Source organism: Pinus tabuliformis, chromosome 1_1 (assembly GCF_031772625.1).
Source record: "Pinus tabuliformis cultivar Carrire ecotype Pingquan chromosome 1_1, CPIR1, whole genome shotgun sequence".
Lineage (NCBI taxonomy): Eukaryota > Viridiplantae > Streptophyta > Pinopsida > Pinales > Pinaceae > Pinus > Pinus tabuliformis.
In genome coordinates this window covers 85,044,652-85,116,740 of record NC_142297.1, presented here as the reverse complement: position 1 = coordinate 85,116,740, position 72,089 = coordinate 85,044,652, and the positions used below count along the sequence as shown (strand labels likewise).

The following is a 72,089-nucleotide window of genomic DNA, read 5'->3' as shown; positions in this document are numbered from 1 at the left end:
GCTACTCGTGGCAGAATGATATTCGTCGTTACAAGGACAAAATCGTAATATCACCAACATCCACCCTCAAAAGTCGCATTTTGGCAGAATTGCACTCATCTCCCATTGCAGGACATTCGGGCTTTCAGAAGACGTATGCTCGCACCAGAAGATCATTCTTTTGGACACGCATGAAAAAGGACATCCTTACTTTCATAGCAAAATGTGATGTCTGTCAATGCCACAAAGGGGAAACTGTCAACACACCAGGCACATTACAACCATTGCCCATTCCGGCATCAATTTGGACGGAGGTTTCTATGGATTTCATAATAGGTCTTCCAAAGTCAGGGAACAAGTCAGTCATCATGGTGGTTGTGGACCGACTGTCGAAGTATGCTCATTTCTGGGCCCTACCCCACCCGTTTACACCAACTTTGGTTGCTCAATCTTTCATGGATCAGATCTTCAAATTACATGGCATGCCCACTTCTATAGTGTCCGACCGCGACCCGATCTTCACCAACAATTTTTGGCAGGAACTCTTCAGAATACAAGGCACTCAACTCAAACTCAGTACTTCATATAATCCGCAAACAGATGGTCAAACCGAAGCCGTCAACAAATGTCTAGAAACTTACCTTAGGTGTTTCACTTCAGAAAAGCAACACCTTTGGGCACAGTGGTTACCTCTGGCTGAATGGTGGTATAACACCAACTATCATGCCACCACCAAAATGACTCCCTATGAAGCAGTCTATGGTCAACTTCCGCCTTCCCCTACTTCTTATCTCAAGGGGTGCTCCAAAGTACAAGAGTGGATCAACTCCTACAACACCGCGCAACCATGCTCGCCCATCTTCGCGAGAATCTTCATCAAGCTCAGAACTGCATGAAGCAATAGGCTGACCAACGTCGCTCAAAGTGCCAATTTCAAGAAGGGGATCAGGTCTTTTTGAGGCTGCAACCGTATAAGCAAACCTCACTCAAAGACAAGGGTTGTCAAAAGCTCTCTCCAAAATTCTACGGACCATACCAAGTACTTCAGCGCATTGGAGAAGTGGCTTACAAGTTGGCTTTGCCACCTACGGCAAAAATCCATCCAGTTTTCCATGTATCGTGCCTCAAGAAAGTGATTGGGAACAATTGCCGAGTTCAAACCAGTCTACCTGAATTGGATGAAGAAGGGTCAATCTGGCTTCACCGAACAGGTTCTAGACACACGAGACAAGCACCTGCACGGCCGCATGATTAAGGAAGTCCTCGTCAAATGGAAAGACACCTCTTCGGAAGATGCAACTTGGGAACCAGCCACTATTCTTCAGCAGTTTCCGCAGCTTCAGCCTTGAGGACAAGGCTAGTCTTAAGGGGGAGGGCATGTTAGGGTCCCACCCTAACCCCCTTATTTATGTCATGGGGATCACATCATAGTCAAGAGTCAATAAAGCCCATATTAATATTTGTAAGTGGTTAACCCACAATTAATGACGGGACCACAGTTAGTTGCAAATGGGCCGTAGTATTAGATAGATGGTATTAATAAAACCCACGGTATTGTCCCGTCGTATTGCATGTATGAGTCATATATAAAGGATAGAGACTCTCTGCGAGGAGCATCATGTCTTATTTGGTAATCGAGCTCTGCTCTATTGGAGGTTGCCCCCTCAAAGAGGCATGTGAACATTGCTCTTGAATAATAAAATCATTGCTATTATGTGTTCTGGGTATCTTTTCTTCGCATATTTTGTGTTCTGGGTATCTTTTCTTCGCATATTCTGTATCTGGGTATTATTTTGCAGGTTAAGAGCATAACAGATGGTAGTGTGGAGAAACATAAGGCAAGATTTGTTGCCCGTGGTTTCTCACAGGTCGAGGGGATCGTCTATGATGAGACTTTTGCTCCCGTAGCAAGGTACTCATCTATCAAATCGATGTTTCCACTATCAGCATAGATGGGTTGGAAGATCCATCAGATGGATGTGAAGACTTCATTCCTCAATAGCAAGATTGAGGATGAGGTGTACATAAAGCAGCCGGAAGGTTTTGAGACCTTCAATTGTGAGTCGTATGTGTGTCGACTCAAGAGAGCTTTATACGGGCTGAAGCAAGCACCTCGTGCTTGGTACACCATGATCAACAACTACTTCACCGGGTTGGGCTTCCCAAAGAGTGAAGCAGATGCGAACCTATACCTCATCATAGTGAAAGGTAAGTCGTTGATCGTTGTTATTTATGTTGATGATCTCATATTAACATGTGATGATTAGTTGATCATGTATTGCAAGGAGTACCTTGCAAGAGAATTCGAGATGAAAGACATGGCTCTCATGCACTACTTCCTTGGCATGGAAGTGTGGCAGAAGGATGGGGAAGTGTTTGTGTCTCAAGGCAAGCATGCCAATGAGATACTCAGGATATTCCACATGGAGAAGTGCAAGCTCATGCAAAATCCTCTAATAGGTAACTAGAGGAAGGAGAATGCTACTTCAGGAGAAGTAGAAGAGGTTACTATGTACAGGCAGCTTGTGAGTTCATTGATGTATTTAGTGAACACATGACCAGATTTGTGCTATGCAGTGAACCAACTGATTCAAGCTATGGTTCAGCCTACCAAGATGTTTTGGAAGGCAACTAAGCATGTTTTGAGATACCTTATAGGCACATCTCAGTATGGATTATGTTACAGATGGACAAGGGGAGTGAAGCTACAGGGCTTCAATGATGCATATTGGGCAGGGAGTCCATCAGATCGGAAGAGCACATCATGAGGAATTTTCAACCTTGGGTCAGCTACAATTTCTTGGTACTGCAAGAAACAAAGGTCAGTTGCACTCAGCTCAATAGAGGATGAATACATAGCTGCAAGTCAGGCAACATGTGAGGCCATCTAGATGTGGAAAATTCTAGTTGGTTTGTTTGATCAGAGGATGGATCCAACTGTGATCTATTGTGATAATCAGAGTTGTATCAAACTCTATGAGAATCCAGTATTTCATGATAGGTCCAAACACATCGACATTCAGTATTATCATCTCAGAGACTGTGTGGCGAGGAGGATCATGTTGTTGCAATATATTTCGACAGAGGAGTAAGATGCTGACATTTTGACAAAGGAATTGCCAAGGTGTAAATTCGAGTTCCATAGAGCTAGGATCAGGTTGGCAGATAATCCCTTTCTTGTTGAGAGGGAGTGTTGAAATGTGGTAATAAGAATATTCCAATTTTAATTTGTCCTTGAATTAAAATTGAGAATTAAAATTTGAATTTAGTCTCACCAGTTGCTTGGAAAATAATTAATTAATTCATCTTGAGTTAATTAGTTGGAGAAATTCAAGCTAGAAGTCTTTGTGAATTCATGCAACAGTTATTCCTTAAATTAAGGAGATTATCCCTTAATTAAGGAGATAACGTTGAGTTGTATTTGAGGTGTAATTAGTTATCTCAGTTAACTGAGTTATGTCCAGTTAAATTAGTTCCAAACTATTTGAGGAACTAATTGTGAGTTCAGTCAGTTAATGCATGCATGCATCCAACTAGTGTACTCCAGATAACTGAATATTCTCTCATCGATAACTCATGTATGTCTATTGAGAGAAAGACCTAGCTGAGATAAATGACAGGGACAGTGTACTATCAGTTGTAATAATTTTCCTATAAGGAAAACTCTTGCATGCAGAAAGAATTCATTCATTGAGATTTGCGCAGTTTTACAGGGTGTAAGATCAATGTGAGTGATTAGTGTCACACTTGGTGACAACTGTATCACCTAGGAGAAACTGCGCATGGAAATAGGGGGCTTGGAGGGCAAAGGAGAAGTCACATGAGCAGTCTCTTTTGTCTGTGAGCATCAGTGAGGGATTGTACTGAGAGCTGGATAGCTGTGAGAGCTAAAGCTGAGTGTAATCCTGATAAATTTCCACTTGTATGATAATACGAATAGTGGGGTTTCTAGATGAGGCTTTCCCCAGAGTATTCTTCTGTGTTTCATGTGTATTATTTCCTCTTCTAGTTATATGTGTTCCTCTTGATCTTGCTCAAATCTATTAAGCTTCCGCAAGTTTGATTGTAGAGGTAAATTAAAGTATATTGCTTTAGTTACATTGCATTATCAGGTTGATCTACAGTCAGAATTTCTACATCAATAAGAGTTTGGGAGGTTAAAATATCACTAATTGGAATCAATTATTTATGTGTTTTTGTTCGTGATGGGCACATGGATTGAAGAGTTGATAAATTTTGATAAGATCTTCCCATTTTCACTGTACCAAAAACAATAGATAGATGCTATTCAATTGTTTGATTTGATATATTATATGTGGTACTTTTGATCAGCGTTGAGTACATTACAACCATTACAAGTTTCACTCTCTAATCCTCATCGCTATGGATCTACAAATGTTGTCAAAGAAACTTTTTCTAAGATTTGTCTCAGGGAATCAAAGAGTTGCAAGGAATAACACCATAAATACCAAGAGGAAACTAAAAAGAGAAAAGACAAGAAGATGGTAGCCACAATTGAAAAAACCAACGATCCTAATAAACATTGTAGACATTCTCATGTGGACAAGAACCTAGAAGAGAAGTGTTGGAAAATTCAACTCAATTTGTGTCCACAATGGCTTATGTCCAAGAGGAAAGCAAAAAAAGCTACCAAGACAACAAAAGAAGTGTATAAAGAACCTTCAATCTAAAAGTATCCATAGTTTGCACCACATTGCAATAGACAAAAGATATTGGAGATAAAAATGTAATATTTTGAATCAAAGGTCAAATGAAGAATCATAAGGTAAATTCTCTATTTGATAATGGCTATCAATGTAATCAAATTTCTAAAACATTAGTTGATGAGATTGGTCTAGAAACATATTTTCTACTGCAATGAACTTCACTAGCATGGTTGTAAGTGAAATCTTTTATGAAAACCGCTCAACTATATAAAATAAAGTTTTCCATTAATGCTAACTATTTCAATGACTTGGATTCTGAATTTGCATCATTAATCGCGTTCGAAATGATGTTTGGTAACCCATATCTATTGGATAGGAATGCTACTTTCTATACAAGAGGAAACAAATATCAGTTAGTCAAGGGGGGTAATTCATGCTTCATCAAATCACATAAAGGGGGAGAGAGAGTAACTCCTATAGTATAAAAACAATAGTAGGCATAAAACAACAATCAATGACAAAATGTGGTGGCCATGTGTTTCCATGTCCTCAAATGTCTAGCTTTTGGAGACCAAAAGCCTCCAAATGGCAAGGTGTAATCTAAAATGGATCTAAAACAAGCAAGAATGGTGTACGACTAAGGTTAAAAAAATTAATTAGTAAAAGAAGAGGTTATTGAAGTTGTTGTTGTGTAATATATTGAAAATGCGATAGAAGTTGTTGCTATGAAAAATGTTGAAGACTCTGTGAAAAAGAGTCAGTGATATTACTGTAGAGGAAGAGGCTGCAAAACACTAATTCAAAGCTACAAAGGTGGATGAAGTAGGAGGTTTTAATTGTTGGTATGATGGCCACATCTTGAATTTATTAAGTACTCATTTGACATAAGGAACATTGAGTTGCTAATATCATAGCGAAATAATTACCAAACTAAAAATTAAAAATGGGAACCTAGAAGGTAATGCTACTAACAAGAGACAAAGAAGAAAATGAAAGGGAAAGGACATTTGGCGTTCTACCTTGATAGATCCCTATGTTGTCCTCTCACACCAAAAAATTAGAATGTTTTCCTCTAGCAAGATTCAAAAGGCATTGGCTTTATTATTGAAATCAAATTTCGAAAGGCCAAGATATAGCCAACATAATCGATCTTCTATAAATTATTGATTAATAATGTCTTATCATCACTAGATTAAGTTGGATTTCCATGTACTTAATAATTTTTAGGTATTTTCTTTACTAATGCTAGCACAGATTCAAGTGTCAAAATCATGCTATATCATTATTTGGATTTTCTTTGGCATTTTCATGTTTATGATATCACTTTTCACTCCCATACAAACAACCCGCAGGTGAAATGTATTGGCAATTTCATAATAAAGTATTTAACACGGAGTGAGGGTTTATAGTGGAATATTTGGTTTGTTTGAAGAATTGATTTCAGTTCTATAGCATGGTATTTAATTTATCTCAAAGATAAAATTCACAATGATTATAGAAAAAGATAAATCAAGCAGTTTCAAACAATACCTTAATACTTGTGATTAACAGAACTTATTCTAGTCAAAAAAATAATTACAAAAGATTAAGTGATCTTGTTCCACATTAAGAATCAATATTGGTGACTTATGTGGATTTTGAGTCCCCCAATTATGGACACAGACACCATACAACATTCAATTATTATTGTGATCAAGGATGGCATAGCATTGCTACCAAAAAGAAAACCGCCCCTAACACAATATGATTTGAATTGAGCTAAGCAACATTATGGGAACATTCAATTATTATTGTGGTCAAGAATGACATAGCATTGATGCCAAGAAGAAAACCACCCCTGATGGAATATGATTTGAAGTGAGCTAAGCAACATTATGGAAACATACAATTATTATTGTGATCAAGGATGACATAGCACTCATGTCAATAGAAAACCCACCACCAACTCAATATGATTTGAATTGACCTACTAATACTCTCATTAACTATAACTATATATATATATATATATGATTTATTATGAAAAATACAAATCTTTTAATTTATAAACATTTCTTGAAATTTTATACTTAAAAAATAAATAAATTATGTTTTAAAAAATTTATCATTTTAAAATATAATAAACCAAAATAAAAATATAAATATAATAATATTTTCTATCCCATATAATATAATAACAACAAAGTGACGGGGTAATATAATATTAAAAGTAAGTTAATCTAAGGACATTCAAACTTAAAGGAAAATTATCACTGTACCAATTGATCTCGTTTTCCAACATATTTTTTAATTTTGTGAAATTTTGATTAACAGAAATACCCTCAAAGCCATTGAAAATTGGCTTCACAAGCAACCAGATTTTCTGAAATTTGAAGTTTATACATTTTGTCCCTCTTTCACATTTTTGAAGTTTGAAGACAGTGATGTTATTGTAATCCTATTATATACTCGGTATTAGATTTATGTATTTTCACATTTCAGAAGTTTCAAGAGAGTGGTGCTATTATATACTGTGTAACGTATAACATACATGGTATTAAATGTATACATCAAATGCAGTGCCAAATGCCGTATTATTATGACATTTTTATAAGAAAGTATATATGGTGCTGGACAGCAAATTCTCATCACGCTTTTATATATGGTGTTAGATATATAAGTCAAATGCAGTAGCTAATTCTTAAATTTGCTTTTTGAAAAAAAATAGACATGAAGAAGGAAATTATGAAAGGATATTGTGAGGGCAAGTCTGATTCTTAAATTTGCTTTTTGAATAAAAAATTAGACAGGAAGAAGGAAATTATGAAAGGATAATTGTGAGAGCAAGTCCTTATGACACTTTGCGGGAAACTTAAGTATGGATCGTCCAAATTGAATGGAAGGATAATTATGGAAAGAAGGATTGCACCCAATAAGTGGGGTACTGTAAAAAAAATGCATGTAGGCGTCTCCCAATTTACATAAATAAAATAGTGAAAAGCCCCACTACTTCACGAGCAAGAATACAGGGTGTGGTGGTTTTAACGTACAAAACACCCATGTTGATCAGATGGTTGGTAGTCCACTCCTTTGATGGTATCCCTTTCCTCTCCTCGCCTCACACTCTCTAAATCTCTCCCTTCGCTCACATCAAACTCTCTAAATCTCTTTCGTGTAAAATTGTTGGAGTTGTACTATCATCACACTTACATGGTCTTGAGATTTTCTGGTTACTGCTACCTCTACAAGCTTCTTGCAAGCAGCCATAGGGCCTCCTGCTAATGGTACCAAAATAGGATGATTTTCGACGCAGAAAGGCCTCGCAATATCCACTGCTTCTTGATTACTGACTTTATCCCACAACCCATCTGATGCCAAAATCAGAAACTCGCAATCAGATGTAATTTTAATCTTTCTGGTGTCTGGTTCAGCGGTTATCCAATCTTTTAACTGCGAATCCCCTATTGCCCTAGATACGGCCAAAGATCCCTGAACTCGCCAAACTCCATGGCGGAGGTCCACAATTCCACCCAAATTCTCTATCCGTTGTCGCTCGTCTGCTCTTCCTGCTCGATGATCACACGTAAGCGCTTCAGAAGCGCCATCTCTGCTAATAACTGCTCGACAATCCCCAGCGTTGGAAACCACTAAGTTACCACCTCTGATCAGAGCCGTCAGACAAGCAGTACCGCTGCCAACCTCCTGTTTCAAAAAATCGGCATCTGTTGTTAAGTACCCAGCTCTAACAGCCTGCTCAAGAATGTCTTCTGTTTCAACTTCCATACGGAGCATAGCATCCACAATATTCTGCCCAAGATTTTCGGCAGTGAAAGCTGCAGCTTTCCTACCACCATGACCGTCGAACACACCAAAAAAGGCCTGTCTGGAATCACCGAGAACATTGACAATGGCCTTGTGGGTATCCTCCATGAACTCTCGCCGACCTTTTCTGCGCAAAACTGCGTAATGAGGGCCCTCCTCATTGACAACCGTTGGCTGCTCTATTGCCATGCACGGCACAGGTATGCCCGACAGCTGCAGCGGAATATCCAGCCTCTGCGGGCGTTTCATTTTGAGTGGACGCGAAGGACACTTGTGGGCGATCGTACCATTATCCTCCGGGACATTGGCACAGGGAGAGAAAGCCCTCTTGGCCGGGCTCTTCGCCCTCTCGCTCGCCGGTAGATTTTCGTCTCTCATGGTAAAAACAGGCCTCATGGGAGAACCCACAAAACTGGCCTGGATGCTGCTGGCCCTTGGCGTGTCGAAACCATAATTGTGCAGAGAGGGGGACCTGCAGGAGCCGAAGACAGAGGGAGAAATCACTGTTACAATGCAAGCCATGTTAACAATCTGTGGATGCTGCTGTTACAGATGCCGATGATGGTAAACTTTGTTGATACCTTCGGAAACCTCCTTACTCTTGTTGCCCGATCACAGGATCTCTGCAATGGTAGTAAATAATTAGCACCTTCTCTCGTTTCAATTCAGTTGAATGTCTCCCTCCAAGCTTGTTAGGCGTACTTTATTTCTATGAGGTCTACCGTTAGCATTCTTATAAGCGTTCCATGTTTCATATGAGACGAAATTTTGGAAAAAGTCCAGCTGTCTGCTCCGTCAACACCTCTGTGCGCAAATCCAGCACGTGCACAGTCAATTATTTTCTGTAATACCAACGTCCATGCTCTAGAACATGCTGAAAGAGTCTAAAGTTTACGTCGTCAGCTGTTTGTTTCAGTTCGATGACGATTACGGAAGCCGCCGCCGCTATAATATACTATTGATTCGACCTTCGCTAATTCAGAAATGATTTGACCTGGTTTGAATGGTTTTGCTTTATAAATAATTTTGTGTTATGATTTACGATTTCTTACTTAGTAAGCGGTGCTGGTTATGCTCATGCTCATGTTATATTGACTTCGTTTGAAAGTTTTTGTTTTTTAATAATTTTGTAAAAACTAAAATAAAATTGAAAGACTCTTTGATTATATATATTAACTTTAATTACGTATCAAAATAAAATAGTTAAAGTGTATTCTCACATTTCTTTAATAAAATATTTAAACGTTATAATATTTAATTAAATTTTAAAACTTATTAAACGTTATAATATTTACTTAAATTTTAAAACTATCCCAAGAAAACATTTATTTAAATTTTAAAAATATTCAGATTGGGTGACTGCGGTCTTTGATAAGACAGGACGTGGGCAAGGAGAGATTCATGCAAGCCAAGGCCATGTACAACCTACTAGCAAACTCATCGCTTGCCGGAACAAGGTTTTACTTATAGGAAGATTCACTCTTAGTATGTTGGTTCCTTTGTTGGGGTGACTCTTTGAACATTGTTTTTTATAAAAATTATTTAGAGAAATTAGTGGGGCTTGCGGTAAAGCAAATAATCTCAATTGTGTGAAAGAATTAATTAATTATTTTTTAAAATTGTATTCCAGAATTAATAGAAGAAAGTTAATAATTATAATTTAGTACTCAATTATCAATAGTCTTTTTTACATAACTTAAATTTACATCAAAATAAAATATAATAATAATTTTTTCTATATATAACTTACAATTACATAATTATAAATTAGAAGTGCTTCATAGTAGTTAGTACTTTTTATTTAGTTTAAATATAGCTAAATTAAAGTAAAAGTTTAGAATTCAAGTTAGTGTTAAGGTTTAGAATTCAATCAATTTAGGTTTTTACGGATTGGTAAATTTAGATATTTTGTTAATCCAATTCTACCCAACCACAATAGTAATGTCTTATTGTAGTGATAGTATTTTTGTTGAGAAGGTCTAAAAGCTTTTACATTTTTCCTAAATATATATATATATATATATATATATATATATATATATATATTAAAGGGTAGTTGTTCTTGTCAAATATTTCTACCAAAATATAGTTTATGAACCCTTAATATTTTATAAAAATTTATAATGATAAAAATAGAAACATTATTATTAAAAATTATAGTAACAAAAAATACAAATTTTATCTATCTATATATATATATATATTATTGAAAAAGTTGCATGTTGTTTTTACTTAAATTACATGACATAATATATAGCAATTAAAATTGTTTAATATTTTGTATAGTTATATATTTGATATATTCAATGTATATTCTAAAATTTAATGATGCAATTTAGTTATCTAATTTGAGTTTTTAGATATTTGATAGATTTAATATTTTACTCATTGGAACGTTTTTAGTTAATTACATTTCTCAATTTCTAATGTTTTTTTATATATAATATATTGCACTTGATTTATTATATTAATTTAATCAAGTTATTTTTCTTTAAGTTAAATTTTAAGATTTTCTCTTCTTTTAAATATGTTGTTTTTTGTTTTTTGTGACATTTTTAATTAAATAAGAATAACTCGTTATTATTAGTTACAACATTTTATTTTATGTTTTGGCTAAATTACTTTAGCTACTATTAAAATAAAATAAATCAAATTATACAAAAATATAAATTTTAAATTCTTGGTTGTTTGCATCAAGTATCATGTGTCACATCATTATGTTAATTAATTAACTTCCATACTTTGTAGTTTGCCGTAAAGTACACTAAAAAAAATTCCTTACAAATTGAGAAGGCATATTAAATAAAACACAAAAATTTGAAGAAGGGCTAATACCATTTTGCCGCCAAAGCTGGCTACAATCTCATAAAAATTGGATCGTAAATATGTAAAGTTGAAATAAATTTGATTTAATTGGAAAGATTAAAAAATATTTAATTTTATTTGAACGTACATTACAATTATCATTACAAAATAAAAAGTCAAACATTTTATCTAATAAATTTTCAAACAAATAAATTTAAAAATTATTTAAAACTATTATTTTTTAATCGATAATGTTAAATTTTAGATAATCCTTAAATTTTTTAGTCAAAGAGAAAGTAATAATTGGTCAATGCAAAACTCAATAATAAATAAAAATTGATGAGTATTGACATTGACATGAGTATATTTTACTTGTTTTAAGTTTTAGGTTTTTTCTTTAATATATTTTTAGTTAATTTTCTAAATACAAAAGAGATTTGCTAAAATGGCAAATTTAAGCTATATAGATTATACAATTCAAATAATCAAAAATATTTAAAGTGATAAATTCATTTATATATTTAAAAACACATTTTAAATAATAATAAAATATAATTTCACCAAATATTAAAATATAATTTTATAAAATTTCAATAAAAATATCAAACATAAAACATTAGAAAATATATATTTTTTATTCTTTGTATAAAAATATTACTCAAAAATTTGAAAAATATATATTTTTTATTCTGTGTATAAAAATATTACTTAAAATTTTGAAATTCTAGAGTTAAAGAAAATTCAACTAGTTTGCTCAAAATAACTAGTGATAAATTACTTAGTTGGAGGTTTTAGTGATAAATTACTCAATTTTGAAGATTCTTTTTAGATTCAGGTATATTTGTTGTGATGTTGTTGTACGTTTTTTTTAATAATATAGAATTTTAATCAAGTGATTCTTTTGATATTTTTTTTATTTTTTTATAAGTATTAAATCTTAATTTTAAATGATTGAATCTATATAATCTAAATATTTTATAAAATTTAATTGCATTACTAAATTAATTGATAAAATATTTCCATCTCACCAAAAATCTTATTTTTAAACTCTATGAAAAAAATCCAAAAAAACCCGTACATGGTTAATAATAACACAAAAAACACCAGTTTATAACATAGAAAAACACCATATTGCGAAAACACAATTTTTTTCTCTGGAAATTGTTTATGATAAAATCCATGCTAGCCTGATAAGAAGTGGATACTTTGTATCCACGCTCTCCTAAGAAGTGGATACAAATACGATGGAAATATTCAGATGGTTGTTTATATGGGATTGGTTAACTAATTGGTATTGGACACGTATCCACTTCATACTCTCGAATATATTTTTTCATCGAATTTTATTTTGAAAATATCCTAACAAAATCTTTAGCCAGAAACATTTAAAAGACAAATGCTCAAAATAAGATTAAAAAAAATGTTATTAAATCTCTCAAACATACTTTGAGACTTTAGGAAACACCTATCACCAAATCAAAATGTGTCCTTCATCGACCTCATAAACCCATCTCTTTGATTTTTTTGAAAATTATGTTATAATTAGTAATGAATTTATTTCAAAACATCTTACAATAAATAATGAATTTATATTAAAACATTCCATTATAAAATATTTGTAAACCGAGAAATAAAATTAAAATTTACAAATATTTCACGTTTTTTGCAATAAAAAATTTATTGTAATTTTTTTGTTTTAAATATAAAAATAACTTTTCCCAAAAAAATAAAAAAATCATTATTAAACAATAATGTAAAATAAAAGATTAAAAATTTGTTGAAAATAAAATTTAAAAAAAAAAATTAGAAATGGTTTATAGTACTAATTATGTTGATAGGCATAGTTTATTTTGGAATTGGGGAATTTATTTTTTAAGTTAAAAAGATGGTTCAGATTGAATAGTAAGCTAATATTCTTAGTTTAATATAGCAATGGAGGAATAAGATTTATCATAGATCGACATGTTACATTTTGTTTAATTATTTTTATTTATTTAATTGCGTACTCTCCCTCTATGTGATTTCCTCCACACCCTTAAACGTCCTCCACGCGCACATCTTTGATTCATATTTTCCTACAATGCTTCTCATTTTCATTATCCTCACAAGTGTTGGTGTTTACTTGCATATGAAAGTGTGGGAGTTTGAATCCTTATTGGTGGAGGTCACCACGAGAGAATATGATTAGATGAAGGAGTCAAAGCCTTAGTTATAGAAGGAGGCATAGTAGAAGTCCCTATCCCCTGACAACTACATTGGCAACATATCTCAGGAGAAATTGAATCCCACCTTATAGAAATAGTCGATGTATTCCTAGCAATAATTATAGGGGCAGACATTCCCCTACTAATCTAGGTGGCTCCAGAAATGCTTAGAATTTAGAAGTGGCTCAGAAAAGGCACAAAAATAAAAGTTCTTAGGTTTCCCCCAAACTATTACCAAATCATAGTAATCGTTGTCCTGATTCCAATGGCGTGAACAACACTCAAATCCGAGTTCATATGCTCAAGATATCTGCGGTCAAAGCTTTTGTCAAACTAGACCTAGTGGCATCCACAAACGGGGCAATAAGTTGGAATTTATCAGTGCACAGATTTCGGCCACTAGAATAGGTGAATTTCTCACCTCGTTAATTTTTCGGATGACCCCAAAATTCTAGCGGATTTTTTTTTCTAAGTTTTTATTTTTTTTATAAAAGACCAAAAATTATTTGAAAAAAGGAGCAAGCCCGCCCACACCACTAACCAACGTTATATATATATATATGGCCTACAACCATTTTTAAATGGCCAAACAATTTACCGTCATTCAAACTGGGGACATGATCCGAATTTAAATAGGAACACAACAAATTACAAATATAACCATACATATAGAGATGCAACAGAAATAATACTTCATTTCATTACTGTAAAATACTGAAATATGGTTACAAACAGAAATGGAAATAAACTAGTTAGGGCGATGGTTGCTTATCTCTGAGAAGAGATGTGCTGGCCACATGCCTCTAAACTATGTTACAATGAGGCTCAAAGGTCTATCTATTGTTGAGAAATAATGGAAAACCCTAAACATCCAAAAACCTAACCCTAGAAGATGAAACGCCAAACTGTGGGCCTCATTTGGGTAATTTGGTACATCAATTTCCTGGGGTCATAACTTTGGCATACGATCTCCATTTGACGCGCACAATATCTCGTTAGAAAGATCTATCCGAGAACTACAACTTTCAAAAGAGAAATAACAGTCCATTGCCCCATGTTGCTCCTATTTTTCCCAAAAAACGTCGTTTAGGGCCTCAAAACAACTCCAGAAATTCAGGACCCAAAAAACTGCTAAAAATAATAAACAGTGCTACAATTAAGGAAATTGAAAAGCTGAAAGAAACAATGGTGGGGGTCCAAGTGGACTTGGTGGGTGGCCACCAATATCCACCTGGATCATTCCTTCCCCCTTAGGAAGCAATGGTCCCCATTGCATTGAGTTCCTCCATGAGATGAGGAAACTTCTGTTGAGCTTGGTCCCTGGTGAGCCACTTGCCCTAGTGAAGGAGTTGGCATGCTTTGACAAACTGATACAATTGGATATTCTACTGGCAAGTGTGCTTGTTTTGTGTGTCCATGATCCGATCAGTTGATGCTTTCTCCATGCAATTTGGATTTAACTCTATGGCTGTGAGCTGTTATGCAATGTCGGATGTGTCTAGTAATGGTGGAAAGTATGGACGAAGGCGGTCCACATTGAACAGTGCGTACATGCCAAGGAATGGGGGAATGACAATCTCAAATGCATTGTCTCCGACAACCTTGGTAATGGTGTAAGGACCATATCAAAGTGGTTTGAGTTTCCGATTGGCTCTGGTGAGGCATTCCTTTTGAAAATGTAACTAAACTTTGTTGCCCACCTGAAACTTGTGTGGCACCCGATGTCGATCCTGTCGCTGCTTTTACTTGGCATTTGATTTCTCCAAAATGTCATGGACCTGCTGGCGAATATGTTGGATGTGCTCAATGAAGTTGTTTGCCTTATCTGTTTCGGACTGGACATGAGCCGAATCTACATGAGTAGCTGCAAATGGCATGGCCACATCAATGGGATATATTGGCTGGAATCCCAAGCCCACCTGAAAATGGTATGGCTAGTCGAGCTGTAGAGAGCTCTGTTGTAGCTGTGCTAAACATAGGGGAGGCTCTCATCCCATGTGCGTGTATTCTTTGAGTTGTACATGCGTAGAATGTGTACGATCATCTTGTTGAAAACCTCTGTCTGGAAATATGTTTGAGGATGGAAGTCCGTGGACTTAGTGAGTTTGGTATCTAGCATCAACTAGAGACTGGACAAAAATGTATTGAGGAACCTACTATCCCAATCTGAGATGATAGACTGCGAGATCCCAAAGTGTACCCACACTTGTTCCAAGAAGAGTTTAGCAATGGCTTCTGTTGTGATATTCTTCTTGCAGGCTGCCATAATGGCCATCTTCGAGAACCTATCGACGATCACAAAAACACAGTCATTTCCATGCTTAGTAAAAAGAAGGCCCGACATGTAATCCTTGTAGATGGATTCCCAAGGTCGACTAGGGGTAGGCACCGGGGTATAGAGGCCTTGCTTCTTGATGGTCAGTTTCACAATGGCACATGAAGTGCATGATCTGATGTACTTCTCGACATCTTGTCAAAGATTCGACCAATAGAAATATTTCTGCAGTACTGCCACTGTTTTCTTGACCTCGAAATGCCCAGCAGCCTGACTGTAGTGTGCTTCCCAAATCATCTTGGCACGCTCGCTTGAAGGAACACAAAGGTGACCGAGGTGGCATAACATGGCATCCTAGAGGTAAAAATCTAGAACATGCTGACCCTCCAACAGTGTCTGGTATGTGTGGCCAAATTTTGGACCGCTTTTGTAGAGAAGTGGCCAATCAGAGGTCTCGTGCCCACAAGAGTTGAGCATGGTGGTTAACACCATGATCGATGGTTGACTGAGGCAATCTGCAACATTATTGGTGCTACCCTTATTTTACTTGATATTCAAATGGAACTGTTGCAGGTATGTGGACCACTTCTGATGGTGATCATTCTGCAATTTCCCTTGGGTCTGTATGAATTGCAGGGGTCAGTGGTCTGTGTGGATGACCGTTTCCTTCCCCAAAATGTAATGCTTCCATTGTCAGCAGGCCTACACAATGGAATACATCTCTTTGTCATAAGTGGGATACTTCTGGACTGTGTTTGAAAGTGTCTCACTGTGATATGCCACTAGATGCCCGTGTTCGGAAAGGACTACCCCAATAGCATAGTCAGAGGCATCTGTCTCGACCTCAAATTGTTGTTGCAAGTCTCGTAATGTGAGCACTGGTGCCGAGCAGAGGTGATCTTTCAACTCTGTGGATGCCTTTTGTTGAGATCCAGACCAAAATAATTTTTCTTTCACTCCTCCCTTGGTGACTTGACCCAAGGGCCAAGTGATATGAAAAAATACCAACACGAACCTGCGGTAGAAGTTTGCAAGGCCTAGAAAGCTGTGCAGCTCTGTCAGAGTGGTTGGAGATGGCCAATCCTAAATGACTTGGATCTTGGCTGGATCCACATGCACCCCCCCATTCATCAATAATGTATCCCAGATACTGAACTTGGGTCATGCCAAAAGTGCATTTCTCCAAATTGGCACATAACTTGTGTTGCCGCAATGTTTGGAGAACCTGTCGGATGTGGTGGAGGTGTTCTTCCCAACTCTGGCTGAAGATCAGGATGTCATCCAAGTATACCACTACAAATGAGTGGTGAATGGCCGCAAGATGTCATCCATTAGCCTCATGAAGGTTCCAGGAGCATTCATCAATCCGAAAGGCACAACCAACCATTCAAAAAGACCCTCCTTGGCTTTGAAGGTAGTCTTCGACACATCAGAGGGTTCAATTGGTACCTGGTGATATCCCGACTTCAAATCAATCTTGCTAAAATATTTTTCCCTCTTCAGTTGGTCCAGGAGGTCATCAATCCGTGGGATCGGGTACCTATTATGGACAGTGATCTTGTTCAATTCCTGATAGTCAATACAGAGTCTCCAAGTCCCATCCTTCTTCTGTACCAACATGATCGGGCTCCCACAGGGCGATGAACTCAGACGGATGTGACCTTTCTACAACAGCTCCTGAATCTGCTTATTGATTTCATTGTTCTCCGGAACAGAGCGTCGATAGATTGGTCCATTGGGTAGCGACGCACCTACGGTCAAATCGATGGAGTGCTTGACCTCACAGTGAAGAGGAACCCCTGCGAGGGAGGTGAAGATGTCCTCATACTCCTCCACAACCTTGTCCATCTGTAGTTATCGTGCAGAGGGGCCCTGTCTCGAGGTCGTGGTCACCGTCTTCTTCTTTCCTTAAAGGCGTATCATCAGGAAAACAAATTTACTGGTTTTGGAAATGAGCATAACACATTATTTTGCAGTAACCAAAGAGATGGCGGTAGGTGGTGCTACCTCTGGTATCCTCTACAACTTATTTCCCAAAGTAATAATAATAGCACTGGGCCTTGATTCATACATAGCATGTCGCTTCCACAAGTGTGGTTTTCCTAATAATATATCACAAACATAAAGGGGAGCAACATCACACAATACCTCATCCGTGAAGGGATTGATGTTGTATGGAAGGTGACACTGCTGGCTCACGCAAAGATCCCATCCTTGGTGAAGCCACCCGATGGTGTACGGTTGTGGATGTGTTGTGGTTGGTAAGCCTAGTTGCTTAGCAACCTCTACTGAAATGAGGTTCTTTTGGCTCCTGCTATCGATAATGAACTGTAGAGGGGAGCCCTTTACCCACATCTTAGAGTGGAAGAGACGCTCCCCCTCCTCTGGATCTTCAGGTTCCTCCTTTTGGATCTTCATGGTGGCAATGGAGGCGTTGGACTCTGCATCGACAATATGCTTCCCTTTGTCATTCCCTTTATCTAGTTTTGACTGAGAGTCTGAACATACATCTGATTTTGAAACCTTTAGCTCGGCCAACAGTGACTGCTTAGCCTAACACTCACTTGTGTTGTGAGTGGAAATCTTATGGAACTCAACCGCTTTCTCGTGTCCTTCTTCAGCTTCGTAGTGCTGTTCTTGCTTGTAGCTTTGGTGGGTTATCTTGGGCTGCCTCGCCTTGCCTTTGTCCTTTGTTCTGTGGTTTGGGGGAACCTTTCCCTTGCTTCAGATTCAGAGACCCAAAGTTTCGCTTCTTTTGCTTAAACTTTTGTTCAATCCTAACGACATATCGGTATGTTGTGGCGGGAGAGTAGATGTTTGGGAGTTATGTTTCTTCCTGGATGTACCTATGTAGGGAGTTGTGGTATTTGAGTACCAAATGCTGCTCCGAATCCTTGATACCCAACTTTGTGTGAAGGGTATGGAAAATATTGGTAAACTATAGCACGTCTTGGTCCCTTCCCTATTGCAGCATGGTCCACTTTATGTATTGATCCTCATAGCTTTCGACAAGGTAGTACTACTCCTTGATGGCAGTCCGAAATGAAATCCAAGTGGGTGAGGTTGAAAACAGTGAGGCCGTACTTTCATCCTTCTGCTCGCAGTAGATTTCTGACCAATCCTTGACATGGGGGACGACTTTGAGAAGAGTGAAATTAATCTTTTCCTGGATAAAAAAATCTTGAACAGAAAAATACCTTTCTAGAAGATTTAACCATTTATCTACGACATCTGCATCTATCTGACCCTCAAATATGGGAATGTCAAATTTAACATGTACCTTAAAGGGTGTGGCACTTCTAGAGTAGTTGCTGGAAGTAGATGTGTCGCCCCTTGGTAGCCGCTGAAGGATCTGGGAAAAATTGTCCATCATCACATTCCTTTATCACTCGAGGGCCTATTCGAGCAAGATTTTGATAGGATCTCCTGCCCCCTCATCTTTCTTTCCATCCAACATGGGAGGTCATCAGGATTTGCAAGGCTGGTCTTGCAAAGGTTTGAGCAGTTCAAGCCCTGACACCTTATATCCCAACCTTGTTGGTGTAGGTTTTAACCCCATACAGAAATTACCTACATACGAATTCTAAAACACAGAAAATAAGCAATGCAAGAGCATAACACATAAAACACATGTACACAAAGATTTTCCCCTGGATCCCAAAACCAGGACTACCAGCTTAATTTTTAATTATATTCCTTTCAATATTATAATACATATTTATACATGCCAAAGCATCCAATACAGTGGACCGAAAATCATCAACAAATCATGCAACAATCGGGATGGGAAATTTATCTTTGATCGTTAGCTTGTTGAGGGCCCTGAAGTCTGGACACATACGCCATTCCCCATCTTTCTTGAGCACCATGACCGCAGGCGATGAATAAGGACTAATGATAGGACGAACGACACCTGCTTCCAGGAGTTCCTTGATGATTTTTTCAATTTCATTCTTTTGGGCGAAAGGATATCTATATGGGCACACATTTGGTGGTTGTGCCCCTGGGACCAAAGTAATGCTATGATCATGTTCCCCTCTCGAGGGTGGAAGCTCATGAGGCTTGTTAAAGACTGACAAATGGTTGTTTGCATCTCAGGATGAATATGAAGAGAAGCGGGCTCGAAGGCCTGGATGGCATTAAATTGGGCTATAACTCCATGATGGCCCTTTTTTAACAATTTTTCCATCCTATGTGAGCTAATGATAGAAGGAGCACTTGCTTGGAGTCCGCAGAGGGTATGTGTGTGGTTATTCTACTTAAAGCTCATATATAACTCTTGGAAATATATTGTGATTGGGCCGAGTGTGTGAAGCCATTCAACACACCCACCCATGTTGATGGCAAACATGTGGGTCTTTAGGTGATAATCCCCCATTTGAAGTTTGACATTTTCACAATGGCCTTCACATTTCGTTGTCCCCCCATCAGTAATCTAGACCTAGAAATTAGAGACTGCTCTGAAAAAATAATGCACTGCTTCAGCGACTCTTTGATGGATAACTTTATGCATACTACCACTATCACTCAAGACTACTACAGGGCGATGCTTAATAAAAGCTCTGATTTTTATAGTTTGGGGAGAAGAAATTCTTGCCAAAGCATGAAGCAAGATAAGTGGTTCTTCTAGTTTAGCTGGGAGCTCATTGTCTGGCTGGTTGTCTTCATCTTCCTCCTTTGGTCCCTCAAATGGTGGGGCTTCCTCAGATGAATTGTGATCAGTAGCATCAATTTGAAAGAATTTGGGTTCCTTGGATTTATGCCCCGGGGAGTATTTTTCATCACAATAGTAACGCAATCCTTGCTTTCTTCTTTCTGCCATTTCCGCTGGTGACACCTTTTGAACTTTTGGGTAGTGCTCGGAGCCTGGGTGGGGCGACCCTTGGCTATGAAATTTCGACGAGTCGACTGGGCTGCTAATGTGTGTTCTACTTCATGGGCTATCTTGCAAGCTACGAACCATGAGACTGGGTGTTGCAGTCGGACGTGGGCTTGTATGGCGTCTTTGAGACCACTGACAAAACATTCCAAGTAGAATGCATCTGCTAGACCTCATGTGCGGAAGGGTAATGCTTCAAAGGCTTTAATGTATTCTTGTACTGTGCCTGTCTATCGGAGCTTAGTAAGATGACCCAAAAACTTAGATTCATGGTCAAAGTGACCAGAAAGGGCTTTTGAGAATATCTGCCAAGTCACTGGCCTTGCATAGCAGCATTGATGCCACTGCCACCATTGCCATCATTCTTGGTCCAAGTACAGGCTTCCCACACTTAGCTTAGTTGCATCATCTCTGATGTGATTCAACATGAAATATTGCTCCATTTGTGCTAGCCATGTGGCCAGATGAGAGCCATCAAATTTATACATGTCAAGCTTGGGTGGTCGAGGCTGGGACTGTTGGTGGTTTCCATAGAAGTGAAGAGAATGACTAGACTCGCCCTCAAGGTTTTCATTAAAATCATATGCCTCTGATTGTTCCCTCGACTTGCCCTTTGAGATTGTGTCATGTAAGGTATGGATCTCCTTCATTAAAGCCTCCAACTTTTGTTCAAGCATTTCTATCTTCTCATTGGCCATAGCTTGAGCACTAGTTTGTACCATGCACAGATCCGCACTGTGAAAAAAATTTGGGACCACCCGAAATTTTGACACTAACAAGTGAATGGTACCACCTTTCTCAGCCTGTCGACTTGATTCTTATTGGCTAAGTCCCCTATAAGCATCCCAAGAGGGTCTCAGACTTCTTTTTTTATACTCCGAAAGCAGTTTTACTCCTTGCTTAGGAATATTGCAGTAGCCAATTCCCAGAAAAGTTAATTCTACCCAATGTCCTGCGAAAATCACGCCCAAGTATACGAGCCACACAAATAGTCAGATATGTCGGCGAAACCCTCAACTGCAGAGTATGAGTAGAAATGTGGTAGTGATTGAACCCCTACTGCTAGATCTGAATGTCGAATCTGATTGTTGTGATTGCTACAGAACCCAAACTGCTGGATCTGAATGACGGATCTGATAGATTTGATTGGCAGATCTGATAGATTTGAATGGCAGAACTGATTTTTGTGGCTATTACCGAACCCAACCTGCTAGATCTGATCTGGAAAATATGATGCGTGATCGAGAGAGAGACAAGGGAACTATGGTCTCAAGGAGTGTCAGGTGCTACAGATTGCAATATACATAAGGTTCCGACAGTAGTACTTGGCCCAATATTTGAGGGCACTAACCAAGGAGGATCAACTGTACCCTTAGCCGTACAACTCAACTACCCTATCGTACGTGTGAATAATCTCCCCGAGTGTTTTTCTCAGTGTATTGTAGCAGTAAGATGGCTGACAATTTATCTATGGCGAGGTTTCAAGAGAGCCTAGGGAGCTTCCGAGATACCCAGAGGGTACTTGAAAGACAGTCTGTGCGTGGTTCTATCTAATGCGCTACTACTCAAAGGGGTACCCACAGGAGTTACAAGGGAGTCTAACAAGCGTGACCACCTCTTGTATTTGCTGCGTGCATGCCTCCCCAAATCCGTAGGTTTATGCGCTCAATGACAGATCCCGTGGTTTAAAGACGCCGGAACATGTCTCTAGCCAAAATTCTTTTTGTTAAAAATGGAGATCCCACTGACCCTGGAAAGTGCTCTAATACCACTTGTTATGCTCTTGACCTGCGAGAAGATACCATAATACCAAATATGAGAAGAAATATACCCAAAACATAGAACAATAAGAAATAACAGCATGTATTTTATTATTCATAAAGGAAAGCAATGTTCACTTGCCTCTTCGAGGGGGCAACCTCCAATAGAGCTAGGCTCAATTACAAAATAAGACACGATGCTCCTCAAGGGGAGCCTCTATCCTTTATATAGGATTCATACATGCAATACCATGGGTCAGCACCATGGTTCTTATTAATACCATCTATCTAATACCATGGCCCATTTGCAACTAACTGTGGTCCCCTTATTTAAATGCGGGTCAAGCACTTACAATTATTAATATTGGCTTTAACAACTCTTTAACTAACTATAACTATGACTCGACCCTATTACATAAATAAGGGGGTTAGGGTTGGACCCTAACATGCATAGTGGAATATTTGGTTGTTTGAAGTGTTGATTTCATTTCTATAACATGGTATTTAATTTCCCTTGAAGATAGAACTTCTGATGGTTGTAGAAAAATATAAATCAAGTTGTTTCAAACAATTCCTCAATACTTGTGATTTAGCGTAATAGAGCATATTCTAGTCCAAAAATAATTGCAAACAGTTTAGTGATCTTATTCCACATTAAGAATCAATATTGGCGAATTATGTGGATTTTGAGTCCCCCAATTCTGGACACACACACACCATACAACATTCAATTATTATTGTGATCAAGGATGACAACACCATACAACATTCAATTATTATTGTGATCAAGGATGACAACCCCATACAACATTCAATTATTATTGTGATCAAGGATGACAACACCATACAACATTCAATTATTATTGTGATCAAGGATGACAACACCATGCAACATTCAATTATTATTGTGACCAAGGATGAAAACACTGTACAACATTCAATTATTATTGTGATGAAGGATGACATAACGTTGTTGCCTCTCCCAACGCAACGATTGTGAATTATTAGATCAACCTCGCCTGAGTGATCTATGCAGTCTCTCAACCCTTAGAGTTGTTGTTGCCACAACAAGTAAGTCCCCTACAAATAAATCAAAGAAAAATGTGAAAACCACAGAAAGATGTTTTTTCTTTAATGCAATCATCCTCCTCTGTTATAAGAAGATCTCAAGCTCTTGATAAGATCAATCTCTTCTATCTTCCACAAGAAGGGTTAATTCTAGCAAGTAAATCTCCCGGAGATAAAATTATTCAGACAATTAGCATAGTTACATAAAACCACCAAAATTGGATGAGTTACTAAGTAGGGTGATTATAGAGAATCATCGAAGACTAGTTTCTCTTGATTCTGGATCTGTAATAAAAAAGTCTTAGGGTGGTAGGATGCGCAACTCTGATACCACTATAAGATTCCAAACAATGAAATAATCAACAAGTCTTGCACGTTTAAGTGCTCTAATAAAATAATTTAAAAAACATTAAACACAGAAGGGATCTACAAAAATGCAACCCTTATTTCAATTCATATTTAGAAAACAATACATGGGAAATACAAGCAAAATAATGGAGCACCTACATGACATGCACATATGCTCAATGCACAAGAAATAAAGACATGGAGCACCTACAAGACATGCACATATGCCACCCGTTTATGACGATCTATCTGTTGATGAAGTTGAAACCCCACAGCTTGTCGAGGCACTTCAGCATGAGTTGATGGTTATGGCAGACCCTCATTTTCCTGAGGTTAGTTTCACTCTTGATCGGAAAATTGTTGAAACACCCAAGGCTCCCCATCACTCATCTATATGCACTGAAGGTCAATCTAATAAACATATTTTGCTTCCTCCACTTGAATCACATGATTTCATCGCTCAAGCAATGGAGGAATCATACACAACAAGCACACTCGCAAGGCATAATTTGTCTTTCTCATGTTTTCTTGTATGTCACAGTGAAGAGAGTGTGCATCCTTATCATATACACGCAGTGTGTCACAGCAAAATGTTAAGTTCATAGGGTTCTTGTCTTGTGCATTCACTCTTTTCTTTTCTATGGATGCATTTAAAATCGGAGTGTGTTGTTCTTCATTGTTATATCTTTCATGTTTGCTGGTTCGCTTAACTATACTTTTCATGAACCATGCCTTCACCAACATGGGTCAACCAATGCACCGATGGCTTCATTGGAAATATCACTTCACGTGATCAGGCCCATGCATTGTTAACTTAGGAGTAGGAGTAATTTTTGTTTTATGTCTTGTTTTATTACATGCATGCTTTCTCTCTTTCTTTTATTGTTTGTTTTCTTGCTTGCCTGCTTTTATTTTTCATTCACTTCTACTCTTTGTTGTATTGTTTTGTTTGTTTGTTTACGTCCATAGGTTAGTTTCACTTGAAAACGTGTAAGATTCTCAAGACAAGCAGGGTGAAGTACAAGAAGACTTGTACATTTATCAACACTTGGTTATCTCTTGTCCTCTCCCTTTATGCAGAACTTGTTGTCTCCAGTCAATGATACATCAATGGAAAATGTGTTATGTTCGAAGTGAATCTTGATGAAAACATAACACTTGCGCTCTAACTATCACCACCTACTCTAGTTAGATGTTTTGGGTTAACCCTTGTCAGCTCAGTCAAGTAGAGTAAGGTGAGGGGGGAAACCTTAACAAGTATGTCAGAGGTATATATAACATACGTCTCTGAAGGTACAACCTCTTCTTCTCTCAATAAGTCAAGATCCCTCTTACACCTCTTAAATAAATAAGTGCATATTCATAGTTCTTTGAAAAATAAAAAATAAAACAATAAAATGTGAAAAAATTGATAAAAATGAATAAGGCGAAAGAAGAGAAAGACTTCCTACATAGAGAGGTGATGCAAGTAACTCCCTTGGGGTACTGACCAGGCTCGTTAGTAATGGAGTGCTGCTTGTGTTCCTGCACGACTCCATCGGGGTACTGTCTAGGCCTGCTAGCAGTGGATAAACACTAGAGATGAAACTTAAACTCGAATAGTCAAATTACTTGTGGACCAATATACCCCTCATCCTCAATCGAAACAACTAAGTTGACTTGGCTTAGAACATGTGTTGATCGATGAAGAGCATGGTAGGTGCTACATCTTTCACTCAAGCTAGTGTGGAAACCATGATTATCAAACAATTGAACAATACTTCCAGAGGAGATATACTTGTATTTCATGAAACAAGGTCCATTCAAAGAGATGGAGTTCTACTAGTGCGTCACCTATGTTGTAGTGGCTACAACCATCCTGCAAAATTTTACCTTAGCTTCGTTTTGGAGCCTCCCTACCAACCATCCTTAGCATCATGTCTTGCACTTCCCATTTACTTATGCTTTCAATTGAGTTCTTTGGTTTATCAGCTTCTGTTTGTTAGCTTGTTTTCCTTTCACCCATAAGCTGACTTCCCATAACTTGGTTTTCAATTGGTTCTTGTGTTGACTTGGCGAATTGCACATAACTAGAGGGAAACCAACCTTGCTTTCTAGAATTGTGCAGTGCGTCATGGCATCCAGAGTCTCTCCAAAATTGTGCAAAGCATGAAAGATGCCTTACCTAAGAAAATTGTGCAGAGAAACCCATTACTGGGCATGCTCTCAGATTTTGCATAGTTCTAGCTGGCAGCCTTGGCTTTAGTCCAGAAATTGCATAGAGCTTGAGGGGAAGCCAAAGCCACTAAACCCAGAAACTGCGCAGAAGTCATCCCAAGGCTTGATGTCCATTCCATGTTCTCACAGGTTGACGGGTTCCCTCCAAGACTATATAATCTTGTCTTGCATACATGGTACCTTTTTTCCAAAAAAAGGAAAAAGAAAAAAAAAAGCAAAAATCATCCTTAGATTTTATGGATCTACTTTTAGCAGCTGGGGGTTACATGCAAAAGTCATTTTAGAAACCTCTAACCAAGTATCTCTTTTTCCTATATTTGTGGCATGCATGTCATAAGCCTCGATCTTGTCAAAACTATTTTTTTGACGCTTCAGAGCTCATTCTTCACTTTGACCTTGGAGCTCTAGTATTCCCAACGTATCTAGGAACCTTTGGTATAATTATCACAACTTTTTTGGGTAAGTCCGCTTTTCATGTCTTTTACTGCTTTTCTGTCACTTTTTGTATTTCGGTTTGTGTGAGTGTTGTTTGTTTGGTTTTTTTGAACACTTTGTTTCATTTTGATGCATGTTAGCTTGTAGAAACATTGTTTCAACTTTTGCATTGCATTTCCTTGTTGTCGCATGCATGACATTGATTCTACACTCACGATCGTCGTTGTGACGACTCGATTCACATACTTCATTGTTTTCCTATTTTACTGAAACCTACACTCACAGATTTCATGCATGTTGATTCACTCATGTATGCACCTAGTTTCGCACATGCATTCAATCCTTATTGTTTTCAGTTGCCAGTCAGCAGGGTTGTGTTGCCTTCGCCGGTACCTTGCCTTGCCCTGCTTGCATTGCCATTTCTGGGATGGAAGACCTTTCCTTGCTCCCAGACATTGCACAGAGCCTTACTCACATTGGTGTCCCATGATGTGCTCTATGTAATTCCAAGAGACAGTGCCTCAGTTGGCCTAATGGATTACGTAGTGAAATTTTCCCGGGTTGCAGTCATGCTACCTGAAACTGTGCATTGTGCAATTCCAATCCTCAGCAGGCCACAATGGACAATGCTATGTGCATTTTCAGCGGTGATTCAAGTTGTTGGCGGTTTGGACTGTGCTCTACGTAATTCTGGCAGTCACTCTCCCGACATCTCTCAGAGAAATTTGCACAAATTTTCTAGTCAGTCACCCAGGTGTGTTGCATGTCAGTCCTCAAGTTCCTTCTGGTTTTCAACTGACAGTTTTCTTGCCATGAGTGTTTCTCTATATCTAGGTATCACAGGTGTTCATTAGTCTCTCAGCAACACATGTACAATGGCTTCCAAGAGAGCACGGTCAAAAGACACCATTGAGAGCACAACTGGAGATGTGGTTGAGCAAGTGTCTATGAGCTTTCTCATCTATGAAGACACTAATTTTTTCTTAGACAAGGAGAGAAATATCAAATGGTAGGACATTAATGACATATTTTTAGTCACCTTTGATGATAATATGGAGGACTACACAGTCTATGTCAACCTAAACAAATTTGGCTTGTACTAGGTTGCATGCTGGTATCCTGCATTTCCATGCGTGGACATGATCCAATGGATTGTCTCGCATACTGATCCAGAGACAATGGTGTTAAGCAGTATCAGTGGAAAAAAACTTTCTACCTTCAAGGAAGAGAATTTTTAGGAGATGTATGAATTTCTATAGTCGGTGAACACAATGGATGCACCCTTCACCAATCCCAGCAGCAGTGCAAACTCAAGAGACATCTTAAAGAGTTGGGTGAGAGAGTCATCAAAGTTTAGGAAAACACCCAAGCAGGTATGTAAGACAAAGAGTGTAAACTCAAGAGACATCTTGAAGAGCTAGGTGAGGGAGCCATCTAAGTTATGGACAACACCCAAGCAGGTATACAAGCCAAAGATAATGTAGAAGGCTTATCAGTTCTTGGCCATCTTAGCATGTCAGTTATACGACCATGAGAGTACAAATACCTTCCCGCAGAGTTGGGTGATTGTGTTCGATCAGTTGGTGAATGAAGGAAAACCTTGCAATTAGTCCGACATGTTTGATCTCGAGCTCAAGAGACAAATAACCGATGCCTAACATCCGCTCAAGGGTTAGTGAGAAAAGCTCTTCATGTCCGCCTACATTCTTGATGCAATCTTCTCCCGTCAGCAATTCCTCGGCTTGGGTTGGGCATTGACACCTTCAAAAACCATTGTGCACATCTATTGTAGGTTGTTCTCTGAGTGTAGCTTCCGTGGAGTTATACAACAACTACCAAACCACTTCGTCACCCTGGTGTACAAGATGATCTTTGAGCAAGATCCGTCTTGCATGTCACAGACAACGATGGAGCCATTGGTTAACATAGAATATTGGTATGCCTCACCCCTTGGCACCTTCATCCGGATGTACAACACGGATAAGGCTCCACACGTGTTATCGAATTTTGCAATGGAACAGCTGGTCATGCAAGAGGTTGCATACCACATCTCAACAGAGTTGTGAGCGAGATTACATAGGAAGAACAATGCACCTTCACCTAATTTTCCTTTGTGGATTGGGTTGTATGAGATCCAAAATCTTAAGCATGGTAAGGCCGAGATGGAGGAATTCAAGAGGTTCACATTCATCACCAAATGTTTCAATCCATATGACCCACATCACTTAGTGGAGGACCATTGTGTGAGAGTGTATCATCCTTGGATCCACAGAGCATTCCATTGGCTTGCGAAATACCCATGGAGATACTTCTACAACTCTTGAAGGTTCAATGAACCAGTCATAGTGGTTGTAGAGTGGTTAGTAGCACACAAGGCAACAACATCTTAGAGAGAAACAACATCAGCAGCAGTAGAGGGCCGCAGAGCTACGCATGGAAAAGGTAAGAGGAACATTTCCGACACTGTAAAAGCAGAGAAAAGATGAAAGTTCAAGTCATATCCACTTGTTTTGAGAGTGGCATTGGATATTGAGGCAAAGAAGTAGCAGCAAAACAAAGGGTTTCTACAAAGACAGAGGGAGATGCAAAAACTAGAGGAGGCAAAGCAGAAGTTTCAGGATATGGAGAAACAACTAATGGACTAACAATAATTGCATAGAAAGGAGAAGGAAGTGCAAGAGGGAAAAAAACGACAGGAAGCGTAGTTTCCACATATTGATGAAATTGTGCAAATACTGGTTATTGAATCAGAAGAGCTGGCGGATAGAAAATAGGGTGAACAATCATAACAGCAGGACTTTTCTTAGGAGACTGAACAAATGTTGGAGCATATGAACATGGATGTGGTTCAGCCAGAGCAGGATCAAGATACAGACCTCATGCCCAAGGACCAAGAGGTCACTCCATTGGCTTCACCATATCTGGGAACAAAGAAAGTCCCGAGTGATCAAGGGGATATTGAAATCCTTGAGGAAAATTCATAAGGAGATGTTCACAACATAGAGTTGTGCAGTCACACAGAGTGACCACTCTAGATGCCCATGAATCTCCTACATATTTTCAAGTACGCATGATCATGTCCGATGCACCTAGACATTTAGCTGCATTAGCTGATGCTACAAAGGCATCTGCCGAATCCACTAACTCAAGTGTGAGATTCATGATAGCTGAGAATGAGCGCATGACTAAGGAGTTGCAAATGGTCAAGTAGAGAGAAGAGAAAGCTACAACATCTGCCAAAGCAAAGTTGAAGAAAGACATACTTGATGAAGTATTGTCTTTCAAGACATTCATGAGGAATTTGTACTTCAGGTTCGTCACTGTGCATAAGTCAGTTGTCGATCTTAATGATTCGCATCAATGCTGTTCTAGGAGAGCATGCATCTTGACAGACACACACATTGCTATCAATCATATGGAGAAATGGATAATGAGGTACAAGGGAGACCCATTGTACTTGCCAAAGATGATGAAGCCAAAGGAAATGTAGTTAAAGGCATGCATTCGAAGTCAAATCCAGAACTATGAGGAACTCCAACATCTCATCACCATCTTACGGTTCACATGCACGAATGTTCAAGAACATCGATGTCACTGTGCACACACATGTTATCCCATCCATTAGAACACTCACTAAGGCGAAAGCAAAGAACCAAGTCTGACTGGAGCTGCACATGTAATTCAATCAGTTGATGCTCATAGCCATCAACGAAGATTTACAGATGAGCACAGACACTATGGATCAGTATGTAGCTGGTCCGGCTGCACTCAAGACCATGATGCACATGATATTTGACGAGTTGGATAGAGGTTCCAAATTAGTGTACCCGGATGCAACAGATGCAAGAGTTTGCTTTTAGAATGATGTCACTACAGAGCCCGCAGACACCATAATAGACTACCAAGCTTGGCATCAGTTCACCACCATCGATCACCAAGAGGATATCAATGAGTTAGTCTTCCCATAACTTTCTGAGTCTCATTGATGTTGTGTACAACTTACTCAAGCCCATTTTTGTTTCACATGGGTACATGTGCAGATTGTATTGTAAACATATTGTAAAGTGAAAGACCTAGTGTCAATAGTAGAATGTAAATAGTAATGTACGAGTTGAAGAGTCACAGAGGGGAATGTTAAGGGTCAGCCCACCCTTTTCTATATATATCACCTCATAACTCATTGTAAAAACTTTTGGGAGCCAAGCTTCTTATAGGTATAACTTAAAGAAAGCTTGGAGTGTATTGTAACGAGCCTTGTCTTCTCCACAGTGTATAACAAGTACATCTCTTTGGAGGAGCAGGTGGGAGTGACTGTAACGTTCCACTATTGGGGCTAGTGGTTGTCACGGTTGTATGTATAATTGGATATTTCACTCTTTTAATATAACAAAGCCAACACGTTTCATGCATATATAGTTATTATAGTTTGACTATTCAAGATACTCTAACGATTCATGTAGTTGTAATTTACGCATGTATGTATGGACTATTGTGTATGTCTTTGTATGAATCTTATCGAAACGTGTTGTTGGTATAACTAATTATTTGGATTGTCGACTATTCTTCTTTCCATCCCATTATTTCTTTTAGATCGTGTTTTCCCTTTCAAGATGTGTGCTATCCTAGGCTTCTAAGGGGCACACTCTTTTCCCCTTCCGTGTGTTAGAGCCTTTCATGTACCTACCCTGACTTGATGTAAGGTCACACCCTTGCTTCCAACAAGGACATCTTACTTACCTCTGTGCACAACCGCAGTCAAGGCGATACCGTACTATCTACTGCTAAGACTCCTACTCCAAATGGTCTGAGGCCTAGTTAGGACTTCTTACTAGGGAGATCCCTTGACATGTCGGCAGGTCTAGCTCCATCAACATTAATCAATGGATGGGATTTAATGGTTATGAGTATCAATAAAATAACTATGCCATGTCTCCTTTATCTATAGATATTATTAAAAATATATGTTCTAAATGCTATTTGTTTAAGAATATTGTGAGTTCCACTATAGTGTAATGTTTTGATAATAATGTGCTCTACATTAAAAGGTGTTAACATAGGTTGGACCTATATTAAAGTGGAATATATTAAAGTGTAATATACTAGAGAAGAATACAGATACATGTTGGCTTGATGGAGTAATTTGTTGGTGTTCATGAGATGGAGCTTTTACAAAGAGATCTCATATAACTAGAGCAAAGATACAAAGAAGAAGTGATTAAACTATAGGATTTTGAAGACATGGATGTCTATGCAATGATGGTGAGACAACATGTGCAATAAGAAAAGTTAATGTCTCAAAAATATGCAAAAAAATGTCTATTATGAATCAACACTTTTCAAAATGAGATGAATTTTTGCAACCTCTAAAAAAAAGAGAACTTGGTCAAGTTCTCGTTTGATTGATAAAATTGTTTTAGATAGAAAATAATTGAACATCAAATTTTGGGAATATCCCAAACTCTGAAATATATTAAAGCAAAATATCTTATAGAGGAATAAAAAGACATGTTGGCATGATGGAATAATTTGTTGATGTTGATGAGATGGAGCTTTTACAAGGAGATCTCATATAACTAGAGTGAAGAGACAAAGAAGAAGCGATTAAACTGGAGGACATTGAAGACATGGATGTCTGTGCAATGATGGTGAGACAACATGTGCAATAAGAAAATTTAATGTTTCAAATACATGCTCAAAAAGAAAATGTGTATTATGAATCAACACTTTTCAAAATTAGATGATTTTTTGCAACCTCTAAAAAAAGAAAATTCGATAAGTTCTCGTTTGATTGATTTTCTTGTTTTAGATAGAAAATAATTGAACATCAAATTTTCGGAATATCCCAAAATCTGGCCATCATGAAAAAGATCAACTATTTGACCCTTCTCCTAATTTTCAAATTCCAAGAAATTTGTAATCCACATATGTTCAACCAAATAGGTGTAGTGTGAAATTAGTGGTTAATCTCTACATAGCATCAACTTATGTTCAATATTTCAATTAATTGAAAATCTTCAATTTAATTATATGCCAAAAAAAAAAAAAAAAACACCTCAAATATAATGATTTTAAAATTTTTATTATTAAACTGAGAAAATCACTTATTAAATTAAGAGATTAAAAACTCCAAAATACATTTCTAAATCATTAATCATTAAAATGTAAATATCCAAAAAAAATTATAATATTTTTTAAAATACAAAATACAAATAAATGTAAGTGAAAATGTTTTATTAATTCTTATGTATAATATTTTTATCTTCTTAATTTTTAAACTAATTATATAAATTACAATATATTAATCAAACACAATATTTTTAAATAAATTATTTAATACTATGTTTATTATATTTAAAACATTATTGAAATTACTTTTTATTAAATTAAAAATTAATCGATATAATTAATTTTCCATTCTTAAATTACTAATTTTTTCATAAAAATAATTTAAAACACTTATATCAGCGCATAATATTACAGTTTTCTCAAAAATCACTACAAAATCTCATAGACTTATATACAATTGCAATGTGTGACTTACAAAACATTATGGTAATCAGTCTGTTATTATTCTACACAACACCGAATCTGGTCCATCGCCACTTAATCTCTATTCTTGACCAGACTTATTTATATCCAACATCAAGTTCTTGGAGTAATTCACTAGTCCACAAATGCACTTTCACACTCTTGCAATATAAAAAGACACTGCTTTTATATAATCACTTCATATAACATCCCATGTTGCTAACAATATTGTTTTGATTCACTGGTCCATCCCCACTTAATCTCTATTCTTGACCAGACTTATTTATATCAACATCAAGTTCTTGGAGTAATTCACTAGTCCACAAATGCACTTTCACACTCTTTCAATATAAAAAGACACTGCTTTTATGTAATCACTTGATATAACATCCCATGTTGCTAACAATATCGTTTTGATTCACTCTCATAGCTTCAACCCTTAACCATGGTTGAATCTCTCTCATTACAATTTAGTGACAAAATCCCTTCCAATGATGCAGGTTTCCACCATAACATTCAATGATGTGCCATTTTGTATAACAGAGTTTTATGGCCCGTAGTTGGGCACAAACATGCCTTCTGAGTTGCGACAATTTTAGACACCATATTATAAACAAGTGGAAGGGAAACACCAACAATAAAGAGGGAATTGAAAAACAAAGTGTACAATTTTTACCCCATCCTAGGGGGAATGATTTAATGCAGGTATTATTCCCCCAACATCATTAACTAAAGTCAGCAGGATTGTGAGATCATGAAAGCTATTGAGAGATGCGAGGAAATCTGGCTTTGCTTAATATGATAGATCATCTTACTCTACTTGTGGAGGTTGCACGGATTGTGAGCTATTGGGGTCACCTTCTTCAATAATCAAAGGCTTCTTCTTATGCACCAAAGGTCAAGATCATTCTACGAGTGTTGTTCATTGTTGTTTTGGAGTTACATATGGAGGAAGAGTTGAAGCCAAAGCTCCAATAGGTATAGGATGTGAAATGGTTTTCTCATATGCACATAAAGGAAGGCCACTCAAGTCTAATGGTAAATAATGTATCCCTCGCGACTTCAGACAATGGAATTTGCATTGACAGTCTGTCCATCATAGGATTTTCATTCTAGTGGTAGTGCCCTTATTCCAAACATGCACACCAATTTGAAATGCATTCAGATGGCCTTCGTGATTGCGTAAATCTTATGCACATTGAGCTTAAACACATCTTGTTTAACGTACTCTTCCTTTAATACAATTATTATTGTTTTAACCTTTGGATAATGTAACACTCGGTTCCTTCTTCTGCCAGCATTTATTAATAGCATCTCACATCGATGAGCATCCTGAACCACATTAAAACTCGTCACAGACTCACAAATTGTAACTTTGGATAATTCATTCTTAAAACTCAGTACAAAATGGGAAAACTCCTCTAGCCCTTGCCAATGTATCTTTCCTCAATGTGATTAGCTCCAATACACCAAAATCCACATCGCTCCAACGGACGACACACCACACAATAGAGAATTCTCGTCTTTTTATTTTAAAAATTGATTTGCAACAGGTGGTTCTCCACACCAATGGCTTTGATCTAGTGGCAAAACACCTACTGTAGGCCCAGTCCAAAATGAGAGCCTGTCTCCTACGACGAATTGTCTTATTGGATTGGGAAATCCCTTTGTCATCTATTGTGGATTCTTCGACTGCTCATTAAAAGGATATACAAACAAAACACACATTGATAAAATATATTCTACTCTCCCTTTTCCCTTGGGCTTTTCCGTGAAGAAGTTACTCAATTAGGTTCTCATATAAACTTAAATTTACTTACATTTATTATTAATTAAATATTATTATATATTAAACTCTGTTATATATAAATACATATATTAAACTCTGTTATATATAAATATATGTAGTGTTGTTTTAAAATAGATAAATTATTTTGGATATATAATCACTTAATTAAGAAAATATCTCAACTACATACTAATTTAAAAATTTAAATCTAAATAACTCTTAACAAATAAGAAAAAAATCTTAACTTAAAAAAAATTTATACCTAAAATGAATAAAAATTATATTTTCTAAATAACACTACAATCGATAGTTTATATATATATATATATATATAAAATATAACATTCAGTTCAATCTTATATCTAATCAAAATAAATCTTAATCAGTTTTCTGTTATATATAAATACATGTAGTGTTGTTTTAAAATAGATAAATTATTTTGGATACATAATCACTTAATTGAGAAAATATCTCAATTACATACTAATTTAAAAATTTAAATCTAAATAACTCTTAACAAATAAGACAAAAATCTTATACTTAAAAAAACTTCATACCTAAAATGAATAAAAATTATATTTTCTAAATAACACTACAATCGATAGTTTATATATATATATAATATAACATTCAGTTCAATCTTATATCTAACCAAAATAAATCTTAATCATTTTTCTGTTATATATAAATACATGTAGTGTTGTTTTAAAATAGATAAATTATTTTGGATATATAATCACTTAATTGAGAAAATATCTCAATTACATACTAATTTAAAAATTTAAATCTAAATAACTCTTAACAAATAAGAAAAAAATCTTATACTTCAAAAAACTTCATACCTAAAATAAATAAAAATTATATTTTCTAAATAACACTACAATAAATAATTTATATATATATATAACATTCAGTTAAATCTTATATCTAATCAAAATAAATCTTAATCAGTTTTCCCATAAATTACATACTACAATTGAGATTTGAAATTTACTTTGAAATTAACATGTCTCACCATATCCATAAGTTGGGCTATCTTCTATGAATAATTTTATTTATACCCATGGATATGCACATCTATGATAATTATAGTTATTTACTTTATATATATTTAAATCTCTGGGTGGTCGCCTCGGATGATATTTTTTTAATATCTAATATTTTATTTCTGAACATGTGTATACCAATTCGAAGTTTATATATACTCTTCATGGAAAAGGGCTGAAAAAAATCATATTACGACGTTACACTAATATACCAAGTATTTTCATTCTAAATTCCATGTTTGAGAGTCTCTTTCGAGCACTATGAGCCTCTTGTTCCAAATGCCCTAGTGGAATATATTTAATAAAAAAATGCATGATTAAATTCGTACGAACTGTTATATAATAAAAGAAGGAACAATCCTATTGACCCGTTACTTGTTGGCTGGTTGATAATGTACTATATTTCAAAATTTCTTGCAGGATTAAAATAATGAAAACTGTTAATTATTTATATAATAAATGGAAAACCAATCTGATTGCTTCAATCACCATTGATTGGCTTGTTGATGAGGTTTATTTTTTTAGTGATATTTTTATCTCTAATTTTGTTTCATTTGATTGAGCTTTTTCTTAATAAATTTAATGTTTTTTTGGATTTTAGTGGGGGATATATCTTTGTTGGCATGATAAGTTTAATTAGTTATTGGTTAAGGATTTACTAGCTCTCTTATACTTGTTATAAGGTAATAAAGATCTATTCCTTAGAGATGATTTTTCATTAGCTAAAAAACAATTTGATTGACTCATCATCAATCACTATTGGTTGGCTTGTTAATGAGGTTTATTTTTTTGAGTGGTATTTTTATCTTTAATTTTGTTTCATTTGATTGAGCCATTCCCTTAATAAATTCAATGTTTTTATGGATCTGGCTGAAGGGATTCAACTTTGTTGGCTTGATAAGTTCAATTAGTCATTGGTTAAGTATTTACTAGCTCTCTTACATCCATTATAAGGTAATAAATATCTATTGTTTAGAGATGGTTTTTCAATAACTATGTATGTTGATTTTTTTTTCAAGTTAAAATTAGTAGGGTAATCTAATTGTATCATGTTCTTGATTTTTTTTGGTTGATTTTGTTTAAAATTTGATGGGACTTATTGGGATGGCATGTTTGAGATATGTGAGGACATTTTAAGTGTACAGAGATTTTTTGAGTATGTCAAATCCATTTATGCATTCAAGAACACAACAATCACCTGAAATTTTTTGTCACCATATTTGGGAGAGAAAATAAAAAACATTGATGATTAGACTGCTACAAAATTAGTTATTAATCTTTTGTAAGATTTATTAATTTTTCCTATGTTTCTTGTTATTTATAGGTTCTTTGAAATCTGATGATACAATATCTTATCTTTCAAAACAAACTCTAAATTTCAAAATAAAAATTTACAATCAAATTTTTAAATCTAAAAAAAATGTTTACTAACTTAAATTAACTTTTCCTAAAAACTTTTTACTAAAATCCATGCTTACACAAATTTAGTCATAAATTAAATTGTTATACCTTACTTTCATGATTAACCAAATGTAACTTTCCTAGAACATAATGTGCGCACTGAAAAGAGGATAAACCCAAAAATGCAAAAATAGAATTGGAAGTCTTATACAAACCACTAAAAAAAATATTAATAAAAAAAAAATTGATTCAATCACCATTGGTTGGCTTGTTGATGAGGTTTATTCTTTCCAGTGGTATTTTTATGTTAAATTTTGCTTCATTTGATTGAGTCCTTTTCCTAATAAATTCAATGTTTTTTTTGGATCTTACTGAGGAGATTCAACTTTGTTTGCTTGCTAAGTTCAACTAGTTATTGGTTAAGGATTTACTAGCTCTCTTACACCCATTATAAGGTAATAAAGATCTATGGCTTAGAGATGGTTTTTCATTAGCAAAAAACGAATCTGATTGACTCATCATCAATCATCATTGGTTGGCTTGTTGATGAAGTTTATTCTTTTGAGTGGTATTTTTATCTTTAATTTTGTTTCATTTGATTGAGCCTTTCCCTCAATAAATTCAACGTTTTTTTGGATCTTCTTGAGGGGATTCAACATTGTTGGCTTGATAAGTTCAACTATTCATTGGTTAAGTATTTACTAGTTCTCTTACACCCAGATAAAATGTGAACAGAATTGAAAAGAAAGAGATGTAGCTCTCAGGTGTGGCCTGCACCTAGGGACTACACTCACAAAACTTGAGAGATCACTCTCGTCCACTCTATTCAACAATCAATCAATGATTACATCATTAAATACAATTCTAGGAAATAGGAAGTTGCATCCAAACCCCATAACTATAGGAACTAATCCTAAACTAGGGAGAAAGTTACAACAATGTAACTATATTCTCCATTAATATCAAAATAATATTAATTATTCTCAACTCCCCCCCTTAATGGAGAAAGGGTTCTCCTGGACTCCTAGCAACTTTCTAAACAATTCAAATTTCACTCATGCAAGAGGCTTTGTAAAAATATCAGCCACATTGTCACAAGTTTTACAATATTCAACAGCAATTTCTTTAGACTGTATTTTCTCTCTAACAAAATGGAACTGAGTGTCTATATGTTTGGTGTTTTTGTGAAACACTAGATTGTATGCTAATTTAATGGTGCTCTGGTTGTCGCTTTTGATAGAAGTGGATTGCTTCTGTTCTTTTCCTGCATCCTTGAGAAGTCTCCTCAACCAGATCGCTTCACATGTTGTTGCACACAATGCTTGATACTCAGCTTCACATGACGACAAAGCTACAATACTTTGTTTCTTGCTGCTCCATGCTATGACCCCGGAACCTATGTTGAATGCATAACCTGTGATGGACCTCCGATCATCCAGGTTACCTGCCCAGTCTGAGTCTGAAAAACCTGCTAGAGTAACATCAGATACGGTGTATAAAATACCAAAATGAATAGTACCACAAAGATACCTCAACACGCTTTTTGCTGCTGTCCAGTGACTTTCACGTGGTTTTGACATGAATTGGCTCAACACACTAACTGAGTATGCCAAGTCAGGTCTGGTTGTTGTAAGATATATCAGGCTGCCAACCAGCTATCTATACATTGTGGCATCTACCTCCTTAGTGCCATCGTCACTGCTCAATTTCAGATTTTGCTGCAAAGGTGTCGCTGCTGATCTACACCGATCCATCCCAAACTTTTCCAACAGATTTCTAGCATACTTCCCTTGGGTAAGAAAAGTTTGCCCAGTATCTCTGAATACTTCTAATCCCAGACAATAGTTAAGGCTTCCGAGATTTTTCATCTCAAAGACTTTTGCCATGAGCCTTTTGATTCCTCTGATTAAGTCATCTGCATTTCCTGTTAGAATCATATCATCCACATATAGAGAAATCAAAATAATCTGCCCTTGATCATTGTACTTGGTATACAAATTTGGGTCATTTAAGCTTCTATGGAAACCATGCTCTATAAAGAAAGAATCAACCTTTTCATACCAAGACCTGGGAGCTTGCTTTAAACCATATAAATCCTTTTTCAACCTACAAACAAGCTATTCCTGCCTCTGCTTTACAAATCCTTCTGGCTGTACTAAGTAAATTTCTTCTTTTAAATCACCATTTAAAAATGCAGATTTAACATCTAGTTGGTGTAATTCCCAATTACATTTAGTAGCTAAAGCAATAAGTAATCTGATTGTATTTAGCTTTGCTACAGGTGCAAAAGTATCATCAAAATCAATACCTTCCTGCTGTGAGTATTCTTTTGCAACCAACCTAGCTTTTAACTTGTCTATACTTCTATCTGCATTAATTTTGGGTTTAAACAACCATTTACTTCCTATAGGTGTTTTGTCTTTAGGAAGCTCTACTAATCCCCAAGTATTATTTCTAAGAATTGATTCCATCTCCTCATTCATTGCAGCTCTCCATTCCTCAAATTGACTAGCTTCTTTATAATTAGAGGGCTCTATAATGTTAAAAAAATTTGACATCAACACATAGTTTCTCAACTTCAATGGTAATTGAGTCTTCCTACCTGACCTCCTTGGTAGGGTACTTACCTCAAATTTGTTTTCCTCTGCCATAACTGGGCCTGCTTTTTCACCTTCTTGATGTTCTTCTTCATTCTCTTCTTTCTGCTCCTGTTCCTGCTCCCTTTCATCCTCGCTTCTTTCTTCCAACAACAATGGAATGTGCCAATCATCTCCAACATCAGCTTTCCTTTTTTGTACCTGTTCATGAAAGACTACATCTCTACTTGCAAATGTCTTACGAGACTCAGGATTGAATAGTTTGTATGCTTTAAACTCTGTACCATATCCAACAAGGATGCATTTCACTGCCTTAGGGTCTAGTTTCTTTCTATCAGCTTTGGGTACATGTGCAAATGCCTTTGACCCAAAGACTCTTAGATGGTTTACTGCTGGTTTAAATCCATATAAGGCTTCAAAAGGGGTTTTGAAGCCAAGAAACCTAGTAGGACTTCTATTTTTCAAATATACAGCAGTATTTATTGCTTCTGCCCAAAAAATATTAGATAGACCTTTACCTTGCAGCATGCTCCTTGTGCATTCCACCAAGGTTCTGTTTTTACGCTCTGCAACTCCGTTTTGCTGTGGTGTGTGCGGTACTGTATACTGCTGAACAATCCCGTGAGATTTGCAGTATTTCATGAATTCCTTTAATTTGTATTCTCCTCCTTGATCAGATCGGAGAATTTTAATACTTTTTCCAAACTGTTTTTCCACCAGGGTTTTGAAATCTATAAAACATTGGAAAGTCTGACTTTTCTTGTTTAAAAAATAAACCCATGAATACCTAGTGCAGTCATCAGTAAACAACAAAAAATAGTATGCTCCCCCTAGCGACCTTGTCTGCATGGGACCACATACATCAGTGTGCACTAGCTCTAAGATTTCTGTTTGCCTCCTCCTATCATGCACAGGGAACTGTTCTCTGTGCATCTTTCCTAAGGCACAACCATCACAGTTTAACTGAATGTTACGAAAGATGGGGAGACCTTCGACCATACCTTTCTTTTGTAACAACATGAGATCCTGCATATTCAGATGACCAAACCTCTGATGCCAGAGTTGTTCAACTGTCGACTCTCCTGCAACCATGGCTTGCTTTGATATACTTTTTGCATCCAGTCTGTATAGGCTTCCAACTCGCATGCCTGTTGCAACAATTTCATTCCTGCAATCCTTTATCACACAGTGAGTCTTGAAGAATTTGACATGCATATCTTGATCAGCCATCATGGATACAGATATCAGGTTTTTCTTTATTCCAGGTACATATAAAACATTTGAAAGGTGACTAATATTTCCATTTGGTAACTTAACTGAAATCGCCCCATGACCTTTAATCTGATATCCATTATCATCCCCTAGATATATTTTTGATCCATTTATAATTTCTTCAAGACTATCAAAAAATTCCTTATTACCTGTCATGTGAGAGGATGCTCCGGAATCGACATACCAGATGTCATCTTCATTCGATGCTGAAAGGGCACATTCGACTGTGAACAGCCGAAATTCATGACTGAAGTCTTCTTCTTCAACAAAATATCCTCTGTGTTTTGGATTTACCTGTCTCCTCCTTGCCTCATCAGCCTGCTTCTTATAATAACAATCTCTTTGTATATGACCCTTCTTTCCACAATAAAAGCATTTCCTTTCAGAATGGTTTGCAAGAATACCTTTATGACAGTGATGTTTATGTGTTGTTCCTCCTTTTTGGACTGATTGCTGCTGTGACTGCTTCCCTTTAGATAGTCGTCGTTTTGCCATCAGCGCAAGATCGTCACTTTGGGGGTTCAGATTCAGGTTCTGCCGTCGCTCTTCCTCTTGCTGCAAGATCGCAGTGAGATCATCAAACGTGGGTGTTTTCTCCCTTGCCGAGACTCTAGTGATGAAGGTTTGGAAATCATCACACATCCCATTCATTGTAATTGCAACAAGATCTTCATCAGCCACCGCCACTCCAATGGCCCCCAATCCATCTTTAACATCCTTAATTCGCGCGATAAATGCTGTAGCAGACTCGCTTTCATCCATCCTCATTGAAAATAGCTTGCTTTTCAGAGCCAAAACTCTGTTTGCATTCTAGGTCTCATATAGACTTTTGATTTTCGTCCAAATCTCTGCGGACATTTTACAGTCTCTGATGTGTGCAATGACATTGTCTTTTACAGACATCTTCAACAGGACTTTGGCCTTTTTTTCTCGTTTTTCCCAGTCTTCCTTCTGTGTGGTTGCAGTCGGCTTCTGCTCATCGCCTGTCACTATAGTCCAAGCATTCGCACCTTCGAGCAGGGTCTGGATCTTAAACTTCCAATTCGTGAAGTTAGACCCGTTGAGTTTTCCAGATTCGTTAAGGTAAGATTCCATCGTATTACTCATTGTGAATTTATTAATCAATAACAAAACAATACTTGTCAGATGGATCTATCACCTCTGCCACCGGTCTACAGTGTCTGACACTCCCGCTCCAATGAGCAAATTCGGCGTTTTCAACACAGCCGAAACAATGATCTGATCATAATTGATCCGATCCACCTCTCCTAGATTGATCTGCCACTTCGCCGATCATGCTCTCCTGCAGATCGCCAAACGAAGTCGAGGTTTCCCGCAGATCTCCTCTGGCGCTTTCCCGATTTGTCTCTCCCGGACGGATCTGTAACTCCGCCGATCTGCACCGTTTGCAAACCGCGAAACGAAGTTCACACTATTCACAGATCCCTTGGCGCTACCCCGAGCGAAAAATCCGCGCTAATTGAAAATCGGTCCAAGTATTTTAATTGGCGCGACTTTCTTGGTAAAATCCCGCACTAATCGGGTTTTCTGGCGCGTTGGCGCGATTTATCCCCAAAAATCCGCGCTAATCGGGCTTCTGGCGCGATTGTTAGCGCAAAATCTGCACTAATCGGCCTTTCCACTCAGAAAAAAAGTTTTCCGAGTCCGAGCCAGGTGTTCTGCAGTCCACCTGCTCAATTGAGCACAGAGCTCTCGTGTACACACAGCCACAAAGGCACTTCAAGCCACACAGGCTATTCCAGCCACACAGACAATTCTGCCACACAGGTGACAAAAGATCAGGCTCACTCAAGCTGAGCTCTGATACCAAGATAAAATGTGAACAGAATTGAAAAGAAAGAGATGTAGCTCTCAGGTGTGGCCTGCACCTGGGGACTACACTCACAAAACTTGAGAGATCACTCTCGTCCACTCTATTCAACAATCAATCAAGGATTACATCATTAAATACAATTCTAGGAAATAGGAAGTTGCACCCAAACCCCATAACTATAGGAACTAATCCTAAACTAGGGAGAAAGTTACAACAATGTAACTATTTTCTCCATTAATATCAAAATAATATTAATTATTCTCAACTCACCCGTTATAAGATAATAAAGATCTATTGTTTAGAGATGGTTTTTCATTAACAATGTATGTTGATTTTTTGTTCAAGTGAAAATTAGTAGGGTAATCTAATTGTAAAATGTTCTTGATTTTTTTTTGGTTGATTTTGTTTAAAAGCTAATGGGACTTATTGGCATGACATGTTTGAGCTATGTAAACACATTCTACGTGTATTGAGATTTTTTTGAGTATGTCGAATCCATTTATGCATTCAAAACACAACAATCACTCGAAACTTTTTATCACCATATTTCATAGAAAAAATAAAAACCATTAATTGTTAGACTGCTACAAAATTAGTTATTAATCTTTTGTAAGATTTGTTAATTTTTTCTATATTTGAAATATGATGATACAACATCTTATAGTTCAAAACAAACTCTAAATTTCAAAAGCTTTTTTTACAATCAAAATTTTAAATCTAAAAAAAAATTTACTAATTTAAATTAACTTTTTCTAAAAACCTTTTACTAAAATCTATACTTACATAAACTTAGTCATAAATTAAAATGTTATATCTCACTTTCATGATTAACCAAATGTAACTTTCCCGGAAGATAATGTGTGCACTGAAAAAAGCATAAACCCAAAAATGCAAAAATAGAATGAGAAACCTTATACAAACTACTAAAAACATACTAATAAAAAAATTTGAAAAACAAAATCCAAAGTTTTATGCAAAGGTATGAATTTCTCCCTCTTAAGAAAATAAAAATACAAAAATACTGCCCCAAATTAAGAAGTATGTGTATATCTTTCTCCCTATCAAATTTTACAATGAACACGTACTTAAAACAGTGATAAATGAAACAAATAATTGACATCGTCCTCGACATCTTAATGTATATGGGAATAGAAAGATCCCGAGCTGCATAAAGAAATAAGGATATACCAATCGCTCATCAATACAACGACACACAATGTAGAGCCATGTAAGATGGTTGGAAAGAGACCTCATCGGGCACAGAGTGGGATAGCAAACGAGGAGGAATCTATTGGAACTACCACCGAGGAGGACACCCAAACAAGGGAAGGAGTGGAATTACTTGCCATTCAACGCCGGAATGCAAAATCCTAGCCATCGTAGCCAAGATATGAAGATTACGCAACTCCATTGGAAATTGGAAATTTTTCTTAATGGTAAAATTCTTTCTCATAACTGCCTAAACTTTATCAACCACATCTACTATATATAAATATACTAGCAATTGCCTCAAAAGGTGTATACTAGCAATTGCCTCAAAAGGTGCAAAAAGAGGCTGATAGAAATATTAAATTGAAAAAATTGTATTTTGGTTCAAAATAATAAATATTATAATAATTCAATCATTCAAACTAAACCTAGTCAATAAATTGTCCAAAATAAAATAAATCCTTAATCAAAATTATACCAATTATTATTCTTTGTTTTTCTCAATTATTTATATAATAAAATCCAATCAATCATTCAAAATAAATCAAATCAATAAATTTGGCAAATTAAATCCCAACTAATCAAGATTATTTGGGAATATATATGTATAACCCAACCAAAAAAAGTATATTTATATTGAAGTGTCCAAAGCATTTCCATTCTTGTTATTTCAAAGGGAAGGTAAGGGGGTGAGGTTATTTTGGCATCGCTCTATTTGGCTAGAGAGATAGTAATTTATTTCGACTTTTGTAAACACAGTTCTAAATACTGAGATCTTGGTGATTATCTTCCCCATCACATTTACTGGGAAAAAGTTGTTTAGTGGTGCCAAAGTAACTTAATAATCCCACTCTTCCAAAAGTAGACACTACGAAAAGGGCTGACATCATTGGCAAGCATAACAGAGTTCAATTTAAATTCCGTATAGGGCCCCATCGCTGCACCTCGAGTTCGATTCACACCAATGCCATACAAAACCACTAGAAGTCATAAAAAGATCATAGCTACAAAATAAAGAATTTAAAAAGGGTAAGTTAAAAACCTGCATGTTAGTCATATCCATAACTCTCCAGAGCATGCTGGGACGGGCACGAAGGTGCTTTCGAAGCATATTCCCGATGACCACTTTAGAGAAGTCAATATTTGTTATCCACTTAAACCCTGCATCATATAGCTTCTCCGATACTTTTTACATCCCATTATTTTGCCAATAATATATTATGGCATTTATATAAGCAAAGGTTTTCAAAATTATTATATCAATGTTTTTCCTACATCCATGTTGATAATAAGAAGGGGAGGAAGCAAGCCATGGACCGAGTCAAGATCAAGATGGTTAGCGAGGTCGAGGGTCAGGTTAGTCCCACCCTTTATCAATGTTGCATCCATATAGGGTCGAACATTGTCTCTAAACAATGTGTTATAGTAATAATCATGACCTTCGACTACCTTAGGCTTGGATCACTTGCCACGTGGACCTGTCCACAATGGCAATGCAAGCACATAACTTGCCACATGGGCTATTGTGTGCCTACTAGGTGGAGGTCAGATGATGTGGTAAGGTTTGAAATGGCCTATGCTTAAAAGTTCATAAATTATGATCCTTGAACCAGATTGAGAAAAAAATTATATCGTTGGAATCATCTCAATGAGATGGATGCAACGATATTGTCCATTTTAATTTTTGAGGAAGTTGAAGAAAGAATTTTCTTTTAGATCCCATTCCCATAACTATAACTTGGAGTTTGGAACATAGTAACCACCTCCTTCTAAATCTAATTGCAATGGATCACAATTCTAACTTCTTCTTTTTCACATCCATTTGACTCCAATGACTTCCTTTTCGATAGGAGGATCTAGAAGCTCCCTAGTTTCATTCCTTTCTATTGCCACAATTTCTTCATCCATTTCTTTGAACCATCTGAGACATTAAAAGAAAAATAGTATATCTCTAAATTCATTTAAAGATTTTACCTTTATGAAAAGAGGAATTCATCTTGTAATAGTACTTGAATTTGAAGAAGATGATGGTGTGGATGTAGTGGGAAAAGTATTCAGGGTACTGGTTGGATTTCTAGAAACAAAAGATTCATCTTCTTGTTAAATAACTATTGGGTTTTCTTGTTGTATTCCTTTATTCCAATGTCCTTCCTCTATTTCATCAAATAAAACATCATGACATACAAGTAATTTTTTATTTTTCATACAAGCATCCCTTTGTTGCCTCACAATAGCCAATAAAAATCCATTTCACACTTTTATCATCTAGTTTTTTTTTTTTTTTTTTTGAAAATAAACATGAACATAAGCAATACAATCAATAACTTTGAAATGAACAACACTAAATTTTCTTCTAGTCCATCCCTAATATGGAATCATATTTTGCACACTTCTTATTAGACATCCATTAAAAAAAAAAATAGATGTAATTATAGCTTTACCACAGAAGTGTTTGGAAGATCTTTAACTTTCAACATACTCCTAGAGATCTCAACAATTGATCTATTCTTTGCAAACACTCTCTTAGGAACATTCTATAATTAATGTCTTCCATACAAATCCACTCTCCCTCTCTCTCAATTGATCTATTCTTCGCAAACACTCTGTTGGGAACATTCTATAATTAATGTCTTCCGTACATATCCACTTTTCGTCTCTCTCAGCAACGTCTAAATGGTTGAACAATAACAAATACATCAATTTTTTTTTGTTTAATATAAGATACGCATATTATTCTACAAAAATCATCAAAAAAACAATAAAATACCTCTTGAACTTGTCACGAGACAATGTTTTCATAAGACCACATATATCTACATTCACTAACTCCATTGGTTTTTTTTCTCTCCAACATTTTCCTGGTGGGAAAGGAATTATCAATAATACATTTTTCAGAAACTTGATCAATATAAGCATCTACAGTGAAAAAATTTAATATCCTTATACACGTAAAGTTTAAAGGTTAATAGCATCACATTTGAAAGCAAAAATTCCTTCCAATTCCTGAATCAAAACCAAACTATGTAAGATTAATCTTCCTGAAACAGAAACGGCTACAGCTACTGATCTTCCCGGCATTGTTCGTTGCCAGCTAAGAATTCAAACCAATAGATAGGTCCATTTTGCGCCAGCATTAAGTGGGAGACTTTCTTTATCTCCAAATCCCACGCGTTATCCAATGTTTTCCATGGAGTAGGTGAGAGAAATGTTTGAAGGGCGGTGGAGAACCTTTGGTTACGCCTAGGCAATCTATTGTCGTCGATCCAAAAAGGCCCATTATCCCAATGCCCCGCAAATTCATCCCACTCTTCAGTACCCTCTCCCACTATTCTATGCTTCACGTTTTCCATTTCTACTTTCGATATGCACAGCAGTACATCATTTATGTCTTTATGTACATACAAGCGATACAAGTCACCATAGATTAAAGGCTGGGTGTCATCGCGATCGGCCTTCGGTATCATGAAAATATAATCCTCGTTTTGAGTCTGAGATGGAGCCGGACATCTTCCGTTTACAGTCAACTCCTCTGGAAAGAGGTCGGCTGGAACAGGGCATCTTCCGAATACACTTTTGTAAACAAGCTCGTTATTAATCCTACGATTCAACTCAATATAGGTTGGTATCCTATTTGATTTATCCAGAATCAAGTTTCGAGGAAGTTGAGTATTAATGTTAACATATTCCCATTGCCAGTCGCTTTCATTTTCTCCGTTTCTCGACAGTTTCCATACGTTGGTTTCTAAGGCATGAGATCCACTTCGCTGCCATATGTAGTTGTGTCCCCCACAAGTTGTGGAGGCGTAAATATAATCCCCTAACATTGGCAGGCAGGGGAGTCTTTTCCAAACAACATTGAACTCTCTTAAATTGAGCAACCACACTTTGTACACCTTATGCCAAACCTTGCGTTCTTCTCTTACAACGCCTGGAGTGAACAAATATAAGCTCTCGCCGCCGCACACAAACACAGAATCAAATGCCGCGTTCGGAGGTGGTTGAAGTGCGTTCTACATGCCACGAGAGGGATTCCACACACACAAACTCCTCTTGTTGAGGCATTCCTTGGACTCAAAAATACGCAATACAATGAACTCGCCTGGGGAGATAATAGCAGCCGCGTTATAAACACGATCATATAATAATGTGGTATGATCCGCCATAGCATTGCCCCACGATCGACTCAACAACCTCAGGACCGGCCTGGAATCCCATGGCATTGCCCGACATAATTGAGGAATGACTTCCCCGAGAACGACGTCATCACTGAGTCCAGAAACTAAGTCTCTTTCTGCCCAATAGCATAACAAAATACTTTATTACTGTGTGCAGAAACTAAGAATCTTTCTCCCAAATGACAAAAATCGCAGAAAGCATAGAAACGAATGTTTAAATAGAACAATGAAATTTGAATGCAATAATCAAGAACAAATAGCTAACTCACCTGCTGCCATGGATGTCTGAGATGTCATATCAGTAGCCGTTTCTCTGTAATTTCCTTCAATTGCGTCTAATCTGTTCGCAAGGTTTTCCATCTTTACTAATATAATGTGTTCACTTCACACAAAGGTGTGTGAGATAACAGATTTTCAAGAAATATATATATATATATATATATATATATATATATATATATATATATATATGTTTTAGGGGTGGTTGAAAATGTTCACACGATTAGAAGAGAAGTCGAGGCCGACCATTTTTCGAAATAATATAATTGAGGCCACAGTGTTCAGCTAGGGGCTTCCCAAGATTCCTCCAGTTGCCCTACCATTCGAAGGGTTCGTCTGAGTAGAGTTTGAAAAATTCGTCCCAGTTTTCTCGACTGGTGAAGTCTTGCAAGGCCCCTAGGAGTTTCTCTTCGACTTTCCTGCTCTTCCTGCTGAAAATTCCATCATTATAGGCTAATGGGCAGTTGTACACATGCGGATGTGGCCACTAAGAAAAAAGCTGCGAAAAAGCTTGATAACAGGAAAAAGCGGCCATAGAATAGATAAGATGCAAGTCATCCTTTCTAAAAATAAAAAAATATATTAATAAGGAAAATAAAAATATATATTAATAAGGAGATCGTTGGGAAAAAGCAGTAAAAATGTTTAATGGGAAAAAACAGTAAAACTCTATCGATATTTGGAAAAAGCAGTGACTTCAAATCAATGGTTGAAAGTGTTTCCCTTGATCCAACGAAACAGGGTAAAAGTGTTGACGATTGTTGATGCATAGGAAGGCCTATCGGCCTAAAAATAAAAATATATATTAATAAGGAGATCGTTGGGAAAAAGCAGTAAAAATGTTTAATGGGAAAAAACAGTAAAACTCTATCGATATTTGGAAAAAGCAGTGACTTCAAATCAACGGTTGAAAGTGTTTCCCTTGATCCAACGGAACAGGGTAAAAGTGTTGACGATTGTTGATGCATAGGAAGGCCTATCGGCCTAAATATATATATATTTTTTAAATTGAAATTCAAAAATATTTAAGGCAATATAATAATAACTGTTATTATCTAATTTTAAGGTTATTACGAAGCTAGATATTAAATTGATATACAAAACTTTTTGTTCATAGGATAAGGAATCCACTTCCACTTAACAGCACTACTAAATCTACAAAGTGAAAAAACACATGCTCTTAATCATTAAGCCCACTCAAATCATATATATATATATATATATATAATTCATTTATATATAATTGATTCTCAAAAATATTTAAAATAACAAAATACAACATTAAAGGGTTATACATCCGGCTTTAAAAATTTAAAGAGACATCATGTTTTGCCATATTTTAAATGATATGATATCCATTTACATGAGGAATATGCATTTAGCATGTTTATTTATTTTTATTTTTTTAGAGAAAAGAAAAAATAAATCACTTATAATAAGTAATAAGTTATAATAAATAATAAATTTTAATATGGATAGTAACATTAACAATGTATATATTTAAATTTAATTATAATTAATTATTATATATTATTTAATTATATATTTAGTTTAAAAGTTCTAATGTTTAATTTCTCCCCTACTTATATTATAACAATTTTATTTTAATGTTTTATTTTTTAATTTAGATATATTTGAATTAATATGTGTCGGTGAAATAGTATCGTACATGTAAAATTTTCCAAAACATATTGCAATGTAAATATGGAATATTTAAGGGTATCAATATGGGATGCCTAAACAAGTATTTAAGAGGAATAATAATAGAATAATAGTATTGTTCATATATCAAATCAAATAATTGAATATAATTTATTAAAGGTGTTGGTATAATGACAATGGTAAAATCCCATCAAAAGTTAAGAGTTGTTTAGTTCATGTTCCTAAAAGAAACCCCAAAAATAATTGACTTCAATCATGGATATTTTAATCTCCTAAATTCTAATTGAGATGATTTTTTTTTTTTTAACTAGGTGATTTTCTATGAGAATTTAAATTTATAACTTTTTTATTTAAATTTATCCTAGAAATATAAGGCTTGATTTAAATGTTTTGGCTCTCATTTTTCCCTTAGAAAAAATATACATAAAAGAGAAAAATTACCCTATCTTGGGTGAGGAAAGGGATGTGATACCAGTTTTCAAGTGCCTTAGATATGAAAGTAGAATCACATACAAAACATCTAAGGACAAAATGAAAATTAGTATTACCTTATTAATATCAAAACTTTTAAGGTAGGGTAACAGTTTCTCATTTACCTTTTATGGAAGGAATCACTCCTATTCACTTACCTCTTTAAGGAGAAAAACTCTTACTAAGCTAAGATCAATTATAAAATTATTCCACACTTCTCATAAGGAGGTTTCCATCCTTATTTATAATTACCATAAAAGTTTAGAGAATTCTAATATAAAAAAAAATTCAGTTACCTAGTGGACCTTCTTAAATGAGGCTCCATTACCTTCATTCACTACTCATAACCATAGTTTGTCTAAATAATATAGTGGGTGTTGTCAAACATACATTAAATAGTTGATGTTTCGATGAGGGTGCCCTCATCTCAGCATGGAGAAGATTGTCCCATGGTCACGATTTTCTAAGAAGATGATGAGGTCTTTTAAAAGTGCTAACAACTCAATGATGGGGACTTATTTGGGTGATTTCCTAATTCGAACTCCTAATCTATTCATATTTGTATGCTATTTTCTCCTTGTCTATAACATCTGATTTCTAAGGATATTGGTACAATTTTTATGGCTCTTTGTGAGCCTCAAAAGGAAAAACACCCTTTGTGATGCACTCATGTTGAAGTTGATGCCACAGCATGTATGTCTACCATCTTTCAAACCACTTCTATTTGTGTTCGCAGTCGTGTGTAGTTGAGGAATTTGCTATAAGCATCAAGCATGCCAACAAAGAGAATGAACAGGAGGACACCATGGTAATTGACTTTATAACAGGACTTGGTTTGAGTCACCCCAATGACACTAAATTTCACTCTATTGTAGAATTATATTAGCACACAAAATATTTTATGACTCATTACCTAAATTCTCCAAATAATGAAGGGAAGGGGGATATGTGACTGCATGGAGTTAGTTGAGAATTAAAATCTTTTAATTATCACTCTAGTTTCGGGATTGGTCAAAAAGGGAAAAATATAGATTAAATCTCTCGAGCCTTGGGATACTCCAACCATCTTTTACTCCTTTTTAGAAGAAGTAGGTTACCCCACTCTTATATAATCATTAATTTTCATAATATTTTCTAGAATTTTTGTTTTTATAAATTAATACTCAAACATTTCTTAACTATAACTATGAATTCCATATTAATGAATCTAGTAACTTATATAAATATTATATAAGACTTCTAAATTTTAGATCAAATTTTCTTCCATATTAATGAATCTGGTAACTTATATTTATGAATCTGGTAAGTTATATAAATATTATATAAGACTTCTAAATTTTAGACCAAATTTTCCCTCGTGCAGTTTCTATCTTTTTTCTTCCCTAGATTTATGTGTTTATGTGTTAAGGATGATTAGATATTATTGAGAATGACTCTCTATATTCCATCTACTTTTAATGGTAAATGTATTTATATATTATATTTAAATTTTATAAAAAATAGAAGATTGAAAAAAATTATATTAATTTAATAAAAAAATTTTATTATTTAAATTTAATTATTATATTTTATTGATTATGTAAATGTAATATTATCTATTTTTATGTGATTTAAATATTACCTAAATTAAGATTTTATAGTAATTATGCTCGGTTTTAGAAACATCACTCTATTTTTTTCATATATATATTGAAAAATTTTATTATATCATTTTTAATTTAAATGAAAAAGTAATTGAAAATATATATTTAATTTATTATAAATATTTTTGTATTAAAAGAAAAGTGTAATATTATTATCAAAAGAAATAAAATTTTGGATCACTTGGATTTATCACAATAATGGTTTAAAGTCTTTATAACTCAGAAAAAACAAAAACAAAAACAAAAATTGGATTCATTATGTGTCTATACAGTTGTACAAATCGTCCACTCATACTCATCTCTTTCTTGTTTGTTACTTCCTTCCAAACCCCTAATCCATATTAAATAATAACCAATTTTGTTTCCGCTAAGTTTGTCACAGAGGGGGAGCTCATTTTCAGATTCAGAGTTCTCCATTTCATGAGATTTTTTAGTTCCCAACATCGTTTCAAATCATTTTGTCATTGCTTTGGTGACAACAAGATATCTCCATTTCATGAGATTTTTTTAGTTCCTAGCATCGTTTCAAATTATTTTGTCATTGCTTGGGTGACAACAAGATATGATGTGACTTCTGTATGTTCTTATTGGTATCTATGATCTGTGGAGGGAGCTTATCTCTAGTGGCATTTTCAGTGTATTTTCTTTCTTTGTGGGAAGGGTGCTTTTGATTGTTTTCCTCTTCATTATTTAAAAAAGAGGGCTTGTAGGGTTCTTCCCCTTTGTTAACTAAAAAAGAGGGCTTGTAGGGTTATTAAATCTCTATTTTAGTATGTGGCCCTTAATGCTTATTTGCTGGTTTTTTGGTGAAAGCGAAGCTATCTTGTAAATTTCCTATTTGGTTACATGCATGACATTTGAATGTGGTGTTCCTTAATCATGATGTTGTGTTAAGTCGAAATGTCCATTTTTCAACTAAATGCAATCTGGTAGCTTTTTGCTAAGGTCTATCTCCACAAAAATGGGGGCATATGTACTTTGTTATTCTCCACAAAAATGGGGATATATGTACTTTGCTATTTTGTTATTCTGTTATTCTCTCACTGTCTTTTTCTATGAATAATCCTAATGCATTTACTATGCCTTCAAATAGTTGGTGATGCTAAAAGGGAAGTGTCACGCTTCCACAAATAATTTTTTTTTTTATCTATTATAACATAGCAATATTAACTATTCTACATATGGTTAATACTTTCACGTTCACCTAAGCATTATTACCATGACATATACATTGCTTAATATATAATTCTTATAATCACACAAGCATTACTACTTTGATATAATCATTGCTTAACATATATATTCCTATAGTCGCGTGCACACATACATCATTACCTTCTTCGTGATCATGACTTTAATGATACAATCTAAATTATACATTAATCTTATGGAAATGAAAATGTCATAACCAACGAGGGCTATGGGATAAGTTATGCGTTGACTGTGCACATGTATCTTTATAATGTCACTGTTGATAATTGTATGTTTATTACATATCCCGAGAGATCGGGGTTGATCATCTGTCCGGCGATCATAATCTCGAACCAGGTGTAAGCATTCTCCATCGTCCATTTGGGGAGATGAAGGGCAGATGGCAAACTGCCATGTGCGCCCTGTACATTAAAGTTTACGGCCCTGACTCCTCGGCCTTGTCACTTTTCGCGCCTGAAACTTCCAAGGTAAACCGGCAATCGAACGGTTGTCATTTCTTCCTGCAGATCAAGGGTTTACATCATGCCACGAACCGGTAATCATCTGGAGGGGTTTATATCTTGGTTTACACATCCGGGTCGCCATAACTCTCATTCCATTTTCTCCGCCTTGTCCCAGCTCTGTAGCTTGTTCCTCATGGTGCTCCGCTGCATCGACCTTTTTGCCTCTGGCATGCAGTTCCTGCCATTCTATTCGACTTCATCGCTGTTCGAAGGTAATGGTACTCAGGTTTACAAAACCCAGGTGCAGCTGGGATAAGGTTATTTGTTTTATTTCTCTGCTCTGGATTTCTTTAAGGTTTTACGCCAGGGTTGCATGGTGCTAACTCCATTACAGTTTCGTGCAGGTGTGGAACCTTTCACCGTAAGGAATAAGGGTTCCTCTTTCAGCTGCCTTGCTCATCGACAGGTAAGCATCCAACCCTCTTTCCACAGCAATGCATACAGGGTTTTATATGGTCAAGGTCTGAGTTTCGTTCATTCACTTGGCAGGGGTTCTGGCAATGAATCTCGAGTCTGTCCCCTGCGCAAGCTCAGGGTCTCCTGAAGGCATTTAGTTTTTTTTTAGTTTTTGTTTAATGAAACCCTTTGCTAAGAAACCCGAGGATTGTATTACTGTGGCTTATATATGATACACAGTTACCGTCTCAGACTAAGTACTGGTATTCGTTTTTGGAACACAGACTATTGTTATTTCTTGAGCTCGGTCTCTGCTCGAATGGTTGATTTACTTGATGATGTTAATAGGTAGAACGATATTACGGCCGTCTGGTCATTTGTCTTCAATGGACTGTGCAATTTACTCTTCGATGTTTTAATATAAACCCATGTCTTTTACTGAATGTTTGTGTCTTTTTTCCTCAGTTTAGATGAGTAACATATTGCCATTTGGCTCCGACTTGAATACCTCCATTGGCTGAGCGCAAGCTCCGGCTAGAATGGTTGCCAAGTCAGGGTTTCACCGGCTATAACTGCCTGAGGGAGCGCGTAACCCTGGTTACCCTAGCTCTGCCCTCGGCGTCCATTATTAATGTTTATGTTATTACAGCGATTGTATATTCTTCAGTTCAGTTTTCGCATAGTATGTAAATGGTAATATGAAACTATTGTGATGAGATCTGGTTTTGATATCCCTCCTTGAGGTTCTCCTCACGGCCATTGGGCCAGGGTTTCTATGTTTAACATCTCTGTTTATTTTATGCATATATCGTGTTTTGTTACGGCTCGGCGGAATGGAGGGAAACTCCAGTTCGACATTGCAATATATATATATATATATATATATATATATATATATATATATATATATATATATACATATATATATGCCTTAATGTTACATGCAGGCTACAGTCTTCAGTGCGGAACATATGTACATTTATGTTTTTAATTCGCTGTATAAGAGATTTCTGGATTCGGTTATTGAATACATCTCTAGGGTTTATCCAGCGACCTTATGGTTGAATATCTGCTGTCGTTAAATGATGAAACCTTTGAATTCGGTTTAATTTCTTATTTCAAAAATGGTTGTAAGTTCTTTCGAATGGAATTCTTGTCCTTATCGTGTGCCTGTTTGTGCATTCTCTGTTATAATACAGAAGATAATGTTTTTCCTCTTTTCTATTAACAAAAGAACAGTTAATCTCAGTCTCTGTCTAAATTACAGAAGTTACTTTTCCTATCATTTCCTCTCAAGAAAAGAACAGTTTATCTAAATTCTATTTAAACCGCAGCTACCAGTTTTCTTTCTTCTTTTCATTTAAAAAGAACAGTTAGAGGTTTTTCCTCAACACAAAATAATAACAGAAGTATTCAGTAGATGTATGCATTGTAAGCCATACCTGGTTCTCTGCAAACCTACTTGTAAATGCTTGCCAAACCACCCGTCCGTAGGAAGAATTCTCTTTGACCTTCCGCCCCCAAGCACTTGCAGGTCCTACTCGACCGCAATAACACTGGTCTCGCCAGTAAACGCTATCTGATCCTAACCAGACATAGCGTGCATAGGAAATTCTTTTCCTCTTATGCCATCTGATCCTAACCAGACATAGCATGAATGTTTTCTCTCTTTTCTGCCATCTGATCCTAACCAAACTTGGCAATTCCCCTTTTTCCTCTAGGGTCTCAACTACCTCAAGGTAGTTAGGGTTTCATCATAACTGATTCCTCAGTTACTAACCAAGATTAATCATAAACTCAGTTCCAATAGTGCCAACACAATTGTTTTTCATTAACATAAAATTAATAACAAGAATATATATAATTTCAAATAAAGTCTCTGTTCAATAATTACTTTTATCATTTACCAACATTAACTTTTCACAGGGGATATTACATCTCCCCCTCCTGAAAGTCTACATCGTCCCGATGTTGCTGTTTATCCAAAAACAGTCTGGGATAAGTATCCCGCATCATTTGTTCATCTTCCCAGGTGGCCTCTTCAGGCCCAAAGTGCTGCCACTGCACTTTAACCTGGCTGATGACCTTTTTCCGCAGCTCGACTCTTCTCTGATCTAATATGTTCACTGGTTCGACCAGGAACTCTCCTTCCGGTTCCACCTGAAACACACAACAATTAAATCAGCTGCTTACTAGTATTCTATTTCAGTTTACATTATATAACAGTCTTCCCTTACCTGAATGTCTTGCCAACTTATTATATGCCTAGGATCATACACATATCTCTTTAAAACTGATACATGGAAGACATTATGGACCCGAATATGGCTGGGTAGGGCGAGCTGGTAAGCTACCGGCCCTACTCGTGCCAGAATTTGGAATGGTCCACAAAAACGCGGTGCCAATTTGGCACAGGTATTCCATTGGAGGGTACTTTTCCTAGCTCGAATTCTGATGTACACATGTTCACCCACTTGGTACTCTTTAAATGTTCTTTTCCGATCTGCGAAATTCTTCTGCCTGTCCTGTGCCATCTTTAGATTAGCTCGAACTTTTTTCACCATCACTTCCATTTCCTCCAACATCTCAGGACCCAGCAAAAATTTGTCCTCCGGTCCACCCCAACTGGAGGGTGTGCGGCACTTCCGGCCGTAGAGTACTTCGAATGGACTCATCTTCAAGGATGAGTGATAACCATTGTTATAGGCGAATTCCACTAGGTGTAGATACTCCTCCCAACGCGTAGGTTGCTGCATCACATAAGATCTCAGCATGTCCTCCAGTACTTGATTCACGCGCTCAGTCTGTCCGTCAGTTTGCGGATGATATGCGGTGCTGAAGTTTAATTGAGTTCCTAGACCTTCAAATAAGGTCCTCCAAAAGGCTGAGGTAAACTTAACATCACGATCAGATATTATTATTTTCGGCAGCCCATGAAGTTTAAATATATTTTGCATAAAAATGTTTGCGATTTGAGCTGCACGATAAGTGGATTGAACCGGTATAAAGTGAGCTGACTTGCTGAGTTTATCCACTACCACCATTATAGAGTCATTGTTCTTTTTGGATTTTGGCAAACCGGTAATGAAGTCCATGGTTATGGTCTCCCATTTCCATTCTGGTATGGGTATTGGCTGTAGCAGTCCTGCAGGATGCTGATGTTCAGCTTTCACCTGTTGACACTCCAAACAGCGCGCCAAGTATTCTACAACATCCTTCTTCATGCCTGGCCAGTAATACTCCTTCCTTAGTGAGGTGATTAATTTCTGGTAACCAGGATGCCCTGCATAAGGACTTCTATGATTTTCATCCAGAATCTTTTCTTTAATACTGCTCTGATTGGGTATGTAAATCTTCTTCTGAAAGCACAACATGCCGGCTGTATTCAAGGTATAACCTTGTTGTATAGAACGGGTATCTGAATTTTGCACCAAATGCTTCTTTTGCAAATAAATCTGATCTTGCGCCGCAGCCTCCTCAATCTCTTGGTCAAGAGTGGACCATCCTTGACTGATACCAATCTCATAAATGCAATGCACTTTTCGGCTTAGTGCATCAGCTACTCTGTTCTCCTTTCCCTTTAGGTGTTTAATTTCGAAATCGAAATTTCCCAAAAAGTCCACCCATCTTGCTTGTCTTGCGTTTAAAGTGGGTTGACTAAAGTAACTAGTCAAGCTGTGGTGATCCGTCATTAGCAGAAATTTCCTCCCTACTAAATAATGGCGCCACATCTTCAGAGCATGGATCACAGCGGTTAATTCCAGATCATAGGCAGAATATTTCTGCTCATGCTCTTTCAACTTCCTGGATTCATAGGCAATCACTTTGCCTTCTTGCATTAGCACTCCACCCACGCCCTCCTTACTGGCATCTGTACAGACTACATACTCCTTTTCGGGATCTGCCACACACAACACAGGTGCTGTGGTAAGTAATTGCTTGAGCTGTTCGAAGCTCCGCTGACAGTCTGCTGTCCATTTAAACACTTTTCCCTTCTTTTGCAAGGAGGTAATGGGGAAGGCAACTCTAGAAAAACCTTCTACAAACCGCCGGTAATATCCAGCCAGCCCCATGAAAGATCGAATATCTGCTACATCCTTGGGTGTAGGCCATTCTATTATAGTTTTGATCTTTTCGGGGTCTACAGCTATACCTTCCTTTGTGATAATGTGACCCAAATACTGGATCTGTTCTTTATAAAAATCACATTTGCTGAATTTTCCATATAGTTGATGCTCTCGTAAGGTCTGTAACACTATCCTCAAATGTTCCTCATGCTCTTTCCTATTCCGGGAGTAGATAAGTATATCATCAATGAAGATCAATACAAATTTGTCTAAGTATTTATGAAATACACTATTCATCAAACACATGAATGTTGCAGGCGCATTAGTTAATCCAAAAGGCAGTACCACAAACTCGTAATGTCCGTAACGAGTACGAAAAGCTGTCTTGGCTATGTCCTCATCTTTGATTCGGATTTGATGGTAACCCGATCTTAAATCGATCTTTGAAAAGATGGTCGCACCCTTCACCTGATCAAACAGCTCGTCAATGCGGGGTAGTGGATATTTGTTTTTAACTGTCAGTTTATTCAGCTGTCTATAATCTATGCACATTCGCAGAGTCCCATCCTTTTTCCTCACAAATAGCACAGGAGCTCCCCAAGGAGAGACACTGGGGCGGATGTACTTCTTTTCCAGCAGCTCTTGCAGTTGCATTTTTAACTCAGTTAACTCCGGCACACTCATCCGATAGGGTGCTCGGGACACTGGGGCTGCTCCGGGTATCAGCTCAATGGTGAAGTCCAAATCCCTTTTGGGTGGCAGCCCTGGAATTTCTTCAGGGAATACATCTGCAAATTCTTGCACTACTGGTATATCTTTAACAGTTGCAACCTTATCCACAGAATCTGCAAACCCCACTTGTACTGCATAAATCTGGCACTTATTCCGGATACACTTAACCAGCTGAGAGGCTGTGATCGGCCGAATCTGCACTGGTTTCTGGATGCCTTGAATCTCTTTTCCCACACCCAGCTCATCTCTGTAAGAGACTGTTTTTGTTTTACAATTAATTACAGACCATCGTCGTTCCAACCAGTCCATTCCTATCAGCACGTCATAGGAACCAAGAGGGAGTACATTTAACTCAGTTGTTATTGTTTGGCCAGCTAACCTTAATGGACAATTGCTGACTTTGGTTAGTACTCGTCTTTTGGTCCCAGTGGCCAGCTGTACTAACCATGGGCTTTTAAATTTAGTGGTTTGCAAACCACAGCTTTCTACCACTTTAGGACTTATATAGCTTAAAGTAGCTCCTGGGTCTACTAAAACAGAAACAGCTCGATCAAAGATCTTACCTTCGAACTCTATCATTGTTGGCTGGTAATCAGCTTGCCAATCCTCCAGTGCTGCATTTATTCTGGGCATGGATCGAGCCACATCTCCTACTGTTGAAGCTTCGCAGATCTGGGACAACTGATCGCTGTCCTTCTGATGAGGGCAGTTTCTGATATAATGGGGTCCACCACAACCCCAACACTGAACAGGTGGCCGAGCTGAGCCTTCATTGTCCAATCTAACTTGCTGTTCACTGTATTTGGATTCTGCAGGAGGCTTGAATCTGCTCTGAGTTTTTGCTGGATTTTTAGTGCTGGCTCCTTTTGAAAAGCCTTTCTGAAAACTGTTGCGTGCTCCTTTACTACCCATAGGCATTTTACTGCCCCGCTTATCTGTCCAACGCTTTCCAGGATTTTCTCCTTTTGATTTGTTCTGCTGATAACACAGTCTTGCTTTTCGAATTGCTTCATCCATGGTTTTCGGATTATCGAACTCTATCCTTTCTCGCATTGTCAGAGGTAAGCTGCTCACAAATCTTTGCACCTTAGCCTTCTCTTCACGAATATAGGGCACGTAGCGAAGCAGGGATGTGAATTTAGTTACAAATTCATCAATGGTCTGCTGTCCAAGCCGCAGATCATGAAATTCTCGCGCTTTTTCATCATAAAAACGTTCTGTCAGATACTTCTCCTTGAAATATCTTTGAAACGTTTCCCATGTCACGTCTTGTTCACTCACTCCCCGTACCATCTTGATCTCTTCCCACCATAGCGTGGCTTTGGCCTGTAGCTGGAATATAGCCAGCCTTGCCTTAAGGTGGTGATCATATTCATACACTTGAAAATACTTATTCATATTAATTAGCCATGCCTCTGCAGCTTCCTCTGATTCCCCATCGAAAAGAGGTGGTTTAATTTTCCGAAATTCCCCTTGCAGTTCCATCCGGGGTCTCTTTGGAGTTTGATATCCAGAAGCGTTAACAGACTTCTCTCCTCGCGTCTCCCCTCTGTCCTCTGCTTCCTCTTGTTCAGTGTGATAGCTCTGTTCATCTGTTATTTGTGCTTGTTCAGGCCTCGGGTGTGACTGCTGTTGATGTTGTTTATCAGATAAGCTTTTTAAAATCCTTTCATGTTCTATATTTAGTCTTGCATTATCTGCACGTAACCGTGCCATTTCGTCCTTCAGTTCCTGAACTGTTCTCAAGAGTGTTGAATCTGCATTGCGGCCTGCTGCTCCCAACTGTACCCAAAACTCAGAATTTCCCTGAGGTTGTTCCATGTTATCTGGAGGTTCCAGATTCCCATAAGGAGCACTATTTGCTCTTCTCATTCTGCTACTACCTGCTTCAGAACAACTCATTAAACAGATTTAATTTATCTTGGCGTATTTCTGAACTATTACCATAATACTGTTTATATTCATGTTGCTGCAAATTTTTTTTTTTTTTAAATTCCCCAAAGGTCACAGAGTTGTAACCTTGGGCTCTGATACCAATTTGTCACGCTTCCACAAATAATTTTTTTTTTATCTATTATAACATAGCAATATTAACTATTCTACATATGGTTAATACTTTCACGTTCACCTAAGCATTATTACCATGACATATACATTGCTTAATATATAATTCTTATAATCACACAAGCATTACTACTTTGATATAATCATTGCTTAACATATATATTCCTATAGTCGCATGCACACATACATCATTACCTTCTTCGTGATCATGACTTTAATGATACAATCTAAATTATACATTAATCTTATGGAAATGAAAATGTCATAACCAACGAGGGCTATGGGATAAGTTATGCGTTGACTGTGCACATGTATCTTTATAATGTCATTGTTGATAATTGTATGTTTATTACATATCCCGAGAGATCGGGGTTGATCATCTGTCCGGCGATCATAATCTCGAACCAGGTGTAAGCATTCTCCATCGTCCATTTGGGGAGATGAAGGGCAGATGGCAAACTGCCATGTGCGCCCTGTACATTAAAGTTTACGGCCCTGACTCCTCGGCCTTGTCACTTTTCGCACCTGAAACTTCCAAGGTAAACCGGCAATCGAATGGTTGTCATTTCTTCTTGCAGATCAAGGGTTTACATCATGCCACAAACCGGTAATCATCTGGAGGGGTTTATATCTTGGTTTACACATCCGGGTCGCCATAACTCTCATTCCATTTTCTCCGCCTTGTCCCAGCTCTGTAGCTTGTTCCTCATGGTGCTCCGCTGCATCGACCTTTTTGCCTCTGGCATGCAGTTCCTGCCATTCTATTCGACTTCATCGTTGTTCGAAGGTAATGGTACTCAGGTTTACAAAACCCAGGTGCAGCTGGGATAAGGTTATTTGTTTTATTTCTCTGCTCTGGATTTCTTTAAGGTTTTACGCCAGGGTTGCATGGTGCTAACTCCATTACAGTTTCGTGCAGGTGTGGAACCTTTCACCGTAAGGAATAAGGGTTCCTCTTTCTGCTGCCTTGCTCATTGAGAGGTAAGCATCCAACCCTCTTTCCACAGCAATGCATACAAGGTTTTATATGGTCAAGGTCTGAGTTTCGTTCATTCACTTGGCAGGGGTTCTGGCAATGAATCTCGAGTCTGTCCCCTGCGCAAGCTCAGGGTCTCCTGAAGGCATTTAGTTTTTTTTTAGTTTTTGTTTAATGAAACCCTTTGCTAAGAAACCCGAGGATTGTATTACTGTGGCTTATATATGATACACAGTTACCGTCTCAGACTAAGTACTGGTATTCGTTTTTGGAACACAGACTATTGTTATTTCTTGAGCTCGGTCTCTGCTCGAATGGTTGATTTACTTGATGATGTTAATAGGTAGAACGATATTACGGCCGTCTGGTCATTTGTCTTCAATGGACTGTGCAATTTACTCTTAGATGTTTTAATATATATCCATGTCTTTTATTGAATGATTGTGTTTCTACCACAGTTCAGATGAGCAGACATATTGCCATTCGGCTCCGACTTGGTTACCTCTATTGGCTGAGCGTAAGCTCCCGCTGAAATGGTTACCAGGTCAGGGTTTCACCGGCTATAACCGCCTGAGGGAGCATGTAACCCTGGTTACCCTACTCTGCCCTCGGCGTCCATTATTATTGTTTATGTTATAACAGCGATTGTATATGTTTTAGTTCAGCTTTCGCGTAGTATGAATATGGTAATATGAAACTGTTGTAATGAGTTCTGATTTAAATATCCCTCTTTGAGGTTCTCCTCACGGCCATTGGGCTAGGGTTTCTATGTTTAACATCTCTGTTTATTTTATGCATATATCGTATTTTGTTACGGCTCGGCGGAATGGAGGGAAACTCCAGTTCGACATTGCAATATATATATATATATGCCTTAATGTTACAGATAGGCTACAGTCTTCAGTGCGGAACATATATGTACATTATATTTCTAATTTCGCTGTATAAAAGATTTCTGGGTTCGGTTCTTGAATGCATCTTTAGGGTTTATCCAGCAGTCTTTATGGTTGAATATCTGCTGTCGTTAAATGATGAAACCTTTGAATTCGGTTTAATTTCTTATTTCAATAATGGTTGCAAGTCATTTCGAATGGAATTCGTTTCCTAATCGTAGGCCTGTTCGTGCATTCTCTGTTATAATACAGAAGATAATGTTTTTCCTCTTTTTCATTAACAAAAGAACAGTTTATATCAGTCTCTGTCTAAATTATAGAAGTTACTTTTCCCTATCATTTCCTCTCAAGAAAAGAACAGTTATTCTAAATTCTATTTAAACCGCAGCTACCAGTTTTCTTTCTTCTTTTCATTTAAAAAGAACAGTCAGAGGTTTTTCCTCAACACAGAATAATAACAGAAGTATTTCAGTAGATGTATGCATTGTAAGCCATACCTGCTTCTCTGCAAACCTACTTGTAAATGCTTGCCAAACCACCCGTCCGTAGGAAGACTTCTCTTTGACCTTCCACCCCCAAGCACTTGCAGGTCCTACTCGACCGCAATAACACTGGTCTCGCCAGTAAACGCTATCTGATCCTAACCAGACATAGCGTGCACAGGAAATTCTTTTCCTCTTATGCCATCTGATCCTAACCAGACATAGCATGAATGTTTTCTCTCTTTTCTGCCATCTGATCCTAACCAGACTTGGCAATTCCCCTTTTTCCTCTGGGGTCTCAACTACCTCAAGGTAGTTAGGGTTTCATCATAACTGATTCCTCAGTTACTAACCAAGATTAATCATAAACTCAGTTCCAATAGTGCCAACACAATTGTTTTTCATTAACATAAAATTAATAACAAGAATATATATAATTTCAAATAAAGTCTCTGTTCAATAATTACTTTTATCATTTACCAACATTAACTTTTCACAGGGGATATTACAGGAAGTGGAAGGTTTGAAAAATGTACCCAGGAATTTCCATGCTGAATGACTCGAAATCTGGAAACTAAGGAGAAGTGAATAACCCCGTCCTTCTTCCATGTGTTTCTAGAAATTTACTTTTAAGAAAAAGTCTACTATGAAGAAACCCTTCAAACATGAGTAAATATCACATCCTGTGGTCCAATTTGTGTAGATCCACATGTGAAAGACTTCAGTTTTAGGCCAAAAATTGTTGAATCTATAAATTACATGTTGCTTACTTGTGGGTTCTTGATCTCTATATATGAGTATTCCTCCTTTTCCACTATGCAGGGCATCTCCTCTCGCTACTTCTTTGTAGAAGACGCATAGACTAGGTCTTGCTGTGCCGCACAGGCACGAGACCAAGGTAAAAGTGGAACGTCTACTTACCTTATAATCTTTGAGAATCCTCTTGACTTTTAGCAATATTCCTTTTGAAATGTTGTTGGGAGCTCCTCACACTGTTGAATCTAGTTTTTGGCTCTGGTCAATGATTCCTCGCACTTAACCTAGATCAGAATGGAACTACCAATTAGAGTTTTTATGAATATCTGGAAGGTCTTGTTATTCTTTGTGCATGCTAGGGTTTGGAACGTTTCTGAGGCAAACCCCTTGTACACAAGCTTGTTCTCCGCCGCAACTCCATAGTTGTACATGCCTTAGCGATCAGGATAGAAGAAGAAAAAAGATCGGGTAGCAGCCCAAAAAAGCTAGCCGACAACGGCCTCTCCTCAGTTGCCATTCTGCTGCCTTCGATGCATACCGCGAAACGTTTGAATATTCTTTGGTACAAGTCAAAGGGGACTTCCACAGAGCCAGTGCAACGCCTTCCCTCTTGGACCATAGACACAGTTGCGGGGTGGGCGACCATATCACAGTGAGGAGGATCGATTGTGACACTCGAACGATGCCGTGGAAAGAACGGTTCTCCTTTACGCCTTTCCTTGTCGCCCCTTTAATGCCTTAAGTATGCCCTTGTTCAGCGGCACCCTTATGAGAAAACCCTAGCGCTCCGCAAAAACTCCATCGCTCATCCATTTTTAAATATTATATTTAATTAAGAATAATAATTTATATAATTGATAGAGTTCAGGCTTCTGTGATCCATATCAATTAAGAGAGAGAATCTTCGGCGAAAATCACATGGAAAATCATTTGTCGACGCGTTTCGAACCAACCAGTGTGGTTCATCATCAGGACAAGTTGAAAAACAGATCCAGCTTAGCCTATTTAAATAGTTAGAGCAGAGACACCAACGGTAACCTGGGCAAAAAATTGACTTAAGGAGCAAGGTCAAATTTAGTTATATTAGGTAAAAGATGATAAATTATAATAAAATAATAAATAAATATATATAAATATATATAAATTTAGTTATATTAGGTGTAAGATGAATAAATAAATATATAAATGAAGAATTATAAAAATAGAAAATTATTTATTTATAATGAAGAATAATAAAATAATAATAAATTATTTATTTATTTAATAAATAAATGAAAAATAAAAATAAATGGTATCATTAGTAAGGTAAATAAATATTTTAGTTATATAAATAAATAATTTTTAAATATATATAAAAATATTTATATAAATAAATATTTAAGTTATATAAATAAATATATATAAATATATATAAAAAATAAATAAATATTTTAGTTATATATAAAAATATTTATATAAATAAATATTTTAGTTATATATAAAAATATTTATATAAATAAATATTTTAGTTATATAAATAAATATATATAAATATATATGAAAATAAAAATAAATATATAAATATATAAAAATGAAGAATAAAAATAGAAAATTATTTATTTATAATGAGGAATAACAAAATAATAATAAATTATTTCTTTATTTATTAAATAAATAAATGAAAAATAAAATAAATGGTATCATTAGTAAGGTAAATAAATATTTTAGTTATATAAGGTGTAAGATAAATAAATAAGTATATAAATATATAAATGAAGAATTATAAAATATTAATAAATTATCCATTTATTAAATAAATATATAAATATATAAGTGAAGAATCATAAAATGATAATAAATTATTTATTAAATTTATTAAATAAATAAAAATATAAATAAATAAATGAAAAAATATAAATTATATAAATAAATTATTTATAAATGAAAAAATAAAATTAAAAATAAATGGTAAGGTAAAACTAAAGGGAATAAATGGGTTATTGATATGAAAGAATGTTAGAAATAAAAATTAATAACCATAATAATAATAGAATACATAAAAATAATAGTAATAATAATTATACTAGAATTAAGTTATAGAAAATAAATAGATAAATAATAAATAAATAAATAAATAATAATAACAAGAAAAACGATAATAGTATTTCATAGTATTAAGTAATAGTTTATAAATAAATAAACAAATAAGATTAAATAATAATTAAGTTATTAAATTAATAAGTGCTAATAATAACAATAATAATAATAATAATAATGATGATAATAGAATAAAAAATATAAATAAAATAAGAGACAAGAAAACCTAATTCTATTATTATTATTATAAGAAGAAATTATTTATTTAATAACTTAATTATAATAGATACTTTTTTATCTATTATAATTAAGTTATTAAATAAATAATAGATAATAACTTAATTATAATAGATAAAAAAGTATCTATTATAATTAAGTTATTAAATAAATAATTTCTTCTAATAATAATAATAATAGAATTAGGTTTTCTTGTCTCTTATTTTATTTATATTTTTTATTCTATTATCATCATCATTATTATTATTATTATTGTTATTATTAGCACTTATTAATTTAATAACTTAATTATTATTTAATCTTATTTGTTTATTTATTTATAAACTATTACTTAATACTATGAAATACTATTATCGTTTTTCTTGTTATTATTATTTATTTATTTATTTATTATTTATCTATTTATTTTCTATAACTTAATTCTAGTATAATTATTATTACTATTATTTTTATGTATTCTATTATTATTATGGTTATTAATTTTTATTTCTAACATTCTTTCATATCAATAACCCATTTATTCCCTTTAGTTTTACCTTATCATTTATTTTTAATTTTATTTTTTCATTTATAAATAATTTATTTATATAATTTATATTTTTTCATTTATTTATTTATATTTTTATTTATTTAATAAATTTAATAAATAATTTATTATCATTTTATGATTCTTCACTTATATATTTATATATTTATTTAATAAATGGATAATTTATTAATATTTTATAATTCTTCATTTATATATTTATATACTTATTTATTTATCTTACACCTTATATAACTAAAATATTTATTTACCTTACTAATGATACCATTTATTTTATTTTTCATTTATTTATTTAATAAATAAAGAAATAATTTATTATTATTTTATTGTAAGATAATCTTCGGCAAAATCACATAGCGAATCTTTTGTCGACGCGTTTCGAACCAACCAGTGTGGTTCATCGTCAGGACAAGTTGAAGAACCAATCCAGCTTAGCGTGATTAAATAGAGTTTGCAGAGATCCCAACAGCTACATTCCTAACGGCTAATTTGACCAAGAGACCCTGGTCAAACTACTAAAAAAGGCAATTAATATTTCTCGAAAAAGCTAAATTTAGGTAAATATTTGGTAAATTTAAAATAATTAGGTGTATTATTCTTATTATCCCAAATATCAAGAAACGTCCATATTTTAATTAAGATGGTTATTATATCCCATAATATATTTTAATTAATCCATATTTAATTATTATTCCAACGTAAAGGTAATCACACCCTATTATTCTAAGAATTTAGTTATACTAGATAGTTGTGTGATAATTATTTAATGGTCTTTGGTAAGTTAGATCTATATCATATTTAATATTTTTTAATTAGATTGGTCCATTAAATCAATAAGTTATATAAATTAATAAAAGTTTAATAAATAATCTAAATCTTCTTGATAATTAATAGATCTAAACAAATTGTTAAACTATTATTATTCTTAGAGTTTAGTTATATTAGGTGAAAATTATAACTAATATTATGGTAAATCATAATTACCTAATAATATTTATTCCAAGGTAAATCTAATATTACTTATAATATAAGGTCGATATGTTTATTATTAAAACTAATGTTATTGGTACCTAAAGGTTAAAACAATATTTATTAAAAAGATTTTTATTCCAAATTTATTAAGGTTAACCATGTCATTATTATTTATTATTATTATTTATAAGTTAGGTCTATATCATATTTATTATTTAAATAGATTGGTCCAATAGATTAATAAGCTATATAAATAAATAAAAGTTTATTACATAATCTAAATCTTCTTGATAAAACAATTTGTTAAACTATTATTCCTAGAGTTTTATTATATTAGGTAAATATTATAACCAATATTATGGTAAATCATAATTACCTTTAAACCTAACGGTCAATAATCCAAAATCTATTATTACTTATAATCCAAGGTTGATATGTTAATTACTAAACTAATATTATTGGTATCTTTAAACCTAAAGGTTAAAATAATATTTATTCCAAATTTTCATTAAGGATAACGATGTCAATATTATTTATTATTATTATTTATAAGGTTTAAAACGCGTTATTTAGGAAATAGTTAAAGGGAAACTTAATTCTAAGGTTAATCTAGAGATAATTAAATAGTATAAAAACTGAAATTCTGGTAAAAAATCTAATTATAATATGTCCAATAGTATCAAAGATAGGTAAGGTTGATACAATAATAGTCGAAACAAATCACTAACTCAACCGTTCCAAAATAATAGGACAAAACTGTCAAAAGAAAAATAAAGGAGGGGGAAGACAGAAACCCTAAGACTTAACGAAAAGGAATGAGAAGGCTAAGAAGACAAGGTTGGGACCCAGCAACTGCTAATCTTCCAGCCATCATCCCTATTAAGGTGGATCGGCCTTTTTTCGATCTCCAGGGCCTCTCTAAATTTGCGATGGTGAAACTGCGCAATCTTGGCAATGACTTGAGCCTCCTCTATACACACATGATGCATAGTCTTTCCCGCATGCTCAGCCAGGGCCGAGGACTTGGTCCTCCCATGTCTTAAGTCAGCCGAATGCTCGCTAATCCGCTGATTAATAGAGCGACCAGTCTCACCAATATAAGGGGTCCCACAGGAACAGGGAATGACATAGACGCCCCTCATGTCCTTAGGGTCAATCGGGTCTTTCACCGACCTGAGGGATCCACGGATAGTATTGAAAGGTCTAAAGGTTGCGGGCACATCATACTTCCTCAGAATCCTTGCAATCCTGTCCGTGGTTCCTTGGATGTAAGGAAGGTTTACACCCATGATATGATCATTGGGAACCTTCCGGATAGAAGGCTCCTTCTTGGCCTTGAGGAAGGCTTTTTGACCGAGGTGCCTATCGTAACCATTCTTCTCAAAGACTTATAGGAGGTGAGCCTTCTCCGCTTCCAGGCTCTCCTCATCCGAAATTCTAACAACACGGGTGGCAAGCGTGCTAAGAACCCCTAACTTCTGAGCGGGGAAATGGTGGGAAGAAGCATGCAAGTATTGCTCAGTATGCGTCTTCTTCCTATACACCTGATGAGAAAAGGAACCATCCACCTTTTTAGAGATGAGAACATCCAAGAACGGAAGACAACCATTCTCTTCTTTTTCCATCGTGAATTTTATGGCGGCAGATTGGTTATTAAGGTGACAGAAGAAACGATCGAGCTCATCAGGACCATGAGACTAGACAACACCAGTGTCATCAACGAATCTTCTCCAAAGCTTTGGTAAGAGACGAGAGGAGGCCAAAGCCTTAGACTCAAACTCCTCCATGAAGAGATTCGCAACAACAGGGGACAAGGGGGAGCCCATGGCAACTCCGCAAGTCTGCTCATAGAATTCTCCCTCGAAGCTGAAAAAGGTAGAGGTAAGGCACAGCTCAACTAACTTGGCCGTATCAGGGTCAGTTAGCTTATTAATAACCATCATGGCCTCATTGATAGGAATGCAAGTATAAAGAGAGACCACGTCAAAACTAACCAAGATGTCCTCGGGTTCAATATTAATATTCTTAAGATCCTCAATAAAAGCAGCCGAGTCTTTGACAAAGGACTCAGTCTGCCCGACCAAGGGTCTCAACTTTGCCGCGAGGAACTTGGCCAGGAGGTAAGTCGGACCACCGATGGTATTGACTATGGGTCTCAGGGGGACCCCCTCCTTATGGATTTTAGGAAGACCATAAATCCTAGGAGTGATGGGGTTACCCTCAATAAGTTTCTGGGCTAGAGGAATCGTGGAATTGCACGACTTGATCGCAAGAGCGACCGCTCTGGAAACCTTTTTGAGGGGATTCTTCGAAAGCTTCTTATAACTCCCGCTATTACTAAGATGGTCCAGCATCTTATTCCTGTAATCCTTTCTATCCAAGATCACAGCAGCCCCACCCTTATCAGCTTTTAAGACCACGACGTCACGATTATTGTTCAAGCTTTTCAGAGCCTCGAACTCGGCCTTGCTGATATTGCTACGGGGAGGCTTAGCCCTCCTCAGGGTAACGGCACAATCCTGCCTAATCGTGTCTTTAATCTTATCAGGAAGGTTCTTAATGCCATACTCCACATCGCAAATGATGTCTTCAATCGGGATCTTTCTGGGGGCTAAGGCAAAATTCAGACCTTTCCCTAAGAGACTAAAAACCGCAGGCGGGAAGGAAGAACTCGACAAATTTACCACCTTATTGCCTTGAGGAAGGGAACCCGATTTACACACCGACATACCCTTAATCTCAGATTTACCATAACGGCTATCCATCCCAACTTTATTACCACGACTACTAATATTATTATTATAAACTTTATTAAAATCATAATTATGAATATTGATTTTATCCTTGTTATTTTTATGTGATATAGCTTCATTACTATAATTCCAATTGTTAACGTTATTAATATGTTTAACCTTCACGCTATCCATATTACCGCTACAGTCCATCCCAACTATATTACCACGACCACTCATATTATTATTATATACTTTATTAAAATCATAATTATGAATATTGATTTTATTATTCCTCATTATAAATAAATAATTTTCTATTTTTATTCCTCATTTTTATATTTTTATATATTTATTTTTATTTTCATATATATTTATTTATATAACTAAAATATTTATTTATATAAATATTTTTATATATAACTAAAATATTTATTTATTTTTTATATATATTTTTTATGTATTTATTTATATAACTTAAATATTTATTTATATAAATATTTTTATATATATTTACAAATTATTTATTTATATAACTAAAATATTTATTTACCTTACTAATGATACCATTTATTTTTATTTTTCATTTATTTATTAAATAAATAAATAATTTATTATTCTTCATTATAAATAAATAATTTTCTATTTTTATAATTCTTCATTTATATATATTTATTTATTCATCTTACACCTAATATAACTAAATTTATATATATTTATATATATTTATTTATTATTTTATTATAATTTATCATCTTTTACCTAATATAACTAAATTTGACCTTGCTCCTTAAGTCAATTTTTTGCCGAAGTTACCGTTGGTGTCTCTGCTCTAACTATTTAAGTAGGCTAAGCTAGATCTGTTTTTCAACTTGTTCTAAGCACACTGGTTGGTTCGAAACGCGTAGACAAATGATTTTCCATGTGATTTGCGCCGAAGATTCTCTCTCTTAATTTATATAATTAATTTAAAATACTAGACAATAATTAATATTATAAGTGATCATTCAGAAATAATTTTAATTTGTATTATTTTTCTTCTTGAAAAATTATTGTATTTTTAGATATTTCTTATTTTAATCATAAACTAATTTATTTTT

At 35.8% G+C, this 72,089-nt stretch overlaps 1 long non-coding RNA gene and 1 pseudogene across 1 annotated transcript; one reads left to right on the top strand and one right to left on the bottom strand.

Moving 5' to 3' along the window:
• Positions 1 to 7,706: 7,706 nt before the first annotated feature.
• On the bottom strand, positions 7,707 to 9,104 carry LOC149211748 (putative protein phosphatase 2C 53 pseudogene; annotated as a pseudogene).
• Positions 9,105 to 54,155: 45,051 nt separating this feature from the next.
• Positions 54,156 to 54,842, top strand: LOC149211747 (uncharacterized). Its single transcript, XR_016250180.1, has 2 exons — positions 54,156 to 54,271; positions 54,404 to 54,842. It is a non-coding gene; the product is annotated as an uncharacterized LOC149211747 (long non-coding RNA).
• The last annotated feature ends 17,247 nt before the right edge of the window (positions 54,843 to 72,089 follow it).